We start from the raw sequence: 65,510 nt of genomic DNA on the forward strand, positions 1-65,510 counted from the left end.
GATCTAGTGGCTGAGAAACACTGCTGTCCATGGACCCAGAGTGTGGACACCAAGACTTGAAGATCAGTTTGTGCTGCTGTACCAACAGTTAGAATCTCTGTAACAGGAACCAACCCTAGACCCACAGAACCTCAACTGCAATGACTTGTACATTTTCTCACCGACGTACAGCCATACAGGTCACTGGAAAGGGGTGAGTGGTGCTCCGATATCTATGCAAAAGGATGAAGGTCCAAGTCTTTAGAGTTGTGGTGCTACCTGTCTGGTTGCGAGACATGGACTCTATCCAGTGACCTGAGATGAAGACTGGACTCCATTAGTACTGTGTCTCTCCGGAAAATCCTTGGGTTAGGGTTGGTTTGACTTTGTGTCGAATGAGCGGTTGCCCATGGAGCCCGAATGAGGCACATGACCTGCATTGTTAGGGAGCATCAGTTACGGCACTATGGACATGTGGCGTGTTTCCCCGAGGGTGATCCAGCTCGTAAGATCCTCATTGTTGGGGACCAGAGTGGCTGGACCAGGCCAATGGGTCGCCCACGTAACACCTGGCTGCGGCACATAGAGGGTCATTTCCAGAGGGTGGGATTAGACCGCATGTCTGCCTGGGGGGTTGCCAACCAGGATCCCAAGTTGTTTCGTCGTAGTGGGTGTAGCAACACACTGTACCAGTGCATGCTCCCCAACTTGACTTGACTTGATACAGCCAATTTCACGTATGTCCAAATGGCTTGGACCCAAATAGAGCCTTAAGTCAGAGCACCACTGTATATACAAAATATCTCAGAACACTCTCAACTAAGAATCTGGAAAAAAAATAAAATGTAGCTACAATGATCAACTTCGTAATTAAATATAACAAATCAAGATGAATTAAGGTAGCTTTAATATGTTTAATAATAAAAGTTTCTGGACACACACAGCTTTGGTCACATCCCTCTGTCTTTCTTAAACTATAATCAAATTCTCTCCACTAATTGTATTATTTCATTCAACCAAACAACAGATAGTTGTTTCTGGACATTTGACTGGATGACTCATTCATGCCCAGATGACCAATAATGATACAGTGGCCATGTAAGCAGGCAATAAATGAAACCCCACTGCCACTGTGGCAGCTTTAGCCAAACTTTAGAATCCCTTTCAAGTTTAGAGGTGGTCCTGCTTTATATTAACCATTTGAACTCTGCCCTCCCCTTGCATTTTGGCACTTATAACCCCAGCATCCACAGCAATATTTAACAATTTCAAAATCCCAAATTTTTAGTGTCAGAAGCAAAGAACAAAAACACTTCACATGATTTTCTCTGTCGTCTGATCAATCGCTCTGCATCAACCTTTCCCTGCAGGACTTTGCTTCAGCTGTCGAGTGTCTAAACTCCCTCCCCTGATGCACCATAACACAGATGTCATCAGGTGAACTCGGACAGGAAAGAACCCCTGGAGAGCAGAAGGGCAGAAGCTCTCTTTGCCTGTTTGTACTTCTCTGCGCACACTAAGAATCTCTTCTTTTGAGCTGCTCCCATGCTAAAGTACAACTGAAATCTGTTACATTCTTTACTGAAAACATACAAAGAAAAATAAAAGAGCAGCATGACTTGTGTAAGTAGTGTAACAGCATAACTAGTTAACTACAGTAGGTATATTATGTGCATAGTCCAATATAGCAGAGGCCGGTACGCTAGCCGGCTGAGTTATGATGGCAGAAAGGTGTAGCGGCCTTTAGAGACTGTGAGCTGCAGTGAGCTGTAACATTTATAGAGCAGAGTGGCATTACAGAAATATGTAGGCCATTATTCAGGGTTATGACGATACTGTAGACATGCAAGGCGTTATATCGGTATTTCAGGTATATTCTGCTATGCGGCTGGTCCAAAAACCTGACTACTGGATTCAAAGGGTTAAGAGTCACCATGCTAAATCGCCCCCTAGTGGCTCCTGATCTCCCTGATTATTCGGTAGCCTTTAAATGGCCAGGTCTCACAGACACTCTCAATGCCACCCATTGTTTTAAATGAATGAATTTTTTCTTGGTCAACAAGCTTTTGAAAAAGCTGTCGTTCGCTGTCATGTTTATTTACTGAAGCTGACATATTACTTTCTACTGGAAATGACCCAACATGGGCTGATAATCGCTTAAACGATGCAGCACAACACAGATGCCACTTCTCAACAATATGGTACTTCAGGACAAGGACAATCTCAACAATCCACAGTCAGGTCAAGCAATGAATAACGCCTAACAACTCTGGAAAACATAACATTGATTATTACCTGATAATCGTTTACAAAACCAACGGCAAAAGGCCATCCAGAAAAAGCTTGGGGTGCTGCTGGAAGAGGTGCTGGCAAGGGTTAGGGTTGAATGTGGATACCAATGCCCCAGTGCAGTGCCAAGGGACATTGTGTTGTGAAAAAAGCACCGTCCTTCGGATGAGACGTAACACCGAGAACCTGATTCCCTGTGGTCATGAAATATCTCTGGGTGTCCTTTGAAAAGAATAGGGGGTATCCCGATATGCTTGCTAAATTACCCACCACAGCCTAGTTATTTTGGTCCCCTAGTCATCCTCTATCCCTAACTGGTTAACCACCTAACAGCTCATGTGTGGTGAACGTACTGGCACAAAAATGGCTGCCATTGCATCTTCCATGTGGATGCTGTAAATTGGTTGAGGTTGAAATGGCTCCTCACTAACAATGTAAAGTGCTTTGAGTAGAAAGAAAAGAATTATATAAATGTAAAGAATTATTATTATTAAGGAAATAGAAACGCATTACATGCAAAGTTACTTTTGGTGGCGGAGTTCTTTTGGTCTCTGCCTAGATTCTGTCCTATTGTCATTAGACCATTGTAATAATTTAGTAGCATACCCAACAAAAGCATAAGTATGTTTTCCTGTATTAAAAAGAAACAATGAAAAGTACATTTATGTCAAAATATAAATGAAAAAAAAAACCAAAGTTGAGGTGAAGTGTGTAATTGAATTGGAAGGTTTGATTATGACCATCTCTCCTGATTTTGACAATGAAAACACAGAAACTCTTCTCCGTTTTCTTTCAGTGGGGTATTCAACAGAAAATGCAATTCGAATCGGATTATCATTTCTGGTGCTAATTGTGCTGCTGGTCCTCACGAGTGACTGCTTCTGGATCAGAGTGCTCTCCGCCTGCAGATCTGCTGAGGGGGACAAAGTGATCTGAGCCTTTGAACGAGACGGGTAGTCCCAGAGATGACATATCTGGGTGAGTGTCTTGCATAAAATAATAGGACTTTAATCTGGTAACATCTGTTGTGGTTTAACTTTTGTTGTTTTTTTAAATATATTATCAGGTTGCAAGCTAATAAGTTAACAGAGAAAATAATGAAGATAGTTTAAAGTTTGTTTACAATCAGATTGATGAACAAAAAAGAAATCTAAACAATAACAGATTTCTTTTAATCATCCATGTGTAAAGAAAGCAAAAATCAATGATAATGGTTTGGGGGGATTCACCCCGTATATTGTAGGGTCGCTGCAAGAGAAAAGATGTGTAATACTCTGCTGAGTATTCATAAAAGACCGAGTCACAAAACAGGACTGAATTGCACAGCAGAGCTGATGGGTTGTATAGCTGAGGGGAGGAAGAGGCGGGTCATCTGGAGGGAAAAGGCAGAAGTGAGGTCATTGGAGGGTGTGGTCTGGAGCCAGAAGAGGAAGTGGACTAGGTCTTACTTGTTCCTGTAAGGATGGAGAAGAGGCATTAGTGCCACACACCAGAGTTTCAACATTAACTACATCCCCCTGCTGCCTTCCATGCGCGGGTGGGTAACACGTTATATGTGAATGACAGAGGTCAATAACCTTAATGATAAACTGGTGGCAGCACAGATGCAAAGCTGTTCGGACCAGAATAAGTAAGTCAGACCATCTGGCACATTACAAAGAAAATAAATGAGTACAAAATGTGCCAATGAGTTACCAAGTTGTTGTCTGTTTTTCAGGGGTCAAAATGCTGTAAATACCATGTGGCACAAATTGACCTATTTACTAGATCTGTAAAGGCTAGTAAAATGAAGGAATTCTAAATGGATGACAAAGTCTTTCCAGATGTTCCCAATGCACTCCATGTGAGTGCCTGCCTTCTTTAACTAGCTCATAAATGAACATTAAATTGAAAACAGTAAAAATAGAACACTTTTAAACAAACAAAGCCAACAGAATATTTTCATAAAAATATTGTTAATAAAGCATGTGCACAAATGGAGAAAATGCTTCAAAAGTTGTAAGTCAAGTTTAGCAAATTTAAACAAAAGATGAGAAGTGATAGATAGATAGATAGATAGATAAATAGATAGATAGATAGATTAAACTTTATTTGTCCCGCGGGGGAAATCTGGCTTTTTACAGAACCTCTGTAAATAAATAAATACATAAAGAGGTAGATAAGTAAGTAAGCAAATAAATAAATATACACACACATGTTGGTCTAAACACACACCAAAATTATTATAAAGCAAGAAAATAAAAACAGTAATACAATGCAATATCCTGAAAGAAACAAAGCCAATGGAATTTTCTCAGAAAGATTTCGCTAAAAAAAGCATTTGCACAAATGGAGACAATTCTTCAAAAGTTGAAGGCCAAGTCTAATAATTATAAACTAAAGATTAAGAAGTGACAATATGACCAACATTGCAGGTTGGACTATACTGTTAGTAATTGGCAACCAAGACCAGAGTGGTGCGACACATCCATTAAGTGACGAAGCTCACAGGATAAGCTGTCACTTTCAGGTCAAAGTTGGTAAACTGAAAATAAGGAAAACACAACACACAAGAAGAAACCTGGGCCTGCTCAACATGGCTGAACCACACAAACTGTGTCAAAGAAGTTAGAAGGGTGTCACTTAAGTAGACATAAGACCTTCAGGCCACAACATCTGCTCAGCCATCATGAACATCATAACTGTCACATAGCACCATCTGCTGGGTAAGAACAGTCATGTCATATCAGCAGCAGCAGAAGTAAACTTGCGCTCTCTTTCTGCAGCTCCCTTGTTAATCCAGGGTTCCACTTCCTGTGCTAAAAACATTTAACTAAAATGTTTATAGCAAAATATTCTAAAAGATTGTTAAAATTTTAAATCTTTATGTCAAGTTTAAAGTCTAAAATCCTAAACACTTTTTTATCTAGTCTACTTTGACTAATCAGGGTTATTTTGCATGGTAAGAAAATCAATAATAAACCCTATTCCTATATTGTATTATACTTAACTAACTGTGACCTTTTATTTTCTGTAGACCTAAATGACGATGGCTTCAATTCCTGTTAACAGTGAAAGAACAGAAGTGAACTCGAGGACAACGATCTGCAGGCTTCATGTCCACACTCTTTGCATTATTATTTACATTTATTTGCTCAGCAAACTCTTTTATCCAAAGGGACTTCCAAAAAAGGTCAACATAATCAAGTAAATATGTAGGACTGTTTGGGAACGAGTGTGACAGGACAAGACTACAAAATTAATCAAACTGGACAGCTTACATCATTGGCTTTTCAGATGTTTCAAAACTGTTAGACTTTATTTTTGTAATTTTTTTAAATATTCATTTTTTTATTATTTTTCTCTGTTGCATCTCTCACCACACACTTTACCTATTTATAAAATAAAAAGAAATAGCTTGCAATCCTGCCTTGGTTCTTGGTCAGTTTACATAGTTCCTCCAAAACTACCACGGTGACCAAATGACTATCGCTCAGTGACATCACCTGTCCACCCTGCACATCATTCCAATTTTGCCTTTTATGTGTCTTCGAGATACAGAATCGCCAGCAATCGTCTCTGCCAGACGTGAGTTGTAGTGGAGTAATGGCACTTGATTAGGCTTACTGCAGAGACACATCTCAAGACACTTTACAAACCTTTTGTGACCCTGTACTATTGACTACAGTTGTAATTCAAGACTCTGCATGATCCAAATTCAGAAAACACATAAGAGTTTCAGAACTTGTGCCCGAGAGCTTATCAGTATCACATTTCTGACACTTTGCCCAGTCTGACTTTGCTGTTCTTTACTATGAGCACTGACATCTTGTGGCTGCAGAGGCAGTGTGTCGTGTGTCAGCCTGAAAGACAGAGACTCCACTATAAACAAAGGCACTGCACTTTCTACTCTGCCTGTCTCCTTACTTAATTGATCATTTCTGAAATTACACTTTGGCCCAATAATTTCTTACACATTCAGTATGTGGAGTAGGGTATAAAAAAAGCTGGTTTAATGTTCATCCTGGCATCTCCATACTCCTAATTTTTAATTGTCTAGATCCGTGTATAGTTGGAGGTAACCCAGTGCCCCCCCCCCCATAGACTTAATCAAACTATACTCCTCCATATCATAAAACCAGTTATCAGCCCTATATGCACTGTGGTTGCTAGAGGCGCTGTTGCCCCACTAAACCCACCAGACAGACGTCCAAGACACACTTGTAAAAAGCACCAAGAAGAATCTTTAATATTTTCTTCAATAACAGTGCACAAGGCAGCACACACTCCACAATTCTCCAATAATTAATAATAATCACAATAATAATCAATCCTTCACTCCCAGTAGCTTAGTCACCCAACCTCCCAACTCTGGCTCTTCTTGCTGGGTTCTGACCAGTCCTTTAAATAGCCCATGACCCGGAAGTATTCCTTCTCCAGGTCATCCTTCAAGTAACCCGGAAGTACTGCAGGCGTCCATCCTCGTGACTCCAAAGTACTTCCAGGTTGTCGTAATAGTAGGAGTCCCCCGATTCTTTGTGAGCTACCCCTGGCGGCACCCAACAGGGCTGAAGAAGTGGACTCCATGTCCCAGGATGCTTTGAAGGAATCCAGGGAACCGTTGCCGTCCAGGGGAGCTGCCACCTAACGTCCTATTCTTCCTCCTTTTTTCTGTTTAGGGACGTCCCGACCAGACTGAAACGCCGGCCGTAATTCACAGCACCTTTGCGAGATACCTCAGTTTGCATTCTGGATCTACTTGACTACGTGATCTATCCACAACCACCAGTCTCCAATGGTCCATTATTTGTAAAAACATTGTTATCTCCACTAGAAGCTCTATCTTGTAAAGTATTTCATTTCATGTTGCATGCAGATTATACTCCACTCCACATAAATGATTTATTACGGGCAACAAATAACACGTTTTCAGAAAACTGGGTAAAGACAACAAGATTTATGGTAGAGTTTTGCTCGCCTAAAAAGCAAACAGAAACCACCAGAACTACAGGTGTCTTGCAAACCATTTTGCATCAACAGCACAGCCGCTTCCAGCATGAGAAAGCGAGAGCAAGCGCTAGGCTTCTTAACAGGCAATATTTAGAAAACCAATCTCCCAATGCATGAATATTAAATTCACCAGCTACCCACACAACACAAGTAGAGAACAAAGAAGACGCAAGGTGATCAATACTCAAACACCGAGTGCTGGAGAGAAACTGAGGATCTATGAAATGCCAGGGGTGTGCCTGTCACTTCATTTGTGTGGATTCAGCGTAGTGCTCTGTGTGCGGGAAATTCAAGTTTTACTTTAAAAGATTTCTGCATTTGTTTTTTTATTCTTTCAGTCTGCACTTGATTGAATCCTGGATACAGAGGGCTAACTGTATAGGATTCTTTTAATAGATGTGGATTAAAAGTATTCATCTTTAAATTTTATAAAGTAACTGAATTCTTGATTACATCTTTAGAAACAAACCCAAACTTAATCCTGAAAAATGTACTTTTATATTATGAATACATGACACCGGTACTTGTATTCCAGTACAATCGGTACAGCTGATATGGGGAGTTCGTCATCATGGGAGGTGCATACTATTATTATATTATTTATTTGAGTACAATGTTTGTCTGAATTTGGTTATGTTACCATTTTAATAAACAATTGATAAAAAAAAAGAATTAAGTTCTTTTTAGTGTGGATTTTATTTGTATTGTTGTATTCTTATTTAGATATTAGGCTTAATTCTGAGATATTTATTATGCAAAAAGTTATTAGGTCAATTCTATCAACAGCTACTATATCAAAAAGGGATATTTCTGCTTGTTTTAAAAACTAACCTCATCTAACATTGACTTATTTTGAGAAATTGCAGACAGGATATGAAAGTTAACTGCCTCAGTTAGTTATATAATAACATATCACTGCCATAAAATATAATATGTTGATGTATTCTACGCACAGGCTGAAAAGGGTGGAGTGCTCTCTCCTGGTTGAGGATGGCCTGAGGACTGCCTGAAGTGGAGCAGTTGAAATATCTCTGGATCTTGTTCATGAAGGAAAATAATCATGGCCAGAACATACGATGAAGCTCCCCCATGCATGGCATATTCCTCTTCAAGAAACGGCACTGCTAACAACCCTGGTATCCAACATCATCTGTGTCTCCTCAGTCAGCTAGTCTCTCCTCTATACTGTTAACACTCTGAATTAGTAATGGATCATTAGCTACTTGGTAGTGTCCCTGGTTCTCTGTGTAAAGAAAAACTTCCTAATGTTTGTGTGAAACTTACCCTTAACAAGTTTCTAACTGTGTCACCGTGTTCTTGATGAACTCATTTTAAAATAAGAGTCTCGTTCCACTGTACTAATTTCCTTCAAAGTTTTAAACACTTCAGTCAGGTCACCTCTTAATCTTGTTTTGTTTAAACTGTAAAGACTCTTTCCTCTTTTAATCTTTCCTCATAACTCACCCCCTGTAGCACTGAATCAGCTGAGTCGCTCTTCTCTGGACCTTCTCTAGTGCTGTTATGTCCTTTTTGTAGCCTGGAGACTCAAACTGCACACAGAACTCCAGATGAGGCCTCACCAGTGTGTTATAAAGCTTCATTATGACCTCTTTGGACTCATACTCCGCACATCAAGGCGCTATATAACCTAACATTCTGTTTGCCTTCTTAATGGCTTCTGAACATTGACAGGAATTTGATAACTTAGTGTCCATCACAACTCCTAAATCATAAGGTGTACTCTTGATTTTCAGACATCCCATTGTGTATTCAAAACTAGCATTTTTATTTCCTATGTATAATTCTTCACATTTACTGAAATTAAATTTCATCTTCCACAAATCTGCCAAAAGATGTATGCTGTCCAAGTCCTTCTGTAATGATTTAACGAGTTCCATATTATTCGCCAATCCACCTATCTTGGTATAATCTGAAAACTTAACGAGCTTGTTATTTGTTTTGCCATCTAAATCATTTATAAATATTAAAAATAGCAGCAGCTCTACCATTGAGCCCTGTGGAGCACCACTCTTAACATCAGACAATACTGAAGAGGTTCCTCGCACCATAACCCTCTGCTTCTGTGTCTGAGCCATTTCTGCACCCATCTAAAAACATCACCCTGAACTCCCAATTCGTTTAGTTTGATGCTCATCCTCTCATGTGGCACTGCGTCAAATGCTTTCTGAAAGTCAAGTCAAATAATATCATATGCCCCACTTTGATTATATCCATTTGTTGTTTCCTCAAAGAATTCCATCATGTTAATAAAACACAACCTCCCTCTTCTGAACCCATGCTGTCTGTTCAGAATAACTCCTGTCCTTGCCATGAGTTGCTCACTCTTATTTTTAATAATTCCTTCCATTAATTTTCTTGTGATGCATGTTAAGCTTACTGGCCTACAGTTGCTTGGGTCTGCCCTGTCACCTTTTTATATAATGTGAAAATCTTTGGCATGTGTACTGAAGTGAGTTTAGCTGCAGGTGGAAGCTCCTCTTGTTACGGTTCTGCCTTTGTCCAGAAATGTCTCCATAAGCTTTATGACCTCGGAAAGTCTTTCTCCTGTGGGATGACTGTGATCTTTTCTTGAATAAGGAGTGACACTGCACATGTATTTTGTCAGCATGCCCAGGTCGATCAAACACAGGAACCTCTGCCGTCTACTTGTGACTTTATGCTGTAGGAAGATAAGTAAATAAATCAAAGTAAACAGATAAACAACATTTGATGTGGCTTTTTATATAAGTAGCATATAAATGTTTTTATATAAAGATTATCACAAAATATAATCGCACATTGGACTTTGCATGACACTTTGGAGAGCTATGTAAGCCCTGCTGCTTTGTTGAAGGACATGCATATGGCCGATTCACTGGATGGATGATGCCCAACCTCTGGCTGCATCCAAAAGGTGCCATCTTTCACATTTACAGCTGGTGCAGCTGCATTGTTCTTATGTGTGAGTTGACGTCTCTCGCAGGGAGGGCTTCTGTTTTCCTTGTCTGATGTGGAATCGTCATCCTCATCTAAGTTCACCTCTGTTATAGCACATCTTTATTTGAAAACTAACAGTGCCAGATCTGGGGGGACCGTGAATGTGACTGAGAGAATAAAAGTGAGAAACAAACGCTAACTTTTACATGTAGCATAAATTTACACCAGCTGTTAACGACTCAAATAAATCAAATGCTTTTAACATGTAATAGCAATAATTATAATAATAGCCGTTCACTACTCAAAACCTGTGGTGGGCTGGCGCCCTGCCCGGGGTTTGTTCCTGCCTTGCGCCCTGTGCTGGCTGAGATTGGCTCCAGCAGACCCCCGTTACCCTGTGTTAGGATATAACAGGTTGGAAAATGACGGACTGACTGACATTGTGGCATTGTCTATTTGTCTATTTATTGTACTGCACTGTCACATCTTGCACTTTATTGTATGTTGCTATATGTTACACTGTGGCTCATGTCAGTATGTACGTATACGCAGTTGCTGAGGAGAGTAAAGTAATCTTGACTTTGACTTTGTTATCTGTTTCTGTTTCCTGCGTTTTCATGATGTTGCAGATTCCAGTTTCCTGACATGCTGTGGTGAGCTAAACAGATTCTGTATGCAGATGGAAGGCTTGTAAAATGCTGATGTGGACTATTTTTTGTAGATCATATAGCGTTTTTTTTTTCAATATCAAGATCTGGCACGCAACATTGCAATGCTTTAGTTTTTTTTTTTTTTTTTTTATAAAATACAGTGAATTCCGTTAGAATTCAGACCCCTTCCACTTTCTACAAACTTTACTGTGCTGTAGATTTAACTTTAAACAGATGCATTTGCCATTTTTGCCCACCAATCTGCACTCAATAGCCCAGAATGACAAAGTGAAGCCGTGCTTTCAGAAATGTTGACAAGTTCATTAAAAATCACAAACTGAAATGTCTCCTTCATATGGATATTCAGACTTTTTGCTGTTCCTCTCCAAGTTGTGCTCAGGTGCCTCCTGTTTGCTTTAATCCTCCTTGAGATGCGTCCAGAACTTGACTGGAGTCCACCTGGGACAAACTCAGCTGATTGGACCTCCTTTACAAAGGCTCATATGTATCTGTGTATAGAAGGTCCCACAATTAACCCTGCATGTCAGAACAAAAACCAATCCATGAAGTTCATTATAATCTCTGTAGTCAAAGTGTGGTGAGGCACAGATCAGGATCAGCAAAGGGGATTCAAACTGTTTCTAAAGCTTTGAGTGTCCCCAGGAGCACAGTGACCTCCAGAATTGTGACATGGAAGAAGTTTGGACCAGCAGGACACTTCATTGAGTTGGCTGTCAACTATTTAAGTACTGTGCTTCTCTTAATTAGATATCCTTCTTATGTAAATGTGCATTATTAATTAATCTTTTGTATACTATTCATTCATTATTATTCTTAATCTAAATTTAATTTGTTTTTCTTTGCATGTAACTATTTCTTTGACACGTTGTAAAGTACTCTGAGCACATCCTTTGTAAGAAAATGAGCAGTAGAAATAAATGGTGGTGGTGGTGGTGGTCTGGTTTTTATCCCATATTACCCTTTAACTTTATAGGAACGAACTGACTGGGTGATGAGACGTATCATTATTATTAGCCATTCTTTCTGGTTTAATCTCTAATCTTTGGAATTCCTCAATAATATTTGTTGTGGTAATTCAATTATTCTGCATTGCTTTCAATATTGTTGTCTTATTCATTTAGAAAACTGTAACATTAAATATTTTGCTATATTATATTTTACAATTATGTCAGTATCAATTGTTCTTTGAGTGTAAATGGCTTGTTTTACTTTCTGGTGTTGGTAAAGCTAACGCCTCACTTCCCTTTGTCGGAAGGTCCAGCACTCTTTTTAAATCTAAGGGATGTGGCAGATAATGATTAATTAATATTGGAGGTTTACACTATGAAAAAACAGAATACTTTTGTAAAAGTTCATTAGAGTAGTACATGTAACCCCAAACACAACCACAGCTACACAGGTCCCGGGTAGAAATAAGTGATTTATTGTGCACAAATACTTCTCACAGGCTTCTTCAAAGGTTGCACAAGCGCAATTATTAGCAAAAGTCTTCTTCTCTGTCTCTTCCCTCTCTTCCACTCCTTCTCAGTGATCTTCATCCTCATCCACCCGACTCTGACTCACTGAATGGAGTAAGGAGGAGTGCTTTCCTTTATATCACACCTGGGCGTACTTCCGGTACCACCACATGGCATCCAGGAAGCCACAGGTGAGACCTTCATAAAAGGAGGAGACCTCCCTCTGGCAGCTCCTACAAGACCCAGCTGGGCTGCCCTTTGGAACTCCAATTCCCATCAAACCCTGTATATGGGAGTCCCACCAGAGAGCTGTTGCCACCTGTTGGACTGGGGGAGCACATGACTTCAGGTGATGGGCTCCTTCCATCATCAAGGCATTCCCGGCCAGATGAGAACCATCCATTCCAGCTGGAATGCCACTCAATCCTTGTCTTCTATGACAATATATGTTATTTATATAAAGCTTCATAGAGAGCTTTGAGAAAAATAGTTTTCACAAGAAGGTCAAGGTCATGTCGTCATGAAAAAAAAAGTGAATGCCACGATGCTTTTTTCATTAAATACCAATCTTAGTGCACTTGCTGAATAATGCAGATGTCTGACCCTGAGTTTAAGCTTCTCAGCGAATCTTCGCACTATTATTAACACAGTAAATTGTTACAATAGTCGCTTAACCAAGAAAGAATGAAAAGGGGGGAAAAGAGGAGATATTCAAGAACGACTGAAGAAGCTCCACAGAGTTTGAAAGCCTTGATGAGTAATGTTCAATCTCTCTGAAAATAAAGCGGATGAACTTCAAGTGTGTGCACGCATTCAGACTGATTTACAGAGACTTCTGCATTATGGCATTTACAGGAACCTGGCTGAATGAAAACAATTTGGATGACCACTTGACGATTGACACATTTGGTGTACCAGTTCATTCAGACAGAGACTCAGCCATCACCGATAAGTTGCATGGAAGAGGTGTCTGCCTTTATTTAAATGAACAATGGTGAAAAATGGTGACGATTATAGAAAAGGTGTGCATGAAAGATACAGGACTTCTGTATGTCTTGCTGCGCTTGTCTCTTTGCCAAGAGAGTTTACACAAACGTTCATAACAATCGAGTTTATTCATTGGAGGTCATTTGTGAGTGAAGCTGCTATCACCATCTTCAGGGTGATACAGACACTTGAATCGCTGCCTCCTGACTCTCCCAATTTTATTTTGCGTGAATGTAACCATTGTTCACCAAACAAAATGCTGCATAGTTTTTACCAGTATGTCACTTGCCCAACTCGTTACAACAGAGTGCTTGATCAGTCCTGTCAGAGCATCAAAGGCGCCTATGAGTCGAGAGCAAAGCCACCACTGGGTTCATCAGGTCATAACTGTGTCCAACTTATTCTTATCTATAAAAGAGAAAAGCCAGAAACTGAGGAAATAAACGCCTGGGACGAGGCTTCTGTCGAGAGTCTGTGAGGTTCTTTTGAATGCACCGACTGGACTGTTTAAACTTTCTGCAAACATTGATGAACTGATGGACACTGTAGGCAGTTATATAAAATTTTAATAACTCAAAATATACCCTAAGAACAAGCCATAAATTACCAGAGATGTAGAAGAAGTAATAACCAGAAACAAACAGGCATTTCAACATGGAACATTAAATGAAATCAAGCGGGCAAAGCTGAAGAATAAGGGCAAAGTGGGCAAAGTTCAGATTGACCTGCAGACTAATAACCTGGGTTTACTGTGGAATAGCATGACGATGATATAAAAAGCAATAATCACTGTGTACTAGCAGGGGTTAAAACTGACTATCAGTTGGCTCAAAACTTCAATGGGTTCTATTCAGGGCTTGAGATACAGGTTTTTGTTTTCGGAGATTAGGCTGAGGACCGGAGCCAGGAGTCAGGCCTTCTTTGATCAAAATGTTGTCAGAAAGGTCCTTACACTAATCAAAAAAGCTCAGGACCAAACAAAATAAGTGGGCATCTTCATCTCCAATTTTCTTCACTCTTTTCTTGAAAGGTCTTTGGATTTACAGCAAGTACTGAGCCTATGGAAACAGACAAATGTTATTCCATTAGCAAAAAGAACGCATTAAGAGACTTCAGACCGATGGCATTAACTTCTCATTTCATGAAATCGTTTAAAAAGCTAAATAAGAGCAAAACTACTTAGCAAAACCCTGGCCTATCTGAATACATACTGGTGAGCAAAGAGGGGTGGACGACACCAGAACGTCATTTCTAAATTTACTGTATAAGAACTTGGGAGGATCAAAAAAACACACAAGATTGATGTTCTCAGATTTCTCATCAGCTTTTAATACAATTCAGCTCCACATTTTAGTTCACAAACTGATTGATCAATTCTCTTTGGGCCCTTACTTGGTGGTGTGGATTCCATACTTTTTAACTTTTTACTTTTTTTATAGTCTAAGTATGTCTATCTGTACTCATCAAGGTTGCCATTTATCACCTCTTTGCTTATCTCATATACACATGACAATAGGAGTTTACACAAAAACAAACATTTCCTGAACTCTGCAGACGACTCTGTCATTCAGTGCATTTTCATGTGTGCTGTCACATGCGTGTGTATGGGAGGCAGCTTAAGGGCTCTCCTGATAGTAATTACCCACTGAACCAGTAGTTGGCGCTGTGTTCTAATGCCTTCTGTCTTCCTCCCTCTGCAGAACAGTAGTTTGATAGCTGTTCCACCACTGATGTCACTTCCATTATCCGACCTCCTGAACCTGCCCTTTCCTGTCTGAAACCCGTATCACCAGAAGTTTGGCCATTTTCAAGCAGTTCAATTGTGAGCTCCTGTCAAAGGACCCGGTAATCGTGCTTCTTGGCTTTTGCTGCATTCATAATAAGGTAGAGTTTGGATATCAGAATTCACAATGGCACCATTTGTGATATCCATGCATTTATCCATTTCAAGTGGGGAAGTAAACATGAATGCCCCAAATAAAAGTTGGTGTCTCAGCAACAAGTGCTAACAAATAGTTCTGCAGTCCAGATTGAAGAAGAAACCAATGAGCAAGGAAGGCAGAAAAGTATGTTGTCATTTCTAAAAAAGATTTTTATGTCCTTGGACACAATAAATAGTACTATATATTCTTCCAATTAAAGCACTGAACAAAGCAAACTTTGAGCACAGTGTACGAACAGTAGCACATATCAGGCTCATATCAGTTAGTCTGTTGCTGTTTCTGGTAATGTTAATGTCTACCTTCTTAATATTCAGTATTAAGGGGATTGATTTAAAGTAAAGTCTCCTAATAAATAAATTAAACCTACAAAGTGTTACTGCACATCCTGTTTGCAGTGTATGTCGCCATTTTGGATTGACAACATAATCTGAAGTCCAATTAATTCAGACTTCAGAGACCAGGCCTGACTTTGCAAGTAGGAATTCTGAGTTCAAGGTGCGTTTCTTATATTCTCAAAATTATATTCTAGGTTTATAATATTTGGACGGTATCTCTATTTTATTCCTTCTACGCTGTTGCTTGGGGTCTTGTTTTGTTCTGGACGTGCCCCGTCTCTAGGTATGTCAAAGGACTATGACTTTGTGAAGTGTGGTCTAGCCTCACCTGGAGAGGCAAAATGGGGGAAAAGGGGATGTGGTGGTTGGAGAAAGAGAGTAAGTTATTTCTGAGCTATTCTTTTTTATCCCCACAACAGTAAGTGCCAACACAACAATAGACTTCATAGCCATAACTCCTGGCTTGAAATTCATTTTAATAATAATAATAATAATAATAATAATAATACATTTTATTTATACAAGGCGCCTTTCAGAGAACTCAAGGACACCGAACAAACAGATAAATAAATAAATAAATAAATACAAAACACAATTATAAACAACTTAAAACATCAAAAAATCTATAAATTAAAACCAAACAAAACCACTATAATTAGGAGGAAGAAGAAAAAGCCATTTTAAACAAATGTGTTTTAAGTTTACATTTGAAAGATGAATATGATTTGATATTTGGAGATCCAGAGGTAATGAGTTCCAGTGCTTGGGAGCAGAACGGCTGAAAGCTCTGCTCCCCATGGTGGTTAGACGGGAGGGAGGAACGGTCAGATGGGTGGAGGAAGAGGATCTAAGGTTACGGGATGGAATGGCAACATGTAGAAGGTCAGACAGATATGGAGGTGCGAGGTTATGGATGGCCTTAAAAGTTAGTAGCAGAATCTTAAAATCAATACGAAACTTGATCAGGAGCCAATGAAGCTGCTGCAAGACCAGAGTAATATGGTGAAAAGATGGGATTCCAGTGATGATACGTGCTGCAGAATTCTGGACTAACTGAAGCTTGTGAAGAGATTTATTAGGGAGACCAAAGAGGAGTGAATTGCAGTAGTCCAGCCGAGAAGTGACAAGACTATGAACAAGAATGGCAGTAGTATGAGGAGTGAGGGAGGGACGAATGCGATTAATATTATGTAAGTGGAAGTAAGCAGACCGGGTGATGTTATTAATGTGACATTGGAAAGATAGAGTACTGTTGAGGATGACACCCAGACTCTTGACCTGAGATGATGGGGAAACAACAGAGTTATCTATAATAAAAGAAAGATTATTGGTTTTGGATAATGATGATTTTGAACCAATGAGGAGAACCTCAGTTTTGTCACTGTTTAATTTAAGAAAATTTGAAGAGAACCAGGATTTAATTTCAGAAATGCAATCAATAAGTGAGGGTGGTGGAAAAGAGGAGGTGGGTTTACCAGCAAGGTAGAGCTGGGTGTCATCAGCATAACAGTGAAAATTAATGTTATATTTGCGCAAAATATTGCCAAGGGGAAGAAGGTAAATAATAAAAAGAAGAGGCCCCAGGACAGAGCCTTGGGGCACACCAGAAGTAACAGTGGTGGGTTGGGTTGTGAAGGTTTTAAGCTGTATGAACTGAGTGTGGCCTGAAAGGTAAGATCTAAACCAATCAAGTGAAGTGTGAGTAATGCCAATCAAAGATAATCTATTAAGGAGAGTGGTATGACAAATAGTATCAAAGGCCGCACTCAGATCAAGAAAGATGAGAATAGTGATTAGACCAGAATCAGCAGCCATAAGGAGGTCATTAGTAATTTTAACAAGTGCTGTTTCTGTACTATGAAGGGGGCGAAAACCAGACTGGAACTTCTCATATAGATTATTGTGAGACAAGTGGGTGTGAAGTTGGATAGCTACTATTTTTTCAAGAATTTTGGAGATAAAGGGCAAGTTAGAAATGGGGCGAAAATTATTGAAATTAGTAGGATCACAACCAGGTTTTTTTAATATTGGGGTTATAGCAGCAGTTTTGAAAGATGAGGGAATAATACCAGTAGTAAGAGAAGAGTGAATGATGGCAGAAATAAGAGGGACTAGAGAGGGGAGGCAGGCTTTAACCAAAACTGTAGGCAGGGGGTCCAGCTGACAAGTAGATGACTTGGATTTGTAGATGAGATCTGAGATTTCAGAGGAAGTGGGAAGCTGGAAAGAAGAGAAACAGTGAATAGGTGAGTGTAGTTCAGAAGAAATACAGAAAGGATCTGGACCAAGGTGCTGATGGATCTTTTAGGTTTTTCTCATTGAAAAAAGACAAGAGAATTACAGAAGGCAGTTGAGTGAAGGTGAGATGGTAAAGAGTCTGGAGGTTGAGTAACATTATTAAGTAAAGAAAACAAAGACTTGGTGTTACCTGTATTACTAGTAATTAACTGAGTGTAATACCTAGATTTGGTTTGAGCTATACAATGCTTGTAGTAGAGTAGATGATTTTTATACATCTCTTTGTGGACAAAGAGTCTGGTTTTTTTAAACAACCTTTCAAGTTGCCTGCCTCTAACTTTCAGAAGCCGAAGTTCAGGCTTAAACCAGGGGGCAGAAAAGGAAAAAGAAACAGATCTGGTTTTAGCGGAGCCAGAGAATTAAGAATACCATTAAGACAAGTGTCATAATATGAGACCAGTTCTATGGGAGAGGATAAATTATAAAAGTCCATTTGCGAATCAATTCTAGAAGACAGCAAATTCAAGTTGATATTCTTAATGTTACGAAAGGCTATGAGACGTGGAAGCTTAGGAACAGAAAAGGTATGTTTAGCGTTGAATGAGAGGAGAAAGTGGTCGGTTATAGTGAGTTCATCTGCTGTAAGATCAAAAGGAACAACACCAGAGCAGCAAATCAGGTGCAAGATATGTCCTTTACAATGGGTAGGAAAATCAGTGTGCTGCTGGTATCCAAAACTCTCCAGGCAAGATAAAAAGTCTCTAGTGAGAGGGATATTGATATTGTCCAGATGTATATTAAAATCCCCCAGCAGAATTATATTTGGAGTAATTACAGATAGATTGGTAAGGAAGGTAGCAAGATCGTTCAAAAAATTGTTGTTAGACTTAGGAGGACGGTAGACAGTTGCAATGATGGTTGGAACTGGCCCAGACAGTTGACAAACAGTCGATTCAAAAGAGCTAACAGCAGGAGCAGGCAACGGCAGGACTTTCCACTTCTCGCGATAAATTATCGCGACACCTCCTCCACGGCCAGATGCACGGGGTTGACAAGTGTAAACAAACCCCGGGGGGGTGCATTCATTAAGTTGTGAAAAGTCTTGAGGTTGCTGCCAAGTCTCAGTTAAACAGAGAAAGTCAAACTTATGGTCAATGAGGAGATCCTGAATGAGATGTCCCTTGCTCGTAAGTGAGCGGATGTTCAATAGACCAAAGCTGACAATGTTGCTGTCGCATTTGACAGTGGTGTTAGTCGACCGAGCTAAGCTGGCCAACACGCTATGGTCAGCGTTCCTATCTGTGTTATGTGGAGGGTGCCGAAAATCAGACCAAAAGAGTTAATTCCTTTCGAGGCGTCCGTTCGGAATCTCCGGCGGGACCCACGATGGATGTATCTCCGACGAGGGAGAAGTATGACGTCCGGGTCGAAATATAGCACCGACAGCAAAGGCACAGACTGGAGAAGACGCAGTCGAAGCAGCTCAGCAGCTGGGTACTGGAGGAGGCCAGTCGCAGGTTGAATAACGTGCGACAGAAGACTCCAAACAAACAACCAAGCAAAAATCCTACCAGTCCACATTGTAGGCGAGGAGGCCGCAAGCAGCTCAGATGTGCAGAGAATAAACCGGTAAGTTTCAAACGAAACGGAGTTTAGGCTGAAGCTAAATGCAGACACAGCATATAGTATATAGCATATAGCATATATAGCCACGCAGAGATGTCAGCAATATGGCAAAAGAAATACCATCAAAATCAATATTCTAGTTATCGGCGAGCAGCGGTGACCAGTCCCGCCAGCGTTCACTCAACTGGAAGTCTTCACCTTATTAAAGATATTATATGTAATAATGTACAAACTTAATTAGACTATAAAGACTATAAAATAAAAATATATTGATAAATAAATATACACACCTGCGGTAGGCTGGCACCCTGCCTGGGGTTTGTTTCCTGCCTTGCACCCTGTGTTGGCTGGGATTGGCTCCAGCAGACCCCCGTGACCCTGTAGTTAGGATATAGCAGGTTGGATAATGGATAGATGGATGGATAAATATACACACACACTGTGGTCTGAACACACACTGGAATTACTATAAAGCAAGAAAAATTCAAAGAAATGATAAGTTTTGACTTGGGTGTCATACTGACGGTAAGGCATTATGCAAACGTATGGTTATTAGTATAAAGGAGCTGCTGTCATGTTTCTTGGCACACTTCTGCTGAATAATTTGTTGACTGAAAGTTCTCAGTATTTGTGTCACAGAGAGGATGTTAGCATTGTTCACAATTGTTATATATCAGTATAAGTGTGCATTTCACTTCAGCTATTGATGCTTAATTGTGGGTTAACGCATAGTGATATGATTGGTAATGCCTTGCACATTTTGTTAGTTGGTGCTGTTCAATAAAGATGAGAAAGAAAAAAGCACATGCTGTCTGCTTGTCCGTTCTTATCAAATGAAAAGGTTATAATAGTGTACTGCATCAGAAATACAGGACAGTGGCGACGAGATCAAAAAGGTAACTTTGAGCGCCATGCTACTGAATAACTGCAGCGAGAACCACACAAAGTAAGCAGAAAAGCAAAGGACCCAATGTGATAGTATAACGTGAATATGATAAGTTGAAAATATGTCGTAAATCGGAAATATAGATATTTTTGATAGATCCACGGAAGACTGGAATATGTATGTTAAAAGGCTGCAACAGTATTTTACTGCAAATTATATTTCCATTGAAAAACATGCTTCTGTGCTACTGAATGCAATGGGATGTAAAGCTTATGGCCTTCTCCATAGTTTAACTGCCACAAACAGACCAGCTGAGAAAAGTTTTAACACTAGAATTACTAAACACTACGAAAAAACTCATAAACCTGGCCCACCTTAAATCCCTTTGCACCTCTCTGTCAGCATATTTTGTCTTGTAAATGTGCTGATCAGCACAAGCAGCTAGCAGCCTGCTATACTATCTCCCTGATTGTCGCAAAATGGGCAAGAAGTTCTCCCAGCTCAAGCCTTGATTATTTGGGAGTGAGCTACGGAGAGTTGTAGGGGAGAATAATTTCATGTGTGCTCCGTGTCTACAACTATCTATGTAAACACATCGTTAAAAAAGACAAGTTTTTCATGTTTTAGTAGTAAATGACAAAATATAGACATGAACTGTATAATGTGTGAAGGCTGAAGTCCAAATATCAAATAAAGACTTTCAGAAAAGGTACAAGTGCAGTATGACAGCTTCCATGGTGCAGCAGTAAGAGCTGCTAAATTATAATCCAGAGGTTGCGAGTTCGAAACCAGCTCCCTCATATATTTAGCTTTTTGAGTTCTGAGCTGCTCTTATTGATAATATTATACAATAAAAGCATACATTTCTTGTGTGTCTGTAACAGCCGCTGTAAATTTATAGTACTTGTAAAAGTTAGCGTTTTTTTTACTTTCATTCTCTCAATTACGATCATGATACAACACCCACCCCCTGCCCCCTGCTGTTAGTTTTTATCTGAAACTGGGAATAACTGTAGATGTGAGTGGTGTTTTGGAAATTCTCTGATCTGGAGGGATAAAAGCTGACACACAAACGCTGGTGTATCATGCCTTCCTGGTATGTCATTGTCACTTGAATTTTTTCTGTTTAGTTTTATTGAGTGTTCCTGCTCAACATTGCATAATAAACTTAAACCTGTACAATTTCAGGGTCAGAGCAGCTAGAGTCCACACTGACAACATCAAGCGTAAGTCAAGAACCAAACCTACACCTTGTGCAAGTACATGGCAGGGCCCAATCATGAACCCATTGATATGGGACAAATTGAGAATCTCCATTGGACCTAACAGTCATGTCTTTGAGATATAGAAATAGAAACCCACACAGAATTAGGGGCATCATGCAAATCCTGCAAAGATAACAGCAAGGCAAGGGACTCCAACTCAGCAATCTAAATCTCTGGACCTTTTGAGATACCAGCTAGGTTTGTGATAAGGAGTGTTTAAGTTTAGACATTTGATATCATCAGAGTTTCTAGGAAAAGATTAGCAAACCACATTTCCTAATATCTTAAAGTGCATGATATGCAAAGCTAAAGTGTCCCATTTTAACAGAAAGAGAAGTCTACAAGTTGATCATTTCATGCAAAGGAGGAAGACTGAGCTGAGGCACATTTGTTGTGCTGTATTGTGTTTTGCTTCTTGAAAATATAAGATGCATCCAAGTGAATTTTGCTGGATTGTATGTAAGTATAGTTGATGAATTTAAATATTTAAATAGAAATAAGTTAATCTGTGAAAACAATTAACAAATAATAGCCATGGCAAAAAAACAGTTCTATAGATAGATAGATAGATAGATAGATAGATAGATAGATAGATAGATAGACCCCAGTCATGTTTCTTGACACACTTTTGCTGAATGATTTGTTGGCTGAAACTCCTCAATGTTGGAGTGTCAGAGAGAGGATGTGCAGCGGTGTTTGTAAAGGAACTCAGTTTTGTTTTCATTCTCTCATCTTTTACTACCTGCAGTGGTCCAGAAGACATCCCATAATTGAGCTGGCCATTTGAATTAGCTTGTTGATTTGGTGGGTTTCTCTTCATGTTACCAACCTAGCACACCACAGCATACTGGCGACACCACACTGGTCATCATAGAGTTGTAGAAAATATGAAGGACGTCACATCTCACATTAAAGGAATGTTATCAATAAAATTACACAAGCGCATTACTGACAGAAATATGTGCAGCAAAAAGCTTTAGAGATGCTGCAGGACATTAGAAATGTGAGTATAAACGTGACACACTGCTGATAATGGAATAATGCAGGGACATGAAGTATTAGACATGTTTAACTAAAAAAAAATTAATTCGCTGGAGACTCTTCAGAATCTGTCAGGAATTCATTAATGTAATTGTAAAGCAATTCAGCTGAACTCCTTCTGAATTCAAATATTCAAATGTAATGTAGTAAGTAAATGTGAGGAGATCAAGTCATATTTAAAGTGTATGGAATGGGCTTGGATTTGTATATATATATGTATGTACGAAATGAAGACATTTGTGAATATAAACTCAATTTTAAATATATATAAAGTCACTTCGAGTGCGTTTTATACTTTTATCAGAACATACTATATAATATATTTAAACATTTAGTTTTATATATATATATGTATGTATATACAGTATACTTCCATGCATACACATTTATATATAAGATATATATATATATATTATTGGGAGACAAACAGGAATATATATTTGGCATTTTGAAATATAAAGCTATTTTTGAATATATAAATCCAATGTCTAAATATGTAAAGTCGTTCCAGCTTAGAGTGATGATAAATCGTCAGCATTGTTGCCTTATTGTTCCAGTATCCTGGGTTCAAATCCCAGCCATTCACTGCTTTAATTGAATTTCCAGGTCACAAAGCTTAGGCTGTTTGTCAAGTCTAAAGTCGACTCAAAGTCAGTGTGAGTTTCCGTACTCACTTGTACAAATTAATCCATGAATATAACGGGGAGAACATGCAGAAGCAATGTAGACCTTGACCAGGCTAGGAATCAGGCTGGAAACCTCTGACTCTGTGAGGCTGGAAAAGTAGCTCTAGACCACCACTCTGCCCTTCTGAAAACATCAGTGCTAAATAACATCAGTAAAACTAAACGCGTAAGTGGAATGGCAGTCCAGTTTCTAACACTTGATTGTAAGCTACAGAGGTCATGGGCTTTCATTCACGAGTTTCTGTATACAGGCACTTGGTCTTTCAGCATACTGTATGTCCAATAAGTGGCCCAAACAAAATAACATCTGGTCTACAAAGATGATAGGTACATGGGGAATGTTAAACATATTATTTTTTAAAAATGCCAATCATACAAAGTAATACCTCAGGGAACTCAATTCACAAAATTCAGTATTAGGGCTCATTGAGTTTATTAGAAATGTGTTTGAGTCTTTTCACTTTATATACTCAGATTATTCACTACATATATTCATAAATGATTTTATATGTTCATGCGCTGTCTTTATATAAGCAGGAATGACTATCTGCTGAATTTTCAGACTCTGACTTTATATATTTATACTTTGATTATATACAGTATACTATATGCTGTCATTTGGTCATAAAGTCATTCAGATGATGATTTTATATATTCAGACTTTGACTTTACGTATTCAGAAATGAGTTTATATATTCTTCTTTCACTTTATTCTGACGAAGACTTTATATATTCAAGACTTTTACTCTGTATATTCAGGTATTACTTTATATATTTGTACATTAATTTATATATTGGGAAATGACTTTATATATTCAGCATTTGACTATGTATTCAGGAATGACTTTAAATGTTCAAAATGGGTTTATATCACCATATTGAGGAATTACTGTATAAATTCATACTTTGAGTTTATATATATAAGAACGACATTATATAATTGGACTTTGACTTCATATATTTGGATTTTGACTCTGTATATTCAGAATTTGGCCTTATACATTCAGAAATTCATTAAATAAGGAAAAAGTGAATACTTAAGTCAAAAGTCTTGGTCACCTTCCTAGTCTGCACAAGTGACTCCTATTGCATTACACTGAATTAGTTTACTGATTTTCTGATTTCTGATGTTTGATCTGAGGTGTTTTATGTGTAATTGTCACCAAATCAAATTCCAGTAAACTGTTAATGGCAAAGTTAAATAAGATTCTATGAAGCAGCCTTCTTTAAAGATCACCAATAAGATATCATCCATCTGTACTTCTCTTACCTATTTCTCAATTTTCTGAACTGACTTATTTCTATGTTAGGTTTATGGGATGCTAGGTTTCCTTTTGGCAGCATAGTGTGTGAGGCAGAAACTGCCCATGGATTCTGCTAGGGCCCGCTCTTCAATTTCACATTAAAATACAGACACCCATTAACTTTTGAATACAGAAGGAAAACTGCAAACATGAACATTTCTGATTCAATTTTCCACTTGTACTTCAAGATTATACAACTTTTTGCAGTGGTGTAGGTCTAGAGTTGGGGCAATTTAAGGAATTTAGATTGGGGGGCTAGAAGGGAAGCAAAGCGTAGCTGATGGCATTGTGGAACAATTGCAGCCCAGGATTTCATGATTATTTTGCCAACAAATGAAGGGCCAGCGTGAGGTAAGGACAGACTCTCCATAATGGAGGTGTCAGCTGTAAGAAACCCTTTGGATTTATTTGAGCTCTGTGACTTCTTTTTCTTCACATCCTCATCTATTGTAGGGACTTTTCAGTCTACTCGACTATTCACATCCTTTCTTTTCTTCTCAGGGCTGATGCTGGTGACTTCTACAGCATATGCAGGTAACATGTTTTCCAGTTTCCAGTGACTTTAACACTTTACCTTTTCTATCTAGAGCTTGTTTCTCCAGTTTTCACGTTTATTTTGTTAATCAATCAATAAACCTTTTCATCTGCTCATTTCCTCTTTGCTTTCTCCTCATGTTTTCCACGTATGCCATGTGCTCGCCTCATTTCCTGCACAGGCTGCAGTTGGTGTTCCTGCCATTGACCAGCTGAAGTTGGTTTGTTTTCACATCATGACTTTACTTCAGTTGAACTGAATGGCATCACTAACACTGAATTTTTAAATGTTTTTGTGGTAACTGTACATCTGAGAAAATGTTATTTCTGGAATAAATATTTGAAAATGTTCACTCATGGAAAACTGGGTGAGGTTCGACGTTTTGATGTTTGAAGGTGATGGTCCACAACAATACTATACACTGGAGAAAGGAGAATTTGAAACAAAATGCAGCACGTTAGAAAATCTAAGTATGGCGTAACATTCAGGTGTGTTTGTGGGCTGTTCAGACACTGGGGGCTTCAATTGAAGGAGTTTAGTATTTGGGTTCAGCAGTCTGTTCCAGGGTTGCAGGTTCCTAAGGCCATCACACCAGGACTGAGTAAAAGGCTGAAAACGGGGCTTGACAGGACACTAGTCAACCGCATCACAAAGACCACCGTCACACACACACACCCCCACATTCACACACAGTGACAATTTCCAGTTGGTAATTAAAATAACCTAAATTTATAAATTAAAAAAATAATAAGCCTTCATAATGAATTCCTTATTTGCTTGAGCATGGCTGGCTGTAGTAATTTTCATTAAATGTGACTTGCAAAGCTCTTCAGTTATAACAAATGTTAGGAAAAAACCAAAAGTGAAAAGCAAACTTCATTACAGCGATAGAGCACTATGGATATCAGGTGAATGTGGATGGTAAATTATGGGGTGAGCAGATTTTCAAAGTTCCAACCCGGGACACTTGTGTAGCACGTATGCCCACTCATAAAGCCCACCCTCATTTGTTTAATGGCTTCTTTATCTCATCATCAACAACGAGGGTTCAGGGCCCTTTCACAAATGTTTGCATAGATTCCCTTGTGTTTTAGGCGGCTCCTTTATGCATTTTGTGTTCTTTGGATCTCCAAAGTATTACAGAGCATTTTGATGAAAAAATAAATCTTGTTATTTAATAAACATTCTCTGTTTGTCCTTATACTGGCTGGGGTCTAGCGGTATACCCCCTCTAGTGGGCATTTTTGGAAGTGCTTTTGGAAGTCTTTAGTGCTTTGAGTCTGCTCAGTCTCAACAGTCTCTGTCCAATTCTTCATCTTGACTACGTAAGAAAAAACATCCCTCAAATCTTAACTCTCTAAGCTCAGCCTCATTTACAGAGCATCCGGAAAGTATTCACAGCGCATCACTTTCTCCACATTTTGTTATGTTACAGCTTTATTCCAAAATGGATTAAATTTATTTTTTCCTCAGAATTCTACACACAACACCCCATATTGACAACATGAAAAAAGTTTACTTGAGATTTCTGCAAATTTATTAAAAATAAAAAAAAACTGAGAAGTCACATGTACATAAGTATTCACAGCCTTTGCTCAATACTTTGTCGATGCACCTTTGGCAGCAATTACAGCCTCAAGTCTTTTTGAATATGATGCCACAAGCTTGGCACACCTATCCTTGGCCAGTTTCGCCCATTCCTCTTTGCAGCACCTCTCAAGCTCCATCAGGCTGGATGGGAAGCGTCGGTGCACAGCCATTTTAAGATCTCTCAGAGATGTTCAATCGGATTCAAGTCTGGGCTCTGGCTGGGCCACTCAAGGAAATTCACAGAGTTGTCCTGAAGCCACTCCTTAGATATCTTGGCTGTGTGCTTACGGTCGTTGTCCTGCTGAAAGATGAACCGTCGCCCCAGTCTGAGGTCAAGAGCGCTCTTGCGCATGTTTTCATCCAGGATGTCTCTGTACATTGCTGCAGTCATCTTTCCCTTTATCCTGACTAGTCTCCCAGTTCCTGCCCCCCACAGCATGATGCTGCCAACGCCATGCTTCACTGTAGGAATGGTACTGGCCTGGTGATGAGCGGTGGCTGGTTTCCTCCAAATGTGACGCCTGGCATTCACACCAAAGAGTTCAATCTTTGTCTCATCAGACCAGAGAATTTTGTTTCTCATGGTCTGAGAGTCCTTCAGGTGTCTTTTGGCAAACTCCAGGCAGGCTGCCATGTGCCTTTTACTAAGGAGTGTCTTCCGTCTGGCCACTCTACCATACAGGCCTGATTGGTGGATTGCTGCAGAGATTGTTGTCCTTCTGGAAGGTTCTTCTCTCTCCAGAGGACCTCTGGAGCTCTGGCAGAGTGACCATCGGGTTTTTGGTCACCTCCCTGACTAAGGCCCTTCTCCCCCGATCGCTCAGTTTAGATGGTCGGCCAGCTCTAGGAAGAGTCCTGGTGGTTTCGAACTTCTTCCACTAATGGATGATGGAGGCCACTGTGCTCACTGGGACCTTCAAAGCAGCAGAAATTTTTCTGTAACCTTCCCCAGATTTGTGCCTCCAGACAATCCTGTCTCATAGGTCTACAGACAATTCCTTTGACTTCATGCTTGGTTTGTGCTCAGACATGAACTGTCAACTGTGGGACCTTATATAGACAGGTGTGTGCCTTTCCAAATCATGTCCAATCAAATGAAGCTGCAGAAACATCTCAAGGATGATCAGGGGAAACAGGTTGCACCTGAGCTCAATTTGGAGCTTCATGGCAAAGGCTGTGAATACTTATGTACACGTGCTTTCTCAATTTTTGTTATTTTTAATAAATTTGCAAACATTTCAAGTAAACTTTTTTAATGTTGTCATTGTGGGGTGTTGTGTGTAGAATTCTGAGGAAAAAATGAATTTAATCCATTTTGGAATAAGGCTGTAACATAACGAAATGTGGAAAAAGTGATGTGCTGTGAATACTTTCTAGATGCACTGTATATCTTGTCACACACGTGTGCATGGGAAGTAGCTGAAGGGCTTAGACAATACTGTTTATACATGTGCGGGGGGGGTACACTGACGCTCTTTCTGAGTTCTCTGCAGGTCTTACCCGGGAAATCCCACCAGGAGCCGCCATTTCCAGGAAGGACACATCACTTCCGGCCCCAAGGATGAGGTCATTTCCGGTCCCGGCCCCAAGGATGATGTCACTTCCAGTTCCGGCCCAGAGGACGACATCATTTCCGCCCTCTGTGCTATAAAGCTCACTGCCTTTGCTTAGGCAGGCAGTTCTGTTTTGGACTCTGTTGATGTACCTACTCTTACAATGCCTCAAAGACTTTGAGGAGTTCGCCGGAGGGTCAGGAAGGACGCGGTGCAGGCTCTGCTCCATGAGCATAACCCGGGGTTGACCACCCATCTTGTGGAGAAGGTAGAGGGACCCACAGGCGTGGGCTGGCTTCTGGGGAACACACACGAGTGGCTCAGTATGCTCTCCTTGGCAGGAAAGCCGAGCTGCCCATCGGGACCAAGGTCCCTGTTAACGATGGGTTGTCCCCAGGCCGGCAGGTGAAGGAAATAATAAACTGGGAGTTTAACCCAAACAAAGGGCTGTCAGAGCAGGCTATGGCTCTCTGGCAACAGGTGGGTGAGTGGCTACGCCATTTGAGTTGACCCCCTTACAAATAGTGCAGCAAGTGGCCTGTTTTTTGCTGCTAAAAAGCTACCCCAGGATTTTGCCCAGCCGGCCTGGGGCGAATTCCATTCTATGGACGAGCTGCTACAAATCTTGCAAACCCAGAGGCCGGCTGTGAAACCTGGGAGGGCAGAACAGCCGCTCTGTGGACTACCCGGGAGCTATGTCCTACTAAAGCAGTCCCTTCCACGCAATCCAGAGCCTGTTCCGAAGTCGCCGGGCCGTCTGGCTTGCGACCTGTCGGGGAACAAGGCGGACCGTAGGGGACAATGGCGGGGTTGTTTGTGTGCCCTTAGCAATCCCCTGGCGGATAAACATACGGGGGAGCTTCTTATTAATGGACATAAAATAACAGCGCTGTTCGATTCCGGCAGTAACGTGTCTGTCGTTGCTCGCCGTTTTATTCTACCGCAACAATGGATTAAAAAGAAGACCAGTCTAAAATGTATACACGGAGATATCCGCACGTACAATACCGCCCGGTGTTATGTATGTCTCGGAGGAACCCTTCGACAGCTTACCGTAGCGGTGCATCCGGATCCTCCGTTTCCGTAATCCTCGGGCGAGACTGGTCTAATAGTGACAGCGGTAGTTTAGAAAGCATTCCCCGAAAACTTATGGCCTCGTTATAGATGACAACGATTCATCTCAAGCTGCTTCCACACCGTGTAATCAGCCGACAGGGAGTGGGGCGGTAGGCCAAGAGAATGACGAAGACACTCCCGGACCGTCCCGGGCTACTACGTCATCCACTAGCGCCCCGGCAGCGAGGGAGGAATCTCCGCCCCTTGAGGTCAGACCGGACCCTCTCTCTGAATTGTTTGTTCAGTTTAGAGCAACACCGGCTTCTTTCAAGAGAGAACAGTGGAATGACGACTCTCTGAAACACATAAAGAATGCAGTGGTTCTCGTTAACGGCCAACGCACGCATTTGCCCATGCCACAGGGACCTCACTTTGTCATTGATAATGAATTGTTGTATCGGGTGCTGAACATGAGGGAAGGTCCGAAGTTGTTGCTAATCCAGCGGACCTACCGGCAGGTTTGCGAGTTAGCACACTCCCACCTTCTTGGAGGCCATCTCGGCTCCGATAAAACATTAGAGCAATTAAGCTCCGTTTTTCTGGCTGGGGATTAACGAGGAGGTTTGCCGCTTTTGCATTTCCTGTCCGGAGTGTCAACTGCGGCAAATTCCTAGGAGGGACCGTGCTCCTCTGGTTCCCCTTCCCCTTTGTGATGTTCCCTTTGATAGGATTGGGGTTGATATAGTAGGACCCCTAGAACCCTCAGCCCGAGGATATAAATATATACTCGTCCTCGTGGATTATGCTACCCGATTCCCTGAAGCCATTCCGTTGCGCTCGGCTACCACAAAAAATATTGCACGGGAACTAGTAGGAGTCTTTTCGCGGGTAGGCATTCCTAGAGAAGTCCTGACGGACCAAGGAACGCCTTTTACCTCGGAAACGTTCAAGGAGACTGCCAAGTTACTGAAAATAAAGCATTTAAAACCTCGGTGTATCATCCTCAAACCGATGGGCTAGTGGAGAGATTTAATCAAACTCTCAAGCAAATGCTACGTAAGGTAGTCAGCAAGGATGGGAGGAATTGGGACCAACTCCTCCCCCTTGTCCTCTTTGCATACGGGGAAGTTCCTCAAGCCTCTACGGGGTTCTCTCCATTTGAATTACTGTACGGAAGACAACCCCGGGGTTTATTAGATATTTTAAAAGAGGGCTGGGAAGGGGAGGCACAGCCCTCCACTAATATTTTGGAGTATATCGCCCAATTGCGCGATAGATTTGATGCAATAAGACCGATTCTAAAAAGTCATATAGAGGAGGCGCAATCAGCACAGGCCCGCCTTTATGACCGTGGCACGACTCTCCGGGAGTTCCAACCGGGGGATCGCGTCATGGTATTGGTACCAACTTCTCACTCTAAACTGCTCGCACATTGGCTAGGCCCCTACGAAATTAAGGAGAGGAAGGGATTGGTTGACTATTTGGTGAAACAGCCCAATCGCCGACCAGCTGAGCGAGTGTATCATGTAAACCTGCTGAAACCGTGGAAGGAGAGGGATCGATCCCTCCTCCGGACAGCCCTGCTCTCTCTTGCTGAAGTAAGTTCCCTTAATTTCGCGAGCAGCTATCCCCAGACAGAAACAAGAGCTCGAAGCAGCTATCCGCTCTGTCCCAGAGGTGGTAAGTGAACAACCAGGTCGGACCTCTCTGATTGCGCACGACATATTGACTGACCGGGGGTGATCGTCCGTGGCGACCCTACAGACTCCCGGAGGCAAAGAAAGTAGAAGTGGAACTGGAAATCAAGCGAATGCTGGCACTAGGAGTAATCGAGGAAAGTAGTAGTCCCTGGTCCAGTCCCATCGTCTTGATTGCTAAGCCTGACGGCAGTTGGAGGTTTTGCAATGACTTCCGTCGGCTTAACCAAGTTTCCCGATTTGATGCTTATCCCATGCCTCGCGTGGATGACCTCCTCGAGAGACTGGGACCAGCCAAATTCTTGACTACACTTGACATGACAAAGGGGTACTGGCAGGTTCCTTTAACGGAGTCCGCGAAGGAAAAACGCGTTTAGCACTCCTAGCGGACACTGGCAGTATCGTGTCCTTCCATTTGGGTTACACGGGGTGCCTGCGACTTTTCAGCGTCTGGTGGACAAAGTGCTCCGGCCCCATAACTCGTTCTGTGCTGCCTATCTGGATGGCGTGTCATCTATTCCAGCACCTGGAAGGAACACATACAGCAGGTCACAGCAGTATTACGGACACTGGGAGAGGCGGGCTCGAATCAACCCCAAGAAATGTTTCTTTGGATTGAGAGAAGCCAAATATTTGGGCTACCTAGTGGGCGGGTACTGTGAGGCCACAGTGTTCCAAGTTGCAAGCCATAATGGCCTGGCCCCGTCCACAAACCAAGCGGCAAGTCCAATCCTTTCTCGGTTTGGCCGGGTACTACTCCAAGAGAGCGGCACCCTTGACCGATTTGACAAAGAAAAGAGCTCCTAATACGGTGGTATGGTCTGACAAAGCGTGGGCTGCATTCAGTGACTTAAAAAGGGCTCTGACTTCAGCACCTATCTTAATCTCCCCTAACTTCTCTCTCCCTTTTATCCTCCAGACGGACGCTTCGGACACAGGCTTGGGTGCCGTGTTGAGCCAAAGCGTCGACGGTGTTGAACACCCCGTTATGTACCTGAGCCGGAAACTGTTGGACAGGGAGACCAGGTACGCGGCGGTGGAGAAAGAGGCTCTGGCGATCAAATGGGCGGTGACTCAGCTGCGGTACTACCTCTTGGGTCGCGTGTTCACTCTGGTGACGGATCATGCACCTCTGAAGTGGATGGCCCTTCACAGGGAGTCGAATCCACGGGTCACGAGGTGGTTTCTTGACCTGCAGCAGTACAAGTATACGCTCGTTCATCGACAGGGGTCTCTTCATGCCAACGCCGATGCCCTCTCCAGGGCCCACGACCTCACAGTGCAGGTCGCCCGACCCGACGGGTCTGGGCTGAGGGGGGAGTCTTGTCACACACGTGTGCATGGGAAGCAGCTGAAGGGCTTAGACAATACTGTTTATACATCTGCCCGGGGGGGGGCGGGGTACGCTGACGCTCTTTCTGAGTTCTCTGCAGGTCTTACCCGGGAAATCCCACCAGGAGCCGCCATTTCCAGGAAGGACACATCACTTCCGGCCCCAAGGATGAGGTCACTTCGGTTCCGCCCCAAGGATGATGTCACTTCCAGTTCCGGCCAAGAGGACGACATCATTTCCGCCCTCTGTGCTATAAAGCTCTCTGCCTTTGCTTAGGCAGGCAGTTCTGTTTTGGACTCTGTTGATGTACCTACTCTTACAATGCCTCAAAGACTTTTGCAGCCGGGAAACCGAATTAAACCGGTGGCTGCCCCAAACCTTTCCACGTCTCTGGTCTCCGCTAATTACATTCTGTTTTCAGCTACTTTGATTTATCTTGATGCTTCATTCAACATTCACGTTCTACCTGACACAAGTCAGGCACTTCTCTTTCAGAATACAAAAAAATGTAGTAATGTTTTTTATTAGGGTTAAGATATGCATTTTGAATGTCATTATTATTTCCATATGTGTTAGAATAAACTTCCAAACATGATAAATGTTATAGGAACACCCAGAAAAAAGATGATATGAAATATTTAGAAGGAATATTTCTAGTTTTACTGTTTTGAAGCAGTACAAAAAACCGGAATTTCCATTTTTATTATTTTCGAATTATTATCCATAGCAAATATATCTGCTATTGAAGACCTTTGACATATGCACCATTTTCAACGGCAGATCTCACTTTGTCAGAATTCATGTCATTGATAATAAAATGATACTGCATATCCAAAGTACAATACCAATAGTTATGAAATACAAAAACAGCTTCATGGAAAAAAAATACAATTCTGAAATAGAAAGTGGAATGTGATGTCATTTGAAAGTTGAAACACCGCCCACATTTAGTAGACAGTAGCCTGTCCACCAATCAGGACATTCAAGAAGGCTGTGGGGGTGGGGCTGGGGAAAGGTGTTGCCGTGATACAGCAACTCGGCCATCTTTGAGTAACGAACCAGAAACATTGCAACGTGATATCAGGGTATGCGATACAACATTTCAATGGCAACACACTCTCCTTTAATTGCAGCAATGAGGACATTCATGATTTTATGCCATTTTTTTAAAAGACTTTCTATTATTGTTCAGTCTCACCAGTGATCAGAAAACAACAGGGCTGACTTTAGAGGGCTAAACAGATGCAAAATAAATATCCATGAAGAAGTTTTTAAGGAAACAGGTTTCTTATATAGTGATATTGTATGTTTTTATTTTTTCATCCAAACTACAAGATTTCATTCTCTATAACGTTGTCAACATTACAAAATTCACGTGAATAAAATATAAATTACAAATAGCACCACTACTGAAATATTGAGAGAAGGAAATTTAAAGTCTTCTGCTTTCATTCTACTGAGAAGTGTCAACAAAATCTTATCATTGGACATCTTAGGAATGAAAGCACAATTGTAATGATTTAAGTACAAAATGTTTAACTGGAAACTCACATTAATTTACAAATTTTGGATGAACAGGTTTGACTGGCTCTGGCAGCTCTCTGTTAATGTGTGATTTTCATCTTTTGTGATTTTTAATACAGAAAAACCAAAGGTGGCACTAAAGATAAAGAACCAAAAGGAACCACTTCACATTGGTGACAATGTCACTCTGGAGTGCAGCATTGAGAGTGACTTACCTAACTGGAAATATCGTTGGCACAAATGGAGCTCATTATTAAAGTGGACTAATATTGATGACAGCAGTGAAGGCACACACACGCACTCCGTGTTTTCATATGAAATTGAGTTGTACTGGTGTGCTGCTGTCAGAGATGATCATCCTTATTACTTTGAAATGAGCAACGCTGTGACAGTGAGTGTTCAAGGTGAGTGTGTGTGTGTGACGACATGAAGGTCAGCAGTGAGCAGCAGTCATTTAACTTGTCCAGTACGTACTGAAAAGATGGAGGCTCTCTCTCCATATGGCTGATTGCTGGTTTTCAAGGAGTCAAGTTTAACTTCAACAGGTGACGATTACCTCTTTGAAATAAGAACTTTCTGTATGTAAGTAAACTGAAGCGGAGTAAGATCACCACAATGGGCCAAAAGCAAAGAAGATAAGAGTTGCCTCCTCTCCGTTGTTTATGGGTTGTCTGTTAACTTAGAGAGAGAGATGAGAAGACTCTCGTCTATTGCAAAACTCCCTTAATTCTTCTTTTTATAAATCTTTGAAGGCATCTTTATGGCTTGCATCTCACGCACACTTAAAACTTTTATTTTGCTTTCACAGCGCGACAGTCATATTGTGCTTTAGTGTCTTTATCCTGGTCTGCAGCTCATCTTACCTAAGGCAACAGTTGTTCATCAAATCTTAAAAAGATGAAAAACTGTGTCTGTTTTTGAGGAGGTGGCATGTCGATGTATTGCTTTGTGTGTTTTATTCTTATTACGTAATCCGTGAGGTTTGATTCTGAGTAAAGATTTGAAAATAAGAAAAGTGAGTTGTATATGAAACTTCAATTACACAATGACATCTTCCATTTGTGAGAAGATGGACTAAAAGAGAGGACACTAGTTGTGACGTCCTGTCTTTGTTATGTCAATGTTTGTTGAGAATTTCGTTCAGTGTTGAAATGGCAGCATCATTTATACCTGTGCTGATTTTCACTGATTTTCTGTCTTCACCAATGGAATAATTTCTCGTACATCTGGTTCAACTGCAGCAGGACACTTGGAGGGTGGGCAGCTCAAACAGGAGGAGGGAGGTTTAACTGCAGAGTCGTGAACAGAGAAGGAGGAGGAAAGAGTGGACATTCATCCATTTAAGAAGACATGGTCTTTAGCCACTTTTATGGGTTTGATTCCTTCAAATGTCCAATCATTACACAATTAAATAGATGTGCTTCATTTATTTGTAAGCCAATTGCCCTCTCACTTCACCACTATCCAGAATTTCTTCATCCATGTATCATCAAGAATTTCTGATGACCATTTTATCTGACAAGGACATTTGCATCCATTATTCTGATTGGATTTTATTTTACTTGTCAAGAAAATTCTACAATTGGAGCGGATATTTTATCAGATCACATATTTCTATGTAAAAATAAATACCCACGTTCCTGATATTATTTTGGGTGACTGTAATTATTTCACAGTGTTATCCATCCATCCATCCAATTTCCAACCCGCTGAATCCGAACACAGGGTCACGGGGACAGTGTTATCTGAACTCCCAAATACAAATAGCTGATGAGATGTTCTACTGAGGCACTGACACAGGACTATTCTAGATGCTTGCCTATTCGCAGACCTCATGAGCATCTCAGACCATAATATTCCTCGTCCTTTCTTACAAACAGAAACTAAAATAATCTAAAAACAAAACAGCGCACTAGTGAACGAGTGAGGATATTCATGATGAACTTTTTATCATGACAGCAGTACAATGCAAGTCCTGTATGATGTTCGTCTTTTTGGAAGCTGGCTTTGACGTAAGCACAGTCGACTGTAATGAGAGACAAATTCTTCCATTATGCCTGTTGATGTTATTCCACTAAGAACTCTTAAAACAAAGCTCCCCTTACCATCTGAACTATAAAAAATGAAAATATAAAAGGAATTCAATATTAAAGAGAAACTCACTTCATTTGCAAGTTTTAAAGTAATAGCTCTGCTGTTTCTTCTCTGTTGTAAATTACATTTCTTGTTCAATACAGACAAACCAAAAGCGACACTTAAAAAGAGGAAACCTGAGAACATCGGAGACACACTGACCCTGAAGTGCAGTTTTGAGGGCGGATTTACTGGCTGGAGATACACCTGGTTGAAACTGAACTGGACAGGACGGATTGGTTCAGTTAAAGGCATCACTGGAGACACTTACACGGTCCAGTCTGTGACTCAGTCTGATACTGGAGTGTACTGGTGTGCTGGTGAGAGAGATGAGCATCCTCAATACACGAAGCTCAGCAATGCTGTTACGCTGAGTTTTCAAGGTAAGTTTGTGACTCCAGGAGGGTAAGCAGACTGCGGTGGTCACTATCTGTCCAGCACAAACAGGTGACCACAGAGGTGCCATTCCCATGAATATTCTCAGTGGGTTTAAAGTTTGAAGGTTTGAGTGGTAAGACTTCAATGGCTTCTTCTTATTAATTCATTTACACTTTGACATCAGACATCATCTGACTGTAAGTGTTAAGTAACACACATTCTGCTCTGATTTTAGTATTGTTTGAACTCATTGAGACATCACTACATTTTACACGATACTTGGAAAGGAAAAAAGGAGAAGCTCTTTTACTTTTTTCTCTTTTTTTAGTGTTACTGTGAATTGTCTGTGATGCTCTGGAAGCTAAACAGCCTTAATGGCAAAACTCTTTGGTCAGCAGGGCTGCTCTACCTGTGAAGTCCGTTCAGGTGTCTCTACTTTACAATTTTCACTAAAATTAAAACTGTGACACCCTCCCCTAAAATCCAGCAGACTCTTTCAGTTTCACTTGTCTCTCCCCTCACTGACATTCATTCATTCATTCATTTTCTACTGCTTATCCGAGACTAGGTTGGGGGTACAGCAATCTTACCAGCTAGCCCCATACGTCTCTTTCACCATCCACACTTGAAAACTTCAAGGGATTCCCAGGCCATCTTGAAGATTTTATCCTCCCAGAGGGCTGTGGGTCTTCCCTGCGGTCTTCTCTCAGTTGGACTTGCCTGTAAAACCTCCACCATATAATATATATATTATACACATTTTGTTGAATTTTACGGTTGATATTATCATTAATAATTTTTCATATGACTCCACTATCTGTTCAAATTTTTGGAGGCTCACCTCCATTTTGTGGCCATTCGCATAGTCTCTTACAATTTTCTTTACATGTTTCTTCTATGTCTGTTTCCAAACACAGGGGTCCTTTGTCATTTTGAATCCTGCCTTTAAAAGATGCTGGCTTGCTAATGCTGAAGTCTAAGTTTGTGCGTTTACCTCTTGAAAATCAGTTTAGGGAATCCGGTCATGTTTAATTTTGATTACGAATTTGGGCTGCATGCCTGGTTTTGATTTCCTAAATATCTTTTGGTTCAGTACTTTATTGGTAAATTGACAATGATTTTCTCTTATCTACTGGTCTAGGGACTCGTATTTATTTTTCACAATTTGCCTTTTCCCAGCATAGGCAGAAAAGAGCTGAGCTAACCACTACACCATAGTGCCTACTCCTGTGTCAGGGCATGAGGAGAAAAAAACACAACTAAATTTCCAGCAGCCATCAGAAGTGACATGCAGTCCAGTCAATGTGACATTATCAGTCTTACCTCCAGCCTACAGAATCAGTGTCATCAATGTTGTGAGCTAGCAGTCCCAAGGCACATAAGTCCTAAAAAGTTACAAAAGCATTTCCAATAATGCCCACTAGAGGGGTATATTCCACCAAACCCGGGTGAGATACATGAGCATGATACACAAACACTTCATAAAATTAAAAAGGTTTTGTTCTTCAAAAAGATGTTCTGTAAGTCTATGGATTCCAAACAGCACAACAGCAAAATGGAGTGGCCTTAAAACACAAGGAAATCCAAGGCGAGCACAGTTTCAATACAGAATTCCCAAAGCAAAGTGAAAGAACAAAACATAAAGGTCAGAACTGCAGAGAAATCAAACAGGCACAAAGCAAAGAGAAACACAAGAACTGATCAGACACCCAGAATGCATTCAAAATGAACCACCAGGAACTATGGGAGACCTCCTAGATTGATAGGATGGAGGGCAGTGACTGGCGGGTGTCCCCTCCTCTTTAGGGACCACCCACAAAACACATGGGACATAGCACAGGAATCTTAAAGACAAGATCAAAACCAAAGAGCAATGCACATAATCAAAAAAAGCAACATTAACATAAATAAATGGCACAAAAATGAACAAAAAGACATAAAATGAGTTTGAACCCCAGCTATGGAGATGAAGGTGGTGGTGGGGTTTATAGGGATGGAATTGTGCTGAAACATTACAATGAAGTGGTGCACTAGTGTGACACGCACAAGAGGATCAGACTTGAGCAGTGGTCACAAACTGTCCAACACTGATATTATTAGAGGAGCTCCATCTGCACATGGCTGTCCTGTAACTTCAGAACTGATGACATTTCACTCTCTGAAGGGACATAAACCAAAACTCACTAAGGTCTCTTTTTATATGCAGACCTGTCTTTAAATTGTTGAGAAGCAGCCATGCCTACTGCACTTCAGAACCTCAGAAGAGGTCATCCACCTGAAGCTAAGCATGTTTGAGCCCGGCCGGTACTTGGATGGGAGACCATCTAGGAAAAGCATGGGTATTTGCTGGAAGATGTTTTGGTGAGACCAGGGTCTGTGCGTAGATCCCAATGGCCCAGTGTAGTGATGGGGACACTGTGCTGTAAAAATGGTGCTGTCCTTCGGATGAGACATAAAACCGAGGTCCTGAATCTCTGTGGTCATTTGGATCCTTGGGCCTCCTTCATAAAGAGTAGGGTGTATTCTGATGTCCTGGCTAAATTGCCCTCCATGGCCAAATTATTCAGGCCCCCTAATCATCCCCTGTCTCTGATTGGCTAACTCTCTCTCACCACTTCACTACCTAACAGCTTATGTGTGGTGAGCATCCTGGTGCAAAAATGGTTGTCACTGCATCATCCAGGTGGATGCTACACATTAATGGTGGTTGAAGTGGCTCTCCACTGTCTATGTGACACACTTGGAGTAGTGAGAAAAGCTCTATATAAATATAAAAAACTATTACTATTATTATTAAGCACTGAAACTTTTTTAAATCAGAAGTGTTAAAAAACACAGTAATAAAACTTGGATTTTAATTTTATCTACAAACACAGATTTATGGACTTTAAAGCAGCAGTTTGATTAGCTCTCTGAGTCACTCTGTATATTTGTTTTTTTTTTCTTCCCTACAGAGAAACCAAAAGTCACCCTAAAGATGAGAAATCAGTCAGAACTTTTTTTCGGAAGTGTCGTTGTGACTCTGGAGTGCAGAATTGAAGGGGCCTCACCTGGCTGGAGATATCGCTGGTTCGAAAGCTCAGGAAACAGGTGGAAGAAGGTTACTGACATCACTGGAGACACGTACACGATGAAGTCTGTGCTCTCACCTGACAGTAAACAGTACTGGTGTTGGGCTGTCAGAGATGATCCACCTGATTACTCAGAGGTCAGCAATATTGTGACAGTGAAAGTTCGCGGTGAGTTTGTGATGACTGGGAACTCAGAGGTGTGAAGAGGTCACTTACTGTCCAGAACAGAGTAAGAGGAATAGAGGGTCTCTCTGCACGTGGGGGCTTAAAAGCTTTAGAGGAGGGGAGTTTTACAATGAGTGTAAAGTCTTTGAAATCTGAGATCAATGTGAGGAAATAAACTAAAGCTTAGTATGCTCACCTCAGGAGTGCCACTCATTCAAAAGCCTGTTTGTTAACACGAATTGAAAGACGACAGTCTCACATCTCACTGAACTTTTTATCTCTCTTCTCATATAATGTTTTCCTTAAAGGCACCTTGTGGTTTGTTTCCTTGTTTCTTGTTCATGCTGTGTAGTCAGCAGGCTCACTCACATTGTTCTTTAGTGTGTCTGTTCAGCTCTGCTGCGTTTCTACCTGAGGCTAAAGGCATTGATTGCATCTTAAAAACAAGAAATAAGCAGTCGTATGAAAATTAGTGAAGTGACGGATTGCTATTTATATTTGTGTACTTTTTTCTTATTGTCCAATGTTTATAGTTTGTGTGTAAATTTCTGAAAACATGAATTACTAAAATCTCTAATAATTGAAAAATGTTGAGGAAGCAAAATTTTATAAGCCAACTGGCTGATTTAATTCTACTGTGGAGTCTTCAAACCTGAGACCTGTTTGGAATGAGTATATAACCAGAGGACGTGAATTCTAAAAAGAAACTCATTCCATTTACATGTTTAAAGCAAAGGATGTGATTGGCTGATTTCTTTCTTTTTTCCATACAGCTGGATTAAATATGACACTGAAAATGAGGAATGAGAGGAAACCCGTACACATTGGAGAGAATGTGACTCTGGAATGCAGCATTGATGAAGCCTTCCTACCGAGAGATATAAATGGAGGAAATGGAGCCGGACAGATGGAATTAGATGGCTTCAATATGGAGACACTTTTCTAATTCGGTCTGTGACTCATTCTGATAGTGGAGCGTACTGGTGTTATGTTTCATCATTGGTACAACCCAGTAATGTTTTTCTCCTGACTGTTCAAGGTGAGTGTTTGAGTTCTGAAGGGTCAGCAGTGTGGTCACTAACTGCCCAGCATGACACAATAATAAGGGACCTTTAAATCATTTAAAGTTCAATTACTTCTTTTAAATTGTTAATTTACACTCTGATATCCTATTTCAGGTGATCTCACTGAATTACCATACAGAAATACACAACAAGAAGGGCTGACAAAGTTGACATTTCACATCATTTGTTGTAAACTTCTTCGAGATAAGAAGCTTGCTGGACATACTGTATTTTGCAAACTTCTGGTTCTCAAGATGACATGCAGCCTTAAATTCACACATTTGTTTGTTCAGGAATCGAAGTATAATTTTAATGGCAGTCTAAGTATCTCTGATTTATCTCAAGCCTACAAAAAAATTCATAATCCCAGCTAGTGCTGGGCGGTATGACCAAAATTCTATATCACAGTATTTTTCTAAATTATATCGGTTTCACGGTATTCAACGGTATTTTTTTCCCATACATGAGTGAATGCTAACCACATTTTCCATTGCAATTACTGCAGTAGACTGACTAAGAATAACCTATTCCACTGTCATGAGAATTGTACATTGTACAAAAAAAATATTTTAATGTGCACACAAGTATTAATACAGGCTTGCATGGCCCCTGTTTTGTCTTGATAGAGTATTATTTTACTCTACTTTCCCCTTTTGTATTATTAACATGTAGCCTTTGTCAGAATGCTTCAAATCTCCCAGATGTACCACTGTTTATAAAGTACTGTACAATATAACTTCTTTCCACCTTCCCTTCTACATCTATAACCTCAGGCAATTAGGTGTAGTAAAAGACAAGCAGGAGTTAAGTTACAATTTAAACAATGTGTTATTGATAATATTCATAAATAATAACAATGTGCAAAGTACATTTGAATATTGTCAACCATACAACCTGATAAATGGTGCTGTGTAGTTTCAGGTGGCACATAGACTTGTTAGTTACTTAAAATGTCTCTAGTAAGGCATCATTTGTGGCCAGCTTTCTTCAGAACAGGCCACATTACCTGTCTCAATATGGCTGCCGAGCTGTGCTCTTCATTGTGTTGCTGATTCGCCCCATTGACTAAGCATGTAGAGTGGGGCGAGCGAGATGTAAGGACTCCCAATGAATTGACTGAGTGAGTGCAAAGGAAGGCCGGAGGTGTGCCAACCTCGGATGATCTGTCTACGCAGTGTGGCGGCAGCCAAGATGGAGGTCAGCAGAAAAGAGCAGGAACTGCGGTGTAGAGAAAAAGAAAGATCATCAGTGGCCCCTCTCATTCCAAAGTGGTATCGCTTATCTTCTAGTACCCTGAAAGGTGGTCCCCAAGTGCCTATGTGTGAGAGCACTTTGTAGTACACTGCATACTTAGCCATACTGTATTCTTGCCATTTAAATTGTTCATAACATTTAACCGAAAAGCACTTATGCTTTTCCTGTTATTGTCATTGCTGACAATGAGTCCAGCTTGGGTTGAGTGGCTGGTTTGTAAATGGCAGAACAATCTGTTGGTGGTCCTCCTGTAGATACAAGATTCTTGAAGACAGAGGTAGGCTTGTATTAGACAAAGGGACCATGGCATTGTTATGCTACTGTTATTTCCATAGCTGGCCGAAGTGTTTCTATGTCACTTTTGTAATATTGGGACAGGTCAGCCATTAGCTAAACAAACAAACAAGCCTGATGGGCTGAATGGTCTCCTCTCATTTGTCAAATTTCTTATATTCTTGACCAAAGAAACACATAAAGGCACAGCTTAACATTTTTTGAGACAAAAAATCAAACTAAAGTCAAATCATGACATTGTCAATTAAAAGCAAATGCAGGGATTTGAATGTTAGCTTACAAACTCACTTCATTTACGAGATTTAGAGCAGCTGCCTTGACTCTACCATCTCGGTGTCTGAGTGTAAAACTGATTTCTTCTCTACAGTGACACAAAAAGTGAATCTGAAGATAAAGAATCCAAAGGTCCCATTTTACACTGGTGATGACGTGACTCTGGAGTGCAGCAGTGACAGTAACTTATCTGACTGGACATATCGTTGGTACCACTGGAGCGAGGCAGGCATGTGGAATGAGCTTAAGAACTTCACCGAAGACACTTACACTCTCCAGTCTGTGACTCAGTCCGATGGTGGAAAGTACTGGTGTTACGCTTTCACAGACAATCCTCTGCATTACACAGAGTTCAGCAATGCTGTGATACTGACTGTTCAAGGTAAGCGTGTGACAACAGGAGGGTCAGTCGGGTCACTCACCTGTGCAGCACAGAATGGAGGCACTAGAGGCCTTGTCTTAATGTGACTGGTCAGTAGTTTTAGAGGAGGGTGACTTAACTCAAGTGTAGAAATTTGACATAATAAAGGTATCTGTATGATAAGACGCAGTAACTTAGGGAGTAGACGTTTCATTGTCATACGTATTTTGAGACAAAGAACTCCGTACTGGACACGTGTAAATAATGTAAAGGGTGGCTTTGTAGCACCTACTTTATTTTATGCAGGATTTAAACCTCTAATGAAGATCACTCCCACGGGGGGCATAAACAAAGATTTTACAAAATAACAACAGACAGAAATAAACAATATGATGTGTAAGTATATATAGATGTGCATTTATTTATTAAATAATTATTAAACAGTTATTTAATAATTAATGATTATTATTATTAAATTAGAATCCCAAGAATAAATTATTGTGGTTAGATGGACATTTTAAGCAATTTGTACTTAAGGCCCGAGGGCCACAGGAAAACAATAGAGTAATAATGTTCTAGAAATTGCCAAAATAAGCTGCAGTAACAAATATTTCATTATTATCATTATTTCATGAGGCCTTGTATGTTTTCTGAGTCGTGGAGGGCCCTTTAAGGTTTCTTTGATCTCAAAATGGCTACTGTATTGAGTCCTTACCGCCTTCTTTACACTATTGTTTCTCAATCTTCATGTTCCTGCAACCCAGTTTTGCCTTTTGAAATACATTGGCAACCCACTAGTAACAACTGCAAATAGCCCCCTTGGTAAAACAAGCACGACTGGGGGTCCCACTTAGTGAAAAGGAAAAATATCCTACAGCACTGCCAATCACTTAGACCCCCTGACATACCAACAACAGCAACCTGTGACCCACCTGTGGTGCGACAGTGCTCGAGAAACACTGCCTTACATGGACCTGGTGTGTGGATGTCAATACTCAGAGACAGGAGTGTGCTACTCTGAACCGGCGACCCACACAACACCCTCAGAGCCTCAGTTTGCAACGACCTGCACACTCTGAGATCCACGTATATCCAGTTTGACATACGGCCAAATGACTTCTCCCAAATGGAGACATAAGTCAACAAATGACTGTATAGCAGCGTTTCTCAACCTTTAAGTATTTGCGACCCGAGTTTTCATAACAGTTTTAATCGCACCCCCCCTAACATTTTTATAAAATGTAGTTGCATATTTTATTATACCTACTTAACTTTAATCGACATTTATCTAACTCTATATTTATTGTTCTAGTATCAGAATTTAGTTTAAGTTCATTTGTTTTGGTTTCAGCAGATGGTTTTTTCATATTTTTGATTCTTGTTTTCTTTTTTTCACATTTTCGTGCCCCCCTGGAGGTCCCGCCCCACAGGTTGAGAACCACTGCTGTATAGGCATTGTCAGAATAAATTTGTTTGTGTTGTTTGCACATGAAAAATTTACTGCGGCTGAGACACTGGTTACAAACGGTTCCTGGAGTAACATTGGTTTGTGGCAGAGACGTTACGTAAAGTGGTCCTTGGAGAGCAGAGTTGTCAAATATTAAAAAGATGAAAACAAAACCTTCTCATTAAAATCATGTTAAAGACAAAGTAACAACAAATAGATGATGTCTATTTTTATTCCTACTATCCAAACTATACAGTTTCATTTTGTAAAGTTCTGAAAACTGGAAGCCTAGTCTCTCTGAAACTTAAAACTCTTTAACAATCATAAAATTATAATAATAACAGCTGAAATGGCAAATCTTAACTTAGCCAAAAAATAATAAAATCAAAATTGTGTACACTGGTTTATTGCAGTTATTCAGCTAATGAGTCTTGAAACAAACTCACCGTACCAATAGATATGTTAGGAATGAAAACTTGAAAGTAGGGCTTTACTTTTACAGAGAAAAGAAGAAAGCAGCCTGGTGGAACAACAAACCGTACAATTCATCATTCCTGTGGTGTGTTTCTAATATATACTGCAATTGCTTTTCTACAAACCTTACACTTTACATTGGCTTGATGTATGTTGGATTTCTCAAATCTGAATCAAATCTGGATGATTGCTGTCACATTGCGATCATTCAAACAAGTTTGTCTTAGTAATGACACATATCTCCAAATTGGGTAGAGTTCTTGTTGTCTCGATTCCTTGTAGATACTTGATCAGTTTGTCGGTGTTTAAATAGCTCATTGGCATTTTGTTTTTTGGTATTACTGTTTCTCTCCCATTGTTTGCTTGACCGAGATATAACATTTGGTAAAATTTTAATGAAGAACCGTAAATCATCAATGTGTTATTTTTGAAGTCTATTTTTTAAATTGTGTCATATATTAATTTTCCACACTAAACTGCATTCTAAAATGAAGGATTTTTTAAATACATTTTAGAAAATACCTAACCTGTGCTTCTGTTCTGAAATGGAGACCAAGGGGCAAGAATCCAAACATGAAAGCAAAAGTCTTAAAACTTACCAGATTTGTGCACTTTAAACTGACAAAGGTTTTGACTTAAGAAATGTACCTTCCATATTTCTGAGGCATGCTTGTGAAAGGAAAAGTAATGAATGTAGGTAATAAATGTCATTACAGACTCTTATGTGATGTTCTTGAGTTAAGGATACATTTCCTGCTGATTGTTTGCTCATTGCAGCCCTTGTGGGCAGAGTTTTACATTTTCTACAGTCCCCAGTGTCTGTAGTCTCACAATAGCTTTAGGCCGCATGTGTTCCTACTTTTGCGTCTCCAATTCCATTTATCAGCAGTTATGTTCTGCCATGCCTTGTAATACATGATGCTCTCCACTAAGTTTGCCGAGTGTCTGATTGAGAGATGTGGAGATGTCTGTCTCCTATGAAATCATCTGATTTGAGTATGAGTGCGCATCTGCCATCAAACCACTGTGACTGTACACAATTTAAAATGTGAACCAGCACTGGTGGCACTTATATGCTCAAATCATACCCTTTTGTATTATGCAGTGCTGGTGCACATGCAGACACAGTGATTTAACAGTACATGAACACGCAAATCAATTGATTGGTTTTTTCCTAAATGGTACCTCACATACAATCAAAGTTGTATATCACATTGGTCCTCTGGCTGTAACCTAAGTGCAAAGAAAAGTAATTATTATTAAGAAAACAGTGGGGTAGCAATGTTCTAGAAATTGCCAAAACCTTTCATTATTATTATTATTATTATTATTATTATAATGATTTCAAAGGGCACTGTATCTGTTTTCGACTCTTGGAGGGCCTTTACGATTTGTGTAGAATGGCGCTGCACCATGTGGCTAATTCTTATGAATTCAGCCCACTCTGCATTACTTACACCAGTGTTTTTCAACCTTAATGGTTCTGCAACCCAGTTTTGCCTTTTTAAATTCTTTGATGACCCATCATACACTGTTGCAGATCGATTAGATGACTAAATGTAATCCACTTGTGAACCAATGATCGCAACCCATGACCCACTGGTGGCAATGCGGGTTGTGAACTTGTGCTTGAGAAACACTGGTTTAGGTGACCTTCCACAACCCACTCACTAATCAGTGATGGCAATTTGTGATCTAGTGGCTGAGAAACACTGCTGTCCATGGACCCAGAGTGTGGACACCAAGACTTGAAGATCAGTTTGTGCTGCTGTACCAACAGTTAGAATCTCTGTAACAGGAACCAACCCTGGACCCACAGAACCTCAACTGCAATGACTTGTACATTTTCTCACCGACGTACAGCCGTACAGGTCACTGGAAAGGGGTGTGTGGTGCTCCCGATATCTATGCGAAAGGATGAAGGTCCAAGTCTTTAGAGTTGTGGTGCTACCTGTCTGGTTGCGAGACATGGACTCTATCCAGTGACCTGAGATGAAGACTGGACTCATTCAGTACTGTGTCTCTCCGGAAAATCCTTGGGTACTGTTGGTTTGACTTTGTGTCAAATGAGCGGTTGCCCATGGAGCCCCGAATGAGGCACATGACCTGCATTGTTAGGGAGCATCAGTTACGGCACTATGGACATGTGGCGTGTTTCCCCGAGGGTGATCCAGCTCGTAAGATCCTCATTGTTGGGGACCAGAGTGGCTGGACCAGGCCAATGGGTCGCCCACGTAACACCTGGCTGCGGCACATAGAGGGTCATTTCCAGAGGGTGGGATTAGACCGCATGTCTGCCTGGGGGGTTGCCAACCAGGATCCCAAGTTGTTTCGTCGTGTAGTGGGTGTAGCAACACACTGTACCAGTGCATGCTCCCCAACTTGACTTGACTTGATACAGCCAATTTCACGTATGTCCAAATGGCTTGGACCCAAATAGAGCCTTAAGTCAGAGCACCACTGTATATACAAAATATCTCAGAACACTCTCAACTAAGAATCTGGAAAAACAATAAAATGTAGCTACAGTGATCAACTTCGTAATTAAATATAACAAATCAAGATGAATTAAGGTAGCTTTAATATGTTTAATAATAAAAGTTTCTGGACACACACAGCTTTGGTCACATCCCTCTGTCTTTCTTAAACTATAATCAAATTCTCTCCACTAATTGTATTATTTCATTCAACCAAACAACAGATAGTTGTTTCTGGACATTTGACTGGATGACTCATTCATGCCCAGATGACCAATAATGATACAGTGGCCATGTAAGCAGACAATAAATGAAACCCCACTGCCACTATGGCAGCTTTAGCCAAACTTTAGAATCCCTTTCAAGTTTAGAGGTGGTCCTGCTTTATATTAACCATTTGAACTCTGCCCTCCCCTTGCATTTTGGCACTTATAACCCCAGCATCCACAGCAATATTTAACAATTTCAAAAATCCCAAATTTTTAGTGTCAGAAGCAAAGAACAAAAACACTTCACATGATTTTCTCTATCGTCTGATCAATCGCTCTGCATCAACCTTTCCCTGCAGGACTTTGCTTCAGCTGTCGAGTGTCTAAACTCCCTCCCCTGGTGCACCATAACACAGATGTCATCAGGTGAACTCGGACAGGAAAGAACCCCTGCAGAGCAGAAGGGCAGAAGCTCTCTTTGCCTGTTTGTACTTCTCTGCGCACACTAAGAATCTCTTCTTTTGAGCTGCTCCCATGCTAAAGTACAACTGAAATCTGTTACATTCTTTACTGAAAAGATAAAAAGAAAAATAAAAGAGCAGCATGACTTGTGTAAGTAGTGTAACAGCATAACTAGTTAACTACAGTAGGTATATTATGTGCATAGTCCAATATAGCAGAGGCCGGTACGCTAGCCGTCTGAGTTATGATGGCAGAAAGGTGTAGCGGCCTTTAGAGACTGTGCCTCCACAGCAGTGAGCTGCAACATTTATAGAGCAGAGTGGCATTACAGAAATATGTAGGCCGTTATTCAGGGTTATGACGATACTGTAGACATGCAAGGTGTTATATCGGTATTTCAGCTATATTCTGCTATGCGGCTGGTCCAAAAACCTGACTACTGGATTCAAAGGGTTAAGAGTCACCATGCTAAATCGCCCCCTAGTGGCTCCTGATCTCCCTGATTATTCGGTAGCCTTTAAATGGCCAGGTCTCACAGACACTCTCAATGCCTCCTATTGTTTTAAATGAATGAATTATTTATTGGCCAATAAGCTTTTGAAAAAGCTGTCGTTCGCTATCATGATTATTTACTAAAACTGACCTATTACTTTCTACTGGAAATGACCCAACATGGGCTGATAATCGCTTAAACGATGCAGCACAACACAGATGCCACTTCTCAACAATATGGTACTTCAGGACAAGGACAATCTCAACAATCCACAGTCAGGTCAAGCAATGAATAACGCCTAACAACTCTGGAAAACATAACATTGATTATTACCTGATAATCGTTTACAAAACCAACGGCAAAAGGCCATCCAGAAAAAGCTTGGGGTGCTGCTGGAAGAGGTGCTGGCAAGGGTTAGGGTTGAATGTGGATCCCAATGCCCCAGTGCAGTGCCAGGGGACATTGTGTTGTGAAAAAAGCACCGTCCTTTGGATGAGACGTAACACCGAGAACCTGATTCCCTGTGGTCATGAAATATCTCTGGGTGTCCTTTGAAAAGAATAGGGGGTATCCCGATGTGCTGGCTAAATTGCCCACCACAGCCTAGTTATTTTGGTCCCCTAGTCATCCTCTATCCCTAACTGGTTAACCACCTAACAGCTCATGTGTGGTGAACGTACTGGCACAAAAATGGCTGCCATTGCATCTTCAATGTGGATGCTATAAATTGGTTGAGGGTGAATTGGCTCCTCACTAACTATGCAAAGTGCTTTGATTAGTGAGAAAAGAATTATATAAATGTAAAGAATTATTATTATTAAGGAAATAGAAACGCATTACATGCAATCAACAACTTACCAAAAGACCTCCAGTTACTTTTGGTGGCGGAGTTCTTTATGGTCTCTGCCTAGATTCTGTCCTATTGTCATTAGACCATTGTAATAATTTAGTAGCATACCCAACAATGGCATAAGTATGTTTTCCTGATTAAAAAAAAAAACAATGAAAAGTACATTAATGCCAAAATATAAATGAAAAAAAAAAACAAAGTTGAGGTGAAGTGTGTAATTGAATTGGAAGGTTTGATTATGACCATCTCTCCTGATTTTGACAATGAAAACACAGAAACTCTTCTCCGTTTTCTTTCAGTGGGGTATTCAACAGAAAATGCAATTCGAATCGGATTATCATTTCTGGTGCTAATTGTGCTGCTGGTCCTCACGAGTGACTGCTTCTGGGTCAGAGTGCTCTCCGCCTGCAGATCTGCTGAGGGGGACAAAGTGATCTGAGCCTTTGAACGAGACGGGTGGTCCCAGAGATGACATATCTGGGTGAGTGTCTTGCATAAAATAATAGGACTTTAATCTGGTAACATCTGTTGTGGTTTAACTTTTGTTGTTTTTTTAAATATATTATCAGGTTGCAAGCTAATAAGTTAACAGAGAAAATCATGAAGATAGTTTAAAGTTTGTTTACAATCAGATTGATGAACAAAAAAGAAATCTAAACAATAACAGATTTCTTTTAATCATCCATGTGTAAAGAAAGCAAAAAACAATGATAATGGTTTGGGGGGATTCACCCCGTATATTGTAGGGTCGCTGCAAGAGAAAAGATGTGTAATACTCTGCTGAGTATTCATAAAAGACCGAGTCACAAAACAGGACTGAATTGCACAGCAGAGCTGATGGGTTGTATAGCTGAGGGGAGGAAGAGGCGGGTCATCTGGAGGGAAAAGGCAGAAGTGAGGTCATTGGAGGGTGTGGTCTGGAGCCAGAAGAGGAAGTGGACTAGGTCTTACTTGTTCCTGTAAGGATGGAGAAGAGGCATTAGTGCCACACACCAGAGTTTCAACATTAACTACACCCCCTGCTGCCTTCCATGCGCGGGTGGGTAACACGTTATATGTGAATGACAGAGGTCAATAACCTTAATGAAAACTGGTGGCAGCACAGATGCAAAGCTGATCAGACCAGAATAAGTAAGTCAGACCATCTGGCACATTACAAAGAAAATAAATGAGTACAAAATGTGCCAATGAGTTATCAAGTTGTTGCCTGTTTTTCAGGGGTCAAAATGCTGTAAATAAAATGTGACACAAATTGACCTATTTACTAGATCTGTAAAGGCTAGTAAAATGGAGGAATTCTAAATGGATGACAAAGTCTTTCCAGACGTTCCCAATGCAGTCCATGTGAGTGCCTGCCTTCTTTAACTAGCTCATAAATGAACATTAAATTGAAAACAGTAAAATAGAACACCTTTAAACAAACAAAGCCAACAGAATATTTTCATAAAAATATTGTTAATAAAGCATGTGCACAAATGGAGAAAATGCTTCAAAAGTTGTAAGTCAAGTTTAGCAAATATAAACAAAAGATGAGAAGTGATAGATAGATAGATAGATAGATAGATAGATAGATAGATAGATAGATAGATTAATAGATTTATTTGTTAAACTTTATTTGTCCTGCGGGGGAAATCTGGCTTTTTACAGAACCTCTGTAAATAAATAAATACATGAAGAGGTAGATAAGTAAGTAAGCAAATAAATAAATATACACACACATGTTGGTCTAAACACACACCAAAATGATTATAAAGCAAGAAAATAAAACAGTAATACAATGCAATATCCTGAAAGAAACAAAGCCAATGGAATTTTCTCAGAAAGATTTCGCTAAAAAAAGCATTTGCACAAATGGAGACAATTCTTCAAAAGTTGAAGGCCAAGTCTAATAATTATAAACTAAAGATTATGAAGCGCCAATATGACCAACATTGCAGGTTGGACTATACTGTTAGTAATTGGCAACCAAGACCACAGTGGTGCGACACATCCATTAAGTGACGAAGCTCACAGGATAAGCTGTCACTTTCAGGTCAAAGTTGGTAAACTGAAAATAAGGAAAACACAACACACAAGAAGAAACCTGGGCCTGCTCAACATGGCTGAACCACACAAACTGTGTCAAAGAAGTTAGAAGGGTGTCACTTAAGTAGACATAAGGCCTTCAGGCCACAACATCTGCTCAGACATCATGAACATCATAACTGTCACATAGCACCATCTGCTGGGTAAGAACAGTCATGTCATATCAGCAGCAGCAGAAGTAAACTTGCGCTCTCTTTCTGCACCTCCCTTGTTAATCCAGGGTTCCACTTCCTGTGCTAAAAACATTTAACAAAATTTTTTATAGCAAAATATTCTAAAAGATTGTTAAAATTTAAAATCTTTATGTCAAGTTTAAAGTCTAAAATCCTAAACACTTTTTTATCTAGTCTACTTTGACTAATCAGGGTAATATTGCATGGTAAGAAAATCAAAAATAAACTCTATTCCTATCTTGTATTATACTTAACTAACTGTGACCTTTTATTTTCTGTAGACCTAAATGACGATGGCTTCAATTCCTGTTAACAGTGAAAGAACAGAAGTGAACTCGAGGACAACGATCTGCAGGCTTCATGTCCACACTCTTTGCATTATTATTTACATTTATTTGCTCAGCAAACTCTTTTATCCAAAGGGACTTCCAAAAAAGGTCAACATAATCAAGTAAATATGTAGGACTGTTTGGGAACGAGTGTGACAGGACAAGGCTACAAAATTAATCAAACTGGACAGCTTACATCATTGGCTTTTCAGATGTTTCAAAACTGTTAGACTTTAATTTTGTAATTTTTTAAATATACATTTTTTAATTATTTTTCTCTGTTGCATCTCTCACCACACACTTTACCTATTTATAAAATAAAAGAAATAGCTTGCAATCCTACCTTGGTTCTTGGTCAGTTTACATAGTTCCTCCAAAACTACCACGGTGACCAAATGACTATCGCCCAGTGACATCACCTGTCCACCCTGCACATCATTCCAATTTTGCCTTTTATGTGTCTTCGAGATACAGAATCGCCAGCAATCGTCTCTGCCAGACGTGAGTTGTAGCGGAGTAATGGCACTTGATTAGGCTTACTGCAGAGACACATCTCAAGACACTTCACAAACCTTTTGTGACCCTGTACCATTGACTACAGTTGTGATTCAAGACTCTGCATGACCCAAATTCAGAAAACACATAAGAGTTTCAGAACTTGTGCTCGAGAGCTTATCAGTATCACATTTCTGACACTTTGCCCAGTCTGACTTTGCTGTTCTTTACTGTGAGCACAGACATGTTGTGGCTGCAGAAGCAGTGTGTCGTGTGTCAGCCTGAGAGCCAGAGACTCCACTATAAACAAAGGCACTGCACTTTCTACTCTGCCTGTCTCCTTACTTAATTGATCATTTCTGAAATTACACTTTGGCCCAATAATGTCTTACACATTCAGTATGTGGAGTAGGGTATAAAAAAAGCTGGTTTAATGTTCATCCTGGCATCTCCATACTCCTAATTTTTAATTGTCTAGATCCGTGTATAGTTGGAGGTAACCCAGTGCCCCCCCCCATAGACTTAATCAAACTATACTCCTCCATATCATAAAACCAGTTATCAGCCCTATATGCACTGTGGTTGCTAGAGGCACTGTTGCCCCGCTAAACCCACCAGACAGACGTCCAAGACACACTTGTAAAAAGCACCAAGAAGAATCTTTAATATTTTCTTCAATAACAGTGCACAAGGCAGCACACACTCCACAATTCTCCAATAATTAATAATAATCACAATAATAATCAATCCTTCACTCCCAGTAGCTTAGTCACCCAACCTCCCAACTCTGGCTCTTCTTGCTGGGTTCTGACCAGTCCTTTAAATAGCCCATGACCCGGAAGTATTCCTTCTCCAGGTCATCCTTCAAGTAACCCGGAAGTACTGCAGGCGTCCATCCTCGTGACTCCAACGTACTTCCAGGTTGTCGTAATAGTAGGAGTCCCCCGATTCTTTGTGAGCTCCCCCTGGCGGCACCCAACAGGGCTGAGGAAATGGACTCCATGTCCCAGGATGCTTTGAGGGAATCCAGGGAACCATTGCTGTCCAGGGGAGTTACCACCTAACGTCCTATTCTTCCTCCTTTTTTCTGTTTAGGGACGTCCCGGCCAGATTGAAACGCCGGCCATAAATCACAGCACCTTTGCGAGATACCTCACTTTGCATTCTGGATCTACTTGACTACATGATCTATCCACAACCACCAGTCTCCAATGGTCCATTATTTGTAAAAACATGTTATCTCCATGTAATAAGTAGAGACGAGAGGCGTGGAAAGGTTTGGGGCAGCCACCCGTTTAATGCGGTTTCCTGGCTGCAAAAGTATTTGAGGCATTGTAAATCAGTTTATACAACAGAGTCCAAAACAAAACTGCCTGCCAGAGCAAAGGCAGTGGTCTTTATAGTACAGAGGGCGGAAGTGATGTCGTCCTCTGGGCCGGAACTGGAAGTGACATCATCCTTGGGGCCGGAACCGGAAGTGACCTCATCCTTGGGGCCGGAACCGGAAGTGATGTGTCCTTCCTGGAAATGGCGGCTCCTGGTGGGATTTCCCGGGTAAGACCTGCAGAGAACTCAGAAAGAGCGTCAGCGTACCCCGCTCCCCCCTGGGCAGATGTATAATCAGTATTTTCTAAGCCTTTCAGCTGCCTCCCATGCACACGTGTGTGACAAGACTCCCCTCTCAGTCGTGGGCTCGGGAGAGGGCATCGGCTTTGGCATGAAGAGACCCCTGTCGATGAACGAGCGTATACTTGTACTGCTGCAGGTCAAGAAACCACCTCGTGACCCGTGGATTCGACTCCCTGTGAAGGGCCATCCACTTCAGAGTTGCATGATCCGTCACCAGAGTGAACACACGACCCAATAGGTAGTACCGCAGCTGAGTCACGGCCCATTTGATCGCTAGAGCCTCTTTCTCCACCGCTGCATACCTGGTCTCCCTGTCCAACAGTTTCCGCTCAAATACATAACGGGTGTTCAACACCGTCGACGCTTTGGCTCAACACGGCTCCCAAGCCTGTGTCCGGCGTCCGCCTGGAGGACAAAAGGGAGAGAAGTTAGGGAGATTAAGATAGGTGCTGAAGTCAGAGCCCTTTTAAGTCACTGAATGCAGCCCCCGCTTTATCAGACCATACCACCGTATTAGGAGCTCTTTTCTTTGTCAAATCGGTCAAGGGCGCCGCTCTCTCGGAGAAGCGAGGCACAAACCGGCGGTAGTACCCGGCCAAACCGAGAAAGGATTGGACTTGCCGCTTGGTTTGCGGACGGGGCCAGGCCAGTATGGCTTGCAACTTGGAACACTGTGGCCTCACAGTACCCCGGCCCACTAGGTAGCCCAAATATTTGGCTTCTCTCAATCCGAAGAAACATTTCTTGGGGTTGATTCGGAGCCCGACCTCCCCTAATGTCCGTAACACTGCTGTGACCTGCTGTATGTGTTCCTTCCAGGTGCTGGAATAGATGACGACGTCATCCAGATAGGCAGCACAGAACGAGTTATGGGGCCGGAGCACTTTGTCCACCAGACGCTGAAAAGTCGCAGGCCCCTTGTAACCCGAATGGAAGGACACGATACTGCCAGTGTCCGCTAGGAGTGCTAAACGCGGTTTTTCCTTCGGACTCCGTTAAAGGAACCTGCCAGTACCCTTTTGTCATGTCAAGTGTAGTTAAGAATTTGGCTGGTCCCAGTCACTCGAGGAGGTCATCCACGCGAGGCATGGGATAAGCATCAAATCGGGAAACTTGGTTGATCCAACGGAAGTCATTGCAAAACCTCCAACTGCCGTCAGGCTTAGAAATCAAGACGATGGGACTGGACCAGGGACTACTACTTTCCTCGATTACTCCTAGTTCCAGCATTCGCTTGATTTCCAGTTCCACTTCTACTTTCTTTGCCTCCGAGTCTGTAGGGTCGCCACGGATGATCACCCCCGGGTCAGTCAATATGTCGTGCGCAATCAGAGAGGTCCGACCTGGCTGTTCACTTACCACCTCTGGGACGGAGCGGATAGCAGCTTCGAGCTCCTTTTTCTCTCTGGGAGATAGCTGCTCGCCGAAATTAAGGGAACTTACTTCAGCGAAGAGAGAGCAGGGCTGTCCGGAGGAGGGATCGATCCCTCTCCTTCCACGGTTTCAGCAGGTTTACATGATATACTCGCTCAGCTGGTCGGCGATTGGGCTGTTTCACCAAATAGTCGACCAAACCCTTCCTCTCCTTAATTTCGTAGGGGCCTAGCCAATGTGCGAGCAGTTTAGAGTGAGAAGTAGGTACCAACACCATGACGCGATCCCCCGGTTGGAACTCCCGGAGAGTCATGCCACGGTCATAAAGGCGGGCCTGTGCTGATTGTGCTGATTGTGCCTCCTCTATATGACTTTTTAGAATCGGTCTAATTGCATCAAATCTATCGCGAATTGGGCGATATATTCCAAAATATTAGTGGAGGGCTGTGCCTCCCCTTCCCAGCCCTCTTTTAAAATATCTAATAAACCCCGGGGCTGTCTTCCGTACAATAATTCAAATGGAGAGAACCCCGTAGAGGCTTGAGGAACTTCCCGGTAGGCAAAGAGGACAAGGGGGAGGAGTTGGTCCCAATTCCTCCCATCCTTGCTGACTACCTTACGTAGCATTTGCTTGAGAGTTTGGTTAAATCTCTCCACTAGCCCATCGGTTTGAGGATGATACACCGAGGTTTTTAAATGCTTTATTTTCAGTAACTTGGCAGTCTCCTTGAACGTTTCCGAGGTAAAAGGCGTTCCTTGGTCCGTCAGGACTTCTCTAGGAATGCCCACCCGCGCAAAGACTCCTACTAGTTCCCGTGCAATATTTTTTGTGGTAGCCGAGCAACGGAACGGCTTCTGGGAATCGGGTTGCATAATCCACGAGGACGAGTATATATTTATATCCTCGGGCTGAGGGTTCTAGGGGTCCTACTATGTCGACCCCAATCCTGTCAAAGGGAACGTCAATGAGGGGAAGGGGGACCAGAGGAGCACGGTCCCTCCTAGGAATTTGCTGCAGTTGACACTCGGACAGGAGACGCAAAAGCGGCGAACCTCCTCATTAATCCCCGGCCAAAAAAAACGGAGCTTAATTCGCTCTAGTGTTTTGTCGGAGCCGAGATGGCCTCCAAGAAGGTGGGAGTGTGCTAACTCGCAGACCTGCCGCCGGTAGGTTCGCGGGACTAGCAACAACTTCCGGACCTTCCCCTCATGTTCAGCGACCCGATACAACAAATCATTATCAATGACAAAGTGAGGTCCCTGTGGCATGGGCTGATGAGTGCGTTGGCCGTTAACGAGGACCACTGCATTCTTTGTGTGTTTCAGAGAGTCGTCATTCCACTGTTCTCTCTTGAAAGAAGCCGGCGTTGCTTTAAACTGAAAGTGCAATTCAGAGAGTGGGTCCAGTCTGACCTCAAGGGGCGGAGATTCCTCCCTCGCTGCCGGGGCGCTGGTGGATGGCATAGCAGCCCGCGACGGTCCAGGAGTGCCTTCGTCATTCTCTTGGCCTTCCGCCCCACTCCCTGTCGGCTGATTACACGGTGTGAAAGCAGCTTGAGATGAGTCTTTGTCATCTATAATGAGGCCATAAGTTTTCCGGGGAATGCTTTCTAGGCTACCGCTGTTACTATTAGACCAGTCCCGCCCGAGAATTACGGGAAACGGAGGATCCGGGTGCACCGCTATGGTAAGTTGTCGAAGGGTTCCTCCGAGACATACGTAACACCGGGCAGTTTTGTACGTGCGGATATCTCCGTGTATACATGTGATACTGGTCTTTTTAATCCATTGTTGCGGTAGCACAAAACCGGCGGAGCAACGACAGACACGTTACTGCCGGAATCAAATAGGGCTGTTACTTTATGTCCGTTAACGAGAAGCTCCCCCGTATGTTTGTCTGCCAGGGGATTGCTAAGGGCACACAAACAACCCCGCCATTGTCCCCTACGGTCCGCCTTATTCCCCGACAGGTCGCAGGCCAGATGGTCCGCGACTTCGGAACAGGCTCTGGATTGCGTGGAAGGGACTGCTTCAGTGGAACATAGCTCCCGGGTAGTCCACAAAGCAGCTGTTCTGCCCTCCTAGGTTTCACAGCCGGCCTTGGTGTTTTTAGGAGCTATAGGAGCTCGTCCATTGAATGAAATTCACCCCAGGCCGGCTGGGCAAAATCCTGGGGTAGATGTTGTAACAGCAAAAAACAGGCCACTTGCTGTACTGTTTCTAAGGGGTTTAAATCAAATGGCCGTAGCCACTGCCCCACCTGTTGCCAGAGAGCCATAGCCTGCTCTGACAGCCCTTTACTTGGGTTAAACTCCCAGTTTAATATTTTTTTCACCTGCTGGCCTGGGGATAACCCATCATTAACAGGGACCTTGGTCCCGATGGGCGGCTCGGCTTTCCTGCCCAGGAGAGCATACTGAGCTACTCGTGTGTGTTCCCCAGAGGCCAGCCCACGCCTCTGGGTCCCCTCTACGTTCTCCACGAGATAGGTTGTTAGCCCCGGGTTATTCTCATGGAGCAGAGCCTGCACAGCGTCCTTCCTGACCCCCCGGCGCACTCCCTGCCCCGAAACTCGGCCCCGGTACTCACCCACCTGGTTCTTTGTAAGGTCGTGTCCCGGGTTCGTCAGGGACACCATCCTGCCGACTATGCCACTGTAATAAGTAGAGACGAGAGGCGTGGAAAGGTTTGGGGCAGCCACCCGTTTAATGCGGTTTCCTGGCAGCAAAAGTATTTGAGGCATTGTAAATCAGTTTATACAACAGAGTCCAAAACAGAACTGCCTGCCAGAGCAAAGGCAGTGGTCTTTATAGTACAGAGGGCGGAAGTGATGTCGTCCTCTGGGCCGGAACTGGAAGTGACATCATCCTTGGGGCCGGAACCGTGACCTCATCCTTGGGGCCGGAACCGAAGTGATGTGTCCTTCCTGGAAATGGCGGCTCCTGGTGGGATTTCCCGGGTAAGACCTGCAGAGAACTCAGAAAGAGCGTCAGCGTACCCAGCCCCCCCGGGCAGATGTATAATCAGTATTTTCTAAGCCTTTCAGCTACCTCCCATGCACACGTGTGTGACACTCCACTAGAAGCTCTATCCTGTAAAGTATTTCATTTCATGTTGCATGCAGATTATACTCCACTCCACATAAATGATTTATTACGAGCAACAAATAACACGTTTTCAGAAAACTGGGTAAAGACAACAAGATTTATGGTAGAGTTTTGCTCGCCTAAAAAGCAAACAGAAACCACCAGAACTACAGGTGTCTTGCAAACCATTTTGCATCAACAGCACAGCCGCTTCCAGCATGAGAAAGCGAGAGCAAGCGCTAGGCTTCTTAACAGGAAATATTTAGAAAACCAGCCTCCCAATGCATGAACATTAAATTCACCAGCTACCCACACAACACAAGTAGAGAACAAAGAAGACGCAAGGTGATCAATACTCAAACCCCGAGTGCTGGAGAGAAACTGAGGATCTATGAAATGCCAGGGGTGTGCCTGTCACTTCATTTGTGTGGATTCAGCGTAGTGCTCTGTGTGCGTAAATTCAAGTTTTACTTTAAAAGATTTCTGCATTTGTTTTTTATTTTTTAATCTGCAGTTGATTGAATCCTTGGATACAGAGGGCCAACTGTATAGGATTCTTTTAATAGATGTGGATTAAAAGTATTCATCTTTATATTTTATAAAGTAACTGAATTCTTGAATACATCTTTAGAAACAAACCCAAACTTAATTCTGAGAAATGTACTTTTATATTCTGAATACATGACACCGGTACTTGTATTCCAGTACAATCGGTACAGCTGATATGGGGAGTTCGTCATCATGGGAGGTGCATACTATTATTATATTATTTATTTGAGTACAATGTTTGTCTGAATTTGGTTGTGTTACCATTTTAATAAACAATTGATTAAAAAAAAATTAAGTTCTTTTTAGTGTGGATTTTTTTTGTATTATTGCATTTGTATTTAGATATTAGGTTTAATTCTGAGATATTTATTATGCAAAAAGTTATTAGGTCAATTCTATCAACAGCTACTATATCAAAAGGGATATTTCCGCTTGTTTTAAAAACTAACCTCATCTAACATTGACTTATTTTGAGAAATTGCAGACAGGATATCAAAGTTAACTGCCTCAGTTAGTTATATAATAACATATCATTGCCATAAAATATAATATGTTGATGTATTCTACGCACAGGCTGAAAAGGGTGGAGTGCTCTCTCCTGGTTGAGGATGGCCTGAGGACTGCCTGAAGTGGAGCAGTTGAAATATCTCTGGATCTTGTTCATGAAGGAAAATAATCATGGCCAGAACATACGATGAAGCTCCCCCATGCATGGCATATTCCTCTTCAAGAAACGGCACTGCTAACAACCCTGGTATCCAACATCATCTGTGTCTCCTCAGTCAGCTAGTCTCTCCTCTATACTGTTAACACTCTGAATTAGTAATGGATCATTAGCTACTTGGTAGTGTCCCTGGTTCTCTGTGTAAAGAAAAACTTCCTAATGTTTGTGTGAAATTTACCCTTAACAAGTTTCTAACTGTGTCCCCGTGTTCTTGATGAACTCATTTTAAAATAAGAGTCTCGTTCCACTGTACTAATTTCCTTCAAAGTTTTAAACACTTCAGTCAGGTCACCTCTTAATCTTGTTTTGTTTAAACTGTAAAGACTCTTTCCTCTTTTAATCTTTCCTCATAACTCATCCCCTGTAGCCCTGAATCAGCCGAGTCGCTCTTCTCTGGACCTTCTCTAGTGCTGTTATGTCCTTTTTGTAGCCTGGAGACTCAAACTGCACACAGAACTCCAGATGAAGCCTCACCAGTGTGTTATAAAGCTTCATTATGACCTCTTTGGACTTGTACTCCGCACATCAAGGCGCTATATAACCTAACATTCTGTTTGCCTTCTTAATGGCTTCTGAACGCTGACAGGAATTTGATAACTTAGTGTCCATCACAACTCCTAAATCATAAGGTGTACTCTTGATTTTCAGACATCCCATTGTGTATTCAAAACTAGCATTTTTATTTCCTATGTATAATTCTTCACATTTACTGAAATTAAATTTCATCTTCCACAAATCTGCCAAAAGATGTATGCTGTCCAAGTCCTTCTGTAATGATTTAACAAGTTCCATATTATTCGCCAATCCACCTATCTTGGTATAATCTGAAAACTTAACCAGCTTGTTATTTGTTTGGCCATCTAAATCATTTATAAATATTAAAAATAGCAGCAGCTCTACCACTGAGCCCTGTGGAGCACCACTCTTAACATCAGACAATACTGAAGAGGTTCCTCGCACCATAACCCTCTGCTTCTGTGTCTGAGCCATTTCTGCACCCATCTAAAAACATCACCCTGAACTCCCAATTCGTTTAGTTTGATTGTCATCCTCTCATGTGGCACCGCGTCAAATGCTTTCTGAAAGTCAAGTCAAATAATATCATATGCCCCACTTTGATTATATCCATTTGTTGTTTCCTCAAAGAATTCCATCATGTTAATAAAACACAACCTCCCTCTTCTGAACCCATGCTGTCTGTTCAGAATAACTCCTGTCCTTGCCATGAGTTGCTCACTCTTATTTTTAATAATTCCTTCCATTAATTTTCTTGTGATGCATGTTAAGCTTACTGGCCTACAGTTGGTTGGGTCTGCCCTGTCACCCTTTTTATATAATGTGAAAATCTTTGACATGTGTACTGAAGTGAGTTTAGCTGCAGGTTGAAGCTCCTGTTGTTACGGTTCTGCCTTTGTCCAGAAATGGCTCCATAAGCTTTATGACCTCGGAAAGTCTTTCTCCTGTGGGATGACTGTGATCTTTTCTTGAATAAGGAGTGACACTGCACAAGTATTTTGTCAGCATGCCCAAGTCGATCAAACACAGGAAGCTCTGCCGTCCTAATTGTGACTTTATGCTGTAGGAAGATAAGTAAATAAATCAAAGTAAACAGATAAACAACATTTAATTTGGCTTTTATATAAGTAGCATATAAATGTTTTTATATAAAGATTATCACAACATATAATCGCACATTGGACTTTGCATGACACTTTTGAGAGCTATGTAAGCCCTGCTGCTTTGTTGAAGGACATGCATATGGCCGATTCACTGGATGGATGATGCCCAACCTCTGGCTGCATCCAAAAGGTGCCATCTTTCACATTTACAGCTGGTGCAGCTGCATTGTTCTTATGTGTGAGTTGACGTCTCTCGTAGGGAGGGCTTCTGTTTTCCTTGTCTGATGTGGAATCGTCATCCTCATCTAAGTTCACCTCTGTTATAGCACATCTTTATTTGAAAACTAACAGTGCCAGATCTGGGGGGACCGTGAATGTGACTGAGAGAATAAAAGTGAGAAACAAACGCTAACTTTTACAAGTAGCATAAATTTACACCAGCTGTTAACGACTCAAATAAATCAAATGCTTTTAACATGTAATAGCAATAATTATAATAATAGCCGTTCACTACTCAAAACCTGTGGTGGGCTGGCGCCCTGCCCGGGGTTTGTTCCTGCCTTGCGCCCTGTGCTGGCTGAGATTAGCTCCATCAGACCCCAGTGACCCTGTGTTAGGATATAACAGGTTGGAAAATGACTGACTGACTGACATTGTGGCATTGTCTATTTGTCTATTTATTGTACTGCACTGTCACATCTTGCACTTTATTGTATGTTGCTATATGTTACACTGTGGCTCATGTCAGTATGTACGTATACGCAGTTGCTGAGGAGAGTAAAGTAATCTTGACTTTGACTTTGTTATCTGTTTCTGTTTCCTGCGTTTTCATGATGTTGCAGATTCCAGTTTCCTGACATGCTGTGGTGAGCTAAATAGATCCTGTATGCAGATGGAAGGCTTGTAAAATGCTGATGTAATTACATTTTCTTTATTGTACAGGCACCTAAACCAGTGTGGATTATTTTTTGTAGATTTTATAGTGTTTTTTTTTTCAATTTCAAGATCTGGCACGCAACATTGCAATGCTTTAGTTTTTTTTTTTTTTATAAATACAGTGAATTCCGTTAGAATTCAGACCCCTTCCACTTTCTACAAACTTTACTGTGCTGTAGATGTAACTTTAAACAGATGCATTTGCCATTTTTGCCCACCAATCTGCACTCAATAGCCCAGAATGACAAAGTGAAGCCGTGCTTTCAGAAATGTTGACAAGTTCATTAAAAATCACAAACTGAAATGTCTCCTTCATATCGGTATTCAGACCTTTTGCTGTTTCTCTCCAAGTTGTGCTCAGGTGCCTCCTGTTTGCTTTAATCCTCCTTGAGATGCGTCCAGAACTTGACTGGAGTCCACCTGGGACAAACTCAGCTGATTGGACCTCCTTTACAAAGGCTCATATGTATCTGTGTATAGAAGGTCCCACAATTAACCCTGCATCTCAGGTCAGAAACCAATCCATGAAGTTTGTTATAATCTCTGTAGTCAAAGTGTGGTGAGGCACAGATCAGGATCAGCAAAGGGGATTCAAACTGTTTCTAAAGCTTTGAGTGTCCCCAGGAGCACAGTGACCTCCAGAATTGTGATATGGAAGAAGTTTGGACCAGCAGGACACTTCATTGAGTTGGCTGTCAACTATTTAAGTACTCTGCTTCTCTTAATTAGATATCCTTCTTATGTAAATGTGCATTATTAATTAATCTTTTGTTTACTATTCATTCATTATTATTCTTAATCTAAATTTAATTTGTTTTTATTTGCATGTAACTATTTCTTTGACATGTAAAGTACTCTGAGCACATCCTTTGTAAGAAAATGAGCAGTAGAAATAAATGGTGGTGGTGGTGGTGGACTGGTTTTTATCCCATATTACCCTTTAACTTTATAGGAACAAACTGATTGGGTGATGAGACGTATCATTATTATTAGCCATTCTTTCTGGTTTAATCTCTAATCTTTGGAATTCCTCAATAATATTTGTTGTGGTAATTCAATTATTCTGCATTGCTTTCTATATTGTTGTCTTATTCATTTAGAAAACTGTAATATTAAATATTTTGCTATATTATATTTTACAAATATGTCAGTATCAATTGTTCTTTGAGTATAAATGGCTTGTTTTACTTTCTGGTGTTGGTAAAGCTAACGCCTCACTTCCCTTTGTTGGAAGGTCCAGCACTCTTTTTAAATCTAAGCGAAGTGGCAGATATTGATTAATTAATATGGGAGGTTTACGCTATGAAAAAACAGAATACTTTTGTAAAAGTTTATTAGAGTAGTACATGTAACCCCAAACACAACCACAGCTACACAGGTCCCGGTACAAATAAGTGATTTATTGTGCACAAATACTTCTCACAGGCTTCTTCAAAGGTTGCACAAGCGCAATTATTAGCAAAAGTCTTCTTCTCTGTCTCTTCCCTCTCTTCCACTCCTTCTCAGTGAGCTTCATCCTCATCCACCCGACTCTGACTCACTGAATGGAGTAAGGAGGAGTGCTTTCCTTTATATCACACCTAGGAGTACTTCCGGTACCACCACATTGCATCCAGGAAGCCACAGGTGGGACCTTCATAAAAGGAGGAGACCTCCCTCTGGCAGCTCCTACAAGACCCAGCTGGGCTGCCCATTGGAACTCCAATTCCTATGAAACCCTGTATATGAGAGTCTCACCAGAGAGCTGTTGCACCAAAAATCTGGAATAGCCTGCCAATAGGAATTCACCAGGCTAATACAGTGGAGGACTTTAAAACACTGCTGAAAACACATTACTTTAACATGGCCTTCTCATAACTTCACCTTAATTTAATCCTGATACTCTGTATGTTCAATTCATTATAATAACTATTCATGGTGGGTCTAAAATCCATACTGACCCCTACTCTCTCTTCTGTTTCTTTTTCCGGTTTTTTGAGGTGGCCCTGCGCCACCACCACCTACTCAAAGCATCATGATGCCCCAACATTGATGGACTAAAAGCCAGACGTCTACATGACCATCATCATCAAGTCCTTCCATTAGAACCCTAAATCCAAAGAGGACTGTTTCATTTATGTTAGGTAGAATGCCCAGAGGGGACTGGGCAGTCTAATGGTCTGGAATCCCTGCACATTTTTTTTTTTTCTCCAGCCGTCTAGAGTTTGTTTGTTTTTTCTGTCCTCCCTGGCCATCGGACCTTACTCTTATTCTATGTTAATTAATGTTAACTTATTTTATTTTGTTACTGTGTCTTTTATTTTTCTATTCTTCATTATGTAAAGCACTTTGAGCTACATGTTTTTGTATGAAAATGTGCTATATAAATAAATGTTGTTGTTGTTGTTGTCACCTGTTGGACTGGGGGAGCACATGACTTCAGGTGATGGGCTCCTTCCATCATCAAGGCATTCCCAGCCAGATCAGAACCATCCATTCCAGCTGGGATGCCACTCAATCCTTGTCTTCTATGACAATATATGTTATATATATAAAGCTCCATAGAGAGCTTTGAGAAAAATAGTTTTCACAAAAAGGTCAAGGTCATGTCATCATGAAAAAAAAGTGAATGCCAAGATGCTTTTTCCATTAAATACTGTTTTATCTTGGTAGAGTAATATATGTATTGCTCTACTGTCCCCTATTGTATTATTAATATGTAGCCTTAGAATACCTAATCTCACAGACTTACCACTGTATATAACTTATCCCCACCTTCCCTTCTATATCTATAACCTCAGGCAATTAGATGTAGTAAAAAGACAAGCAGGAGTTAAGTTACACATAAAATAATGTATTACTGATAATATTCATAAATAATAACAAAATGCAAAGTACATTTGAATATTGGCAACCATACAACCTGATAAAATGGTGATGTGTAATTCAGGTGGCACACAGACTTGCAGTTACTTAAAATGTCTCTAGTTAAGGCATCGTTGGTGCTCAGCTTTCAGCCACATGTCTGTTCAATATGGCTGCTGAGCTGTGCTCTTCATTGTGTTGTCTTCATCATCACAGGTTAGCAAGAGAGATGCTTCTTCATATGTGGGTCAGTCAGAGAGAGAGAATGTGGTTGAGCAAGTACATTTATAGATGTTCTCTCAATTCCTAGAACCAATAGGACATCATGGTACTTGAAGGCC

At 41.2% G+C, this 65,510-nt stretch overlaps 1 protein-coding gene and 1 long non-coding RNA gene across 2 annotated transcripts; both read left to right on the plus strand.

Annotated features, from left to right (window-relative positions):
- Positions 1-21,974: 21,974 nt before the first annotated feature.
- LOC120519046 lies at positions 21,975-39,540 on the plus strand. Its single transcript, XM_039742123.1, has 6 exons — positions 21,975-22,061; positions 25,135-25,167; positions 34,041-34,325; positions 36,159-36,437; positions 39,387-39,475; positions 39,523-39,540. Exons 1-6 carry the CDS (start codon positions 22,031-22,033, stop codon positions 39,538-39,540), a joined length of 735 nt encoding a protein of 244 aa, XP_039598057.1. The 5' UTR covers positions 21,975-22,030.
- A 6-nt stretch (positions 39,541-39,546) lies between these two features.
- Positions 39,547-52,199, plus strand: LOC120518695. Its single transcript, XR_005631277.1, has 5 exons — positions 39,547-39,671; positions 40,442-40,707; positions 42,648-42,935; positions 49,626-49,807; positions 51,866-52,199. It is a non-coding gene; the product is annotated as an uncharacterized LOC120518695 (long non-coding RNA).
- The last annotated feature ends 13,311 nt before the right edge of the window (positions 52,200-65,510 follow it).

This window comes from Polypterus senegalus, chromosome 18, assembly GCF_016835505.1.
Source record: "Polypterus senegalus isolate Bchr_013 chromosome 18, ASM1683550v1, whole genome shotgun sequence".
Lineage (NCBI taxonomy): Eukaryota > Metazoa > Chordata > Cladistia > Polypteriformes > Polypteridae > Polypterus > Polypterus senegalus.

Excerpts from the sequence above, each read along its gene's own strand:
- LOC120519046 (XM_039742123.1), top strand. The coding sequence starts at position 22,031 with ATGCATCCAAGTGAATTTTGCTGGATTGTAT. Across the intron at positions 22,062-25,134 it reads TGAATTTTGCTGGATTGTAT|GGCTGATGCTGGTGACTTCT; the intron begins GTAAGTATAGTT and ends TTTTCTTCTCAG. Across the intron at positions 36,438-39,386 it reads TGTTACGCTGAGTTTTCAAG|AGAAACCAAAAGTCACCCTA; the intron begins GTAAGTTTGTGA and ends TCTTCCCTACAG.